At 36.6% G+C, this 71,454-nt stretch overlaps 5 protein-coding genes across 9 annotated transcripts; 4 read left to right on the forward strand and 1 right to left on the reverse strand.

The window, feature by feature from the left end:
• The first annotated feature begins 5,651 nt into the window (after window positions 1-5,651).
• On the forward strand, window positions 5,652-22,420 carry LOC110889539 (histone acetyltransferase HAC1). Of its 4 annotated transcripts, none has more exons than XM_022137087.2 (16): window positions 5,652-5,788; window positions 9,323-9,598; window positions 9,979-10,087; window positions 10,202-10,487; window positions 11,198-13,140; window positions 13,677-13,973; window positions 14,108-14,386; window positions 15,030-15,158; window positions 15,235-15,435; window positions 15,524-15,666; window positions 16,198-16,507; window positions 16,606-16,745; window positions 17,689-17,767; window positions 17,855-18,247; window positions 20,956-21,173; window positions 21,898-22,420. In XM_022137087.2, the coding sequence occupies exons 2-16, from the start codon at window positions 9,420-9,422 to the stop codon at window positions 22,010-22,012; spliced, it is 4,821 nt and encodes a 1,606-aa protein (XP_021992779.1). In that variant the 5' UTR covers window positions 5,652-5,788; window positions 9,323-9,419; the 3' UTR covers window positions 22,013-22,420. The 4 variants fall into 4 exon arrangements, with proteins under 4 accessions (XP_021992779.1, XP_021992781.1, XP_021992780.1 ...); XM_022137089.2 differs by having other exon boundaries at window positions 10,202-10,466; XM_022137088.2 differs by having other exon boundaries at window positions 5,673-5,788; window positions 9,320-9,598.
• Window positions 22,421-27,703: 5,283 nt separating this feature from the next.
• On the forward strand, window positions 27,704-34,871 carry LOC110889540 (CLP protease regulatory subunit CLPX3, mitochondrial). 2 transcript variants are annotated; one of them, XM_035979592.1, is made up of 15 exons: window positions 27,724-27,781; window positions 28,416-29,164; window positions 29,395-29,456; window positions 29,560-29,657; window positions 30,619-30,698; window positions 30,786-30,836; window positions 31,538-31,612; window positions 31,717-31,794; window positions 32,331-32,387; window positions 33,203-33,273; window positions 33,423-33,522; window positions 33,639-33,806; window positions 33,893-34,015; window positions 34,120-34,278; window positions 34,585-34,871. In XM_035979592.1, exons 2-15 carry the CDS (start codon window positions 28,466-28,468, stop codon window positions 34,636-34,638), a joined length of 1,875 nt encoding a protein of 624 aa, XP_035835485.1. In that variant the 5' UTR covers window positions 27,724-27,781; window positions 28,416-28,465; the 3' UTR covers window positions 34,639-34,871. The 2 variants fall into 2 exon arrangements, with proteins under 2 accessions (XP_035835484.1, XP_035835485.1); XM_035979591.1 differs by having other exon boundaries at window positions 27,704-29,164.
• Window positions 34,872-35,681: 810 nt separating this feature from the next.
• Window positions 35,682-40,580, reverse strand: LOC110889541 (uncharacterized protein ycf45). The gene is made up of 9 exons (XM_022137091.2): window positions 40,332-40,580; window positions 40,202-40,264; window positions 39,007-39,084; window positions 38,008-38,228; window positions 37,078-37,150; window positions 36,706-36,990; window positions 36,463-36,606; window positions 35,947-35,997; window positions 35,682-35,873 (listed from the first exon to the last, which is right to left on the reverse strand). The coding sequence occupies exons 1-9, from the start codon at window positions 40,485-40,487 to the stop codon at window positions 35,814-35,816; spliced, it is 1,131 nt and encodes a 376-aa protein (XP_021992783.1). The 5' UTR covers window positions 40,488-40,580; the 3' UTR covers window positions 35,682-35,813.
• A 9,807-nt stretch (window positions 40,581-50,387) lies between these two features.
• LOC110889542 (chlorophyll a-b binding protein CP26, chloroplastic-like) lies at window positions 50,388-53,181 on the forward strand. The gene is made up of 6 exons (XM_022137092.2): window positions 50,388-50,683; window positions 50,810-50,894; window positions 51,875-51,925; window positions 52,040-52,160; window positions 52,535-52,669; window positions 52,743-53,181. Exons 1-6 carry the CDS (start codon window positions 50,461-50,463, stop codon window positions 53,001-53,003), a joined length of 876 nt encoding a protein of 291 aa, XP_021992784.1. The 5' UTR covers window positions 50,388-50,460; the 3' UTR covers window positions 53,004-53,181.
• A 13,465-nt stretch (window positions 53,182-66,646) lies between these two features.
• On the forward strand, window positions 66,647-69,735 carry LOC110889543 (chlorophyll a-b binding protein CP26, chloroplastic-like). The gene is made up of 6 exons (XM_022137093.2): window positions 66,647-67,184; window positions 68,136-68,220; window positions 68,321-68,371; window positions 68,867-68,987; window positions 69,085-69,219; window positions 69,303-69,735. The coding sequence occupies exons 1-6, from the start codon at window positions 66,974-66,976 to the stop codon at window positions 69,561-69,563; spliced, it is 864 nt and encodes a 287-aa protein (XP_021992785.1). The 5' UTR covers window positions 66,647-66,973; the 3' UTR covers window positions 69,564-69,735.
• The last annotated feature ends 1,719 nt before the right edge of the window (window positions 69,736-71,454 follow it).

The following is a 71,454-nucleotide window of genomic DNA, read 5'->3' on the forward strand; positions in this document are numbered from 1 at the left end:
TAACAATTCTTCCAACTTCATACCTTACGTACACATGCAATTAAATTGTCATGATTACATAACACTTACTTTTATTTTATGATCTCTTAATTTAATATCTTTTTTAAGGTTTCATAATTTCAAAATCATTAGTTCTACAGAGAATCTTAGCTTTTTAATACACCATCAATGCCATACTTGATCCCTAGGTATATTTATATTTACTACATTCGATACCAAATATATGTACGTATATATAAATTTCATCCAGAATGCAAAATATGTACTACAAGGTTCAAGAGAACATGTAAATCAACCTTCTGTAGGAATCTTATGAATCACCAGGTTCAATTCTCAACAAGTAACTTAAATATTGGGTGTAAGGATCATGTTTAGTAAAACACATAGGTCAAAAGACTCATAGAGTTTTAAGTGGAAAACCCCTACTCGGATGATTCAACGTATAAACAACATGAGAAACTCCAAGGATAATCGTAACAAACACTTACAAAAGCAAGCGTAGATGCGTTCGAAAGACGAGATGATGAAGAGCTCGAACTCGCTTTCCGGGGAATTTGAGACTTGCTTCTTGCGGACCGTGAACTAGCTTTGATCATAAAAGCGGCTAGATAAGAAGGAGATCTATGAAAGCTATATATATATATTGTTCGAACTTAGAAGAAAACTTACGCTAAAGTGCTCGATCTAGACTATGAGGCTACGAGAATGGTGTCAAACGGGAACCGTGATGATGCTCGGTCTCGGACAAGCTTGGTTGTTGAAGGTTAGTCACACTAGAACACCTTGTAGATGCTTGGGAGTACCTTAGGGATGGACAATGTGACTTGGGAAAGAAGGATTCACATTTGAAAGGATGGTATGAGTGAATATGGTGGAGCCGTAGCTTTTGGAGAATGGATAAGATGGAGGGGTCTTGCAATTTGTTCAACACTATAAGTGTATGGTTCTAGTGGGGTATTTATAAGTAGGAAAATGGCATCAAGGAATCAAATAGGCATCTTTGGAAATTAACTAGGAGCTTAATTTTCGAAGCAGACTCTTTAGAAATAAAATTGGTTTAGTTGAGGGAGGGAATGGATGAGATTGTTGTACTTATATATTTGTTTATTTCTAATCCCATATCTCCATGCATGCTACATATACCTTTAGATAATGTGCTTCATGGACCAACAACAAGATCTAATATTATATTAGAACAAATCAAGTGTGTAAGGGCCTTGGTGGTCGTGAGATAGGTGGGGGGGGGGGGGTTAAGTGCAAGTTTAGATGGTATGTTGGTTAGCTAGTGGAGGTTAAGTGTAATACCTAGTGTTTTATGTATAAGATGCCTTATATAGAAAGTTTAAGTGTTCGGGAACCATAACTAGCTCAGAAAAAGTGAAACAATGCTTTTTGCAATATTTTTGTGTTCCGGGTAATGTCCGGTTGTTCGGTTAGGTGTTGTTCCGTTAAAGTGCTTAAGTAATCCGTAATGTGTCTTTTATAATACTTTTTGTGTCACAATTAATTCCCGACACTTTGGAAGGTATACAGGACCGTTTTGTCAAGTTTTTGCACATTACTAGCATAATTAAATGCTGAATTTTGTTGTTAAGTGCAGAATTTTGCATTTAGAGTGTGTTTTAGGCACTTCCCGGCACTATAACTATCACCTAGTGACGCCGTTTTATGGTCCTCACCTCCCTACACTCCCTACTAGTGTAGTACCCTGTCTCTGGCTCATACTGGCCTCAAAAATATTGTATGTCGAGGTGCTGGCATTGTCAGCATGTTTTCTGGGTTATCCGCTCAGTGTGCTAACTGTGCTTTGTGCATCAAGTTTGTCACTAAAGTTTGTGTGAAATAAATGGAGTGACAGTATGAAATGTGATGCATATGTATGTATGTAACAGAAATCAGTAAGCAGTTAAATCAACAGTTGTAATCAAGCACAGTCATTAAGCACAAATTAAATATTAATTAAGTGTACGGATACCTGTAATTGTGAGGGTTGTCACATTCTCCCCCTGTTAGAGAAATTTCGTCCCGAAATTTTAGTTCTGCTACTAGATGCAGGGGTCTTGGGAAATAAATGCGGGTACTTTTCCTTCATGCGATCCTCACGCTCCCACGTGAATTCTGGCCCATGTCGTACATTCCATCGAACCTTGACGAGTTTGACACTACTCCGGCGTGTCTTGCTAACCTTCCAATCAGTAACCTCGACGGGTTTTTCGATAAAGTGGAGTGTGTCGTCAATATGAACTTCGTCGGTAGGAATGACTACGGTTTCCTGAGTTGGACTCTTTTTCAAATTGGATACATGAAATGTATCGTGAACGCCATTAAGTTCAGCAGGTAGGTCCAACTTGTATGCTACAAGCCCAATCCTTTGCAGGATTCTGGATGGGCCAATGTAACGCGGATTTAACTTCCCACGCTTCCCAAAGCGTGCCACACCCTTCCAGGATGAAACCTTCAATAAGACCATATCTCCCACCTCAAATTCCAAAGGTTTCCTTCTTAGGTCCGCATAACTCTTTTGTCGATCGCGAGCCGCTGTGATGCATTCTCGCATCTGTGCAATCTTGTCTGTCGTTTCCTGGACCAACTCCGGACCAACTAGTTGTCTATCACCTGCGTCAGCCCAACAGATCGGTGATCGACATTTGCGCCCATAGAGAGCTTCGAACGGTGCGGCTTGAATGCTTGCATGATAACTGTTATTGTATGGAAATTCAACCAATGGTAGGTGAGTGTCCCAACTTCCACCTAAATCCATTACGCAAGCTCGCAACATATCTTCTAATGTTTGAATCGTTCGTTCGCTCTGTCCGTCTGTCTGTGGGTGAAATGCTGTACTCAGATATAACTGAGAACCAAATGCTTCATGAAAGGATTGCCATATCCTTGACACGAATCTCCCATCTCTATCAGAGATGATTGAGAGAAGCACTCCATGTCGTGCAACAATCTCTCGCATGGATATTTCCGCAAGCTTACTCGTGTTGTCTTTTTCCCTGATTGGCAAAAAGTGCGCAGATTTCGTTAAACGGTCTACTATTACCCAAATCGTATCGTGGCCCTTAGGAGTCCTTGGCAATTTTGTTATGAAGTCCACTGAAATCTGTTCCCATTTCCATTTGGGTATTTTAGGTTGCTGCAGTAGACCTGAAGGCTTCTGGTATTCGGCTTTCACTTTGGCGCAAGTTAAACATTTACCGACGTATATCGCAACATCGCCTTTCATCCTTGGCCACCAATAAAAATCCTTTAGGTCTTGATGCATTTTATCCGCTCCTGGATGAATCGAGTATCGAGATTTGTGAGCTTCATCAAAAATAACCTTCCTCAAGCCACCAAACAAAGGAACCCAAATTCGTTTCATGAAGCATAAAGTTCCTTCCCCGTTTGGTATCAACTGCTTCTCCATCCCACGGAGATACTCATTTTCAATATTCCTTTCTTTGAGAGATTCTCTTTGCGCGGCACGAATGCGCAAGGAGAGGTCTATTTGGACAATCATTTCCAAAGCCCTAACCCTATGGGCTTGATCCTTTCTTTCCAACTTAGGGCATCGGCGACCACATTCGCGTTCCCTGGATGATACTTGATTTCGCAGTCATAGTCGTTCAACAGCTCTACCCAGCGTCTTTGCCTCATGTTAAGCTCCTTCTGGTCAAATATGTGTTGCAGGCTCTTATGATCAGTGAAGATTGTACATCGCGTACCATACAAATAATGTCGCCAGATCTTCAACGCAAATACCACCGCGCCTAATTCTAAGTCGTGCGTGGTATAATTTTTCTCATGGACCTTCAACTGGCGAGAAACATATGCTATAACCTTCTGACGCTGCATTAGCACGCAGCCTAAACCTTGACGCGAGGCGTCGCAATAAACCACGAAGTCGTCCGTGCCTTCGGGTAGAGATAAGATCGGTGCGTCACAAAGTTTGTTCTTTAACAACCGAAATGCTTCTTCTTACTTGTCTCCCCAATCAAACTTCTTGTCTTTCTGGGTAAGGGAAGTCAAAGGTTGAGCAATTTTTGAGAAATCCTCAATGAACCTTCGATAATAAACAGCCAAACCTAAGGAACTGTCGAATCTCGGTTGGCGTCTTTGGAGTCTCCCAATTCTTACTCAACTAAACGACATCAACGTGCTCCAACAATCTCCGTTATTTCTTACTCAACGAAACGGAACGACGCCAAATTGTCCATTTCAGGTGAACGACCACTTATACAAACGCGGGTATTATCTTACTGATGGGATCTACCCTAACTGGTATGTGTTTGTGAAGTCTTTTCCATAATCACATCCCGAATGAAAAAAAGTTCAAGAGACAACACGAGGCCGCAAGAAGAGAAGTGGAACTGGCGTTTGGTGTGTTAAAGGCGAAGTGGGGAATACTAAATCGTCCAATGCGTTCCAAAACGGTGAAAAAGATAAGGTCCATCGTGTATACGTGCATTATTTTACATAACATGATTATAAAAGACGACGGAAGGGCGATAGCACCGGTACACATTCAAGATCCTTCAGTCGAACCCGTCTTCGATGATACAACTTATAGCGAGCTCATTGACGAAGAAACGCATTGGAGACTAAAACACAATCTCGTTGAGCATCTCGGACGTTTAGATCTACCTCACCTTGAAGTGAGTTCCGACGACAAGTAGTTTGTTTTTTTTATTTTTCTAGTTTGAATGTAATTTTTATTTTTAATTTAATGAAATGTCTTTTATTAAATTTTATTTAATTTTTATTAATATTTGTTTAATTAATAAACATGCATAATTACAACAAATAAAAAAACAAAAAAATAAAAATAAAAAAGCAAGTCCCCTAAGTGAGGAGTGCCGCCATCAAATTGAGGGTGTGAGGGGAGTTAAGAGGGGAGTTGACATGACGCGTGCTGATTGGCCGTGCGTAAGAGAGGGGATTCCCCTAAGAGAGGAGTGCCCCTCTAACCCTAATAATGCCCCTTTGCTGACTGGATCGCTACCTGGCGTAAAATGCCCTAGGGTGGGGGCGTTATCTTCCCCTTCCACTACACATGGTCTAAAGAAAAGAAAAGAAAAGAAGTTACCGGAAGTGAGAGTGTGGAGGAATTTGATTTGAGGAAACGCAAGCAATTTAAGAGAAGAAGAAGAAGAGGAAGAAGGCGAATGTTGGATCTGGGAAAGCATCCAGAAATTGATGAGGATGAAGAAATTGGTGAGGATGATGAATACAGTTAATTAGTTGAAGATGTAATTAACTGTGTTCAGGAACTGGAAGAGTTGGTGGTGGTTGTGGTGGTGAATGGCGGTGGCAGTGGTGGTTGTGGTGGTGGCTGGAGGTGACAGTGGTGGTTGTGGTGGTGAATGGCGGTGGCAGGGGGTAATATTACAGAGTAGAACAAAACACATGGGTAATATGAAAGGGCATTATAGTCATTTCAAGTTATAGTTAACAGATCTGTTAACAAAATTGACGCCGGGGGGTAAACTTACGACATAACACCAAACGTTGGGGGGTAAAATTGCAATTATTTCGTTAGGGGGTCAGAGTGCCAATTGACCTAAACCATAAGGGATAAAATTGCAGTTTAGCCTGTAGTATAAGCTTGATAGATAAGAAGAACAAAAGCAAAAATATCTCTAAATACTCAAATTTATCCTACCCAGACCCGGTAATCCGGTAACTTATCGGGTTATAACTACACCCGACAATTTCACCCCCTTTTTGTCTATGCGAACTCGTGTGGGGTTTCTTGATGCGTCTCCGATTCTTCATCCAGCTCGAATTATTACACTAAATTAAGGTATGCTAACACGATCTATCATCATCCTGTATCTAATTCTCTCTTGTTTTGCATCTGTTTCCAATTATATCATTCCAATTTGCAGAATATTTGGTTCAATTAGGGTTTCATGCAATTGAAACTAATTGAGTTACAAATTGATACGCAGAAGGATGATTTAACCTAATATTTGCTGTTGTAAATTGTTTCTGTAACGTATTTGAGCTTATGTTGAGAAATACGGTTCAGATTTTGGGGTTATTGTGATTAATAGTTACGATTTAGGGTTTAATATAGTAGCTGGGAGATGATTAGGGACTTGTTGTGTTGGATTTGGTGAGTTTTATGTTAGAAATAAATGATGTTGATTGGCTATAGTTTTTTTTAATCAGTTTAGTTACAACAGAAGGGGAATAGTTTCATTTATTATGTCAAATGGTGTTTTGGACTTTCTAAGGAGAATGCAGTTAGGTGTTTATCGTTGTTATATTGACCCGTTTGACACCTGGAGTCAAAAGTATAGTCACAATGTAGTGAAAGGCCAGGCCCAGGCATAGACTGCAACATACTGATGTATATATACATACATGTGTATAATATATGTATGCATACACAATTACACATGTGTAATGTGTGTGTGTATAATATCGAGCCTTAATTTTGAAGAACTCAAACTCGTTTGTGTGTACATGTTGATGTATGTATGGATGCATATGGACATGTAGATAAACGTATGTATATATGTGTGTGTATATGTAATGTTTTGTTTATACAGAGAGAGAGCAAAGGTAGGTCTCTAAGGACTCGGTAGAACACTGTATAGAAAGATGTAAAATTACTGATATCCCACAGTAATACTTGCTCTCAGAAAACTTTACATGTAGTTTTGATTTGTAAGAGTTGGCGCATGGTATAATTACCTTCTCTTGGACATTCAAGGGAAAGGTTTAGAACTTCTAGAAGCTTCCTTAGTTCATAGTTTGGCTGTTCTTGTTGGAGTAGATTTGATATGTAATGCATGGAGTAGGATCAAATACAAACCACATTTCGCATACAAACTGTAAGAACCATTTAAAAAGTGTCACGTGGCATCCAACCAATTATAGAGAAATGATAAAATAATATCATAAATAATATCAATTATATTGAATTCCCTATAAATATGCTAACAAGCAATTAATTCTTTATTTGGATCTTCCTTTTGTTTTCAATGTGCTAATTAAGAAAAGTGTTGATATCATTCAAATATGTGCTAAAATCAATTATCTTGATTAATTTTCATGTGCTAATATAATTCAAAAGTGCTACTTTTATGTATGTATTGTTTTGGTATGTGCTAATTTAACTTCTTTTAAGTGCTAGGATCTGTTCTTACGGTTTCTAGGATAAATATGGTTTGTACCAGAACCAACCCCTGTAATGCATTTAGTATTTTAAGAGAAGGTAAGTGTTTTTGTTCATTTCTTTGTATAATTGTACTAGATTATTAGACCTGTGTACTACACGGGTTTAAGGATATAAATTTATAAAATATTTAATTTTATATTTTCTTCAAAAATTTATATAAGTGAATTTTTTACCATAGATGACGCAACAGTTGGTCATGTGTAAAACCGATTCTTTTAGAAACAAACCAACTTTACATAGAAATTGTCCTATACTTTTATTTATCGCCATTGCAAAACATAGGGCTAGAGGAAACCGTCTTCTTTTCAATCTAAACGGAATCCTTCTATTTGGCGGTATTAAACGAAATCTAGGGATAAACGTTCAAGTGCCAATATTACTTCTGGATAATTTGAGTGCCTCAATAACCCGATCACCCAGTGATAGGACCTGTAGTCGAGTTCCATTACACAAACCATTCTTTCGATCAATATCTCTTGATAACGTCACTGGAACACTGACCTTTGATAATTATCAATGGTTTGGTAAGCCTAAAAATATAACTCCATTTAGGATATCCGGTGAGTATAGACTTACATCAAAATTATTATGAAGATATTCTATCCTTAAACCCGTTTATTACACGGGTCTAATAACATTAAAAGTGTTTTCAAAGCATGAAAGTAAACCGGTTTTCAAATATCGGATTGACCTATTGTTTACCATTTTTATTTTTATTATAATATAAAATAATAATTTGTTTAATAGATGTTTTAACATATGGTAAAAAAATCCTTTTAAAGAATAAGAAGGTGTTGTCACATTGACATTTTTTGAAATTGTTTATTATAAGTAGAATTGTTACTAATAACTAACTATATATTTTTGATAAGTCAAAAGTAAATAATCATTATCTAAGTAAACAATAAAATATTTATTAGTATTAAGTTGTTAAGGAATTTTTTATTGTTTTGTATTAATTAATAATAATAATAATAATATTAGTGAATTGAATGAGAGAATGCCATGTGACATTAAGTAGGCTCTTGTTTTAGTATGAGAATGCCATGTGGCATTAAGTATATTTTTTTATTAGTATTAGATTGGGCCAAATAACGCAGTAGAAACATCAAATCATGATGATTTGGAAAAAAAAGTTGATGTTAAAATCCCTGCTAGGGAAGGGATCTTCAAATATAGAAGTTCATGTATATCTGGCCCACTTCTTGTAGAGGTAACTACCGTAGATCATTTGTTTTAGTTCTGAATATTTGAAGTGGCAATTTATAGTAATATGAGATATGGAAATAGACTTGTGCATTACGATAACTAGACAAAGTTACGAAGTGTTGGTTTCAGATGGCCGTGTGACCGTGTCCCATGCAATGTAAATAGTTGTTCAAATAGTTAGATGAGTTTATGACTTATGAAGACAAAACACATAGAACGTTGGAATATATCTAGGATTTAAGAAGTATAAAACATGAGCTATTATCGATTTAGAAGGCATGCTGGGCTTTATGTAGTTTTACTTGCTGTGTGCTTTCATAAGGTATACATAAACTATTGAATGTTTCACATGCTTCAGAACATAGTTGTTAATAGCGAGCATAGCGGCCGCTATAGCGAATAGCGTAGCGTAGCGTTCATGTGTTGCTATATAGCTGGTAGCGACAAATAGCGGTAAATAGCGAGATTTTTGTAAATTTTTTAGCTTTTTTATATTTTTTTTTGGAAAAATATACATACAAAATATTTCCAAAATTTCGTTCTAGTGTATCGCTAAACATGAGATGGCGCCCGCTATTTGATCGCTATCGCTACGTAGCGTATAGGTAACTTCTCGCTATCGTCCGTTGTTCGCTATTGACAACTATGCTTCAGAAGGATGTTTCACCTTATTATTCTTCAACAGTTCTCTAAGTAAGTCTTTTAGGTACCTATAATACATATACTCTAAATCAGTGAACATCATAACTTATATATCTCAACCTCTAGTTGATTCACATGTTTGGCTCTATTATCATATGTTGCGGATGTTAACTATTTTGTAAATTATTGAAATGACATACTACCTGCCGTAGAATGTTCCACTGTACATGACAACGATACTCGTAACTCATAGTCTCATATTCTACCTTTACTGAAGTTTTACTATTGCTGAAGCAGCTTGACTTAAGGATAGGCATCACAATCCAATATTTGGTGCTGATTCGAATGGTGTTTTTGTGTAACGAGCATCATATCTACTAGTTGACACGACAAGATGAATTTACCTACACACATGTCCGGACAGTTTTCTGGGCAGGTACCGAATCAATCTGGGACTTCAATGTCTGCCGTGCCACATCAGCAGAATATAATGCAAAATTCTGGAGGTCAGCGTAATACACTTAACATGGAGCCTGGCCTTGTGAATTTTCGGCGTTTTATACAGGAGAAAATGTAAGTTCTTTCTTCCCAAATGTTGCGTACAGTATGTGTTTTGTGTGAACATGTGTAAATTTCATTGCAATGTTGCAGAAATCGGCCTAGGCGGCCGATTAATCGGCGCCTAGGCGCTAGTCGGTGGGTTACTGCCTAAATTTAAGCTAGTCGGTCAAAAAATCGGTTATGGTCAAAATTGGTCAAAGTCGGTAAAAGTCGGACAAAATCGGTAAAAATCGGACTAATCAGGCCCATGTTTTTTGACCCAAAAAACCCAATTTTTGAAACCTGGCCCATGGTTTAAAGCCCAAATTTTAGTTATAAACCTATTTTAACATTTAAGTTTAGGTATTTTAACATTTAATCCCCTCTATCTGATAATGTATCTCCTTCTGCAGCTATGATTTCTTAATGCGACGACCACAAACTCAGGAGATAAATCCAAAGAAGATGTTAGACATTGTTAGACGCTTAGAAGAAGGCCTGTTTAAAACTGCAACCACTAAGGTTTTTTTTTTTTTTTTTTAATTTTTTTATTTGATTCACTCTTTTTGTATAAATCCATCTAGGCATGTTTCTACTCCTACATTAGAGTCCCTTCATATTTCTTTTTTGTTTTAGGAGGAATACATGAATATAGAGACACTGGAAACCCGTTTACATGTTTTGATCAAACGCCTCCCCTTTAGTAGTCACAATCAACAATATCAGCAACAAGGAAACACTTCGGTTCCCATGGGAACTATGATTCCAAATCCCGGCATGCCTCAAACCGGGAATTCAAGTATAATGGTTCCGTCATCTATGGATACTATGGTGCTGCCAGCTGTCAGCACAGGGAACTTTTTGCCCAATAACACTCGAATTCCCAGTGGGATGCACAATGGTTCGTTAAGTTCATCTGATGGTAAAGTTTACCTTTATTTCATTTCAAAGTTCTTTGTGTTCGCAAACTTTCTTTTAGGGGTGTGCAAAAACCGAATTAAGCGAAAAACCGAATCAAATAAAAAACCGGTGGGTCGGTTAATTGTTTTTCTAAAAACCGAAAGCAGCAGGTCGGTTATGGTTATCAGTGTTTCCATATCCGCCTTAACCGAACCTACATATAGTAAAATCTTTGTCGTATTTGGTCTTTTCATCAATTTTTTCAATATTTGATGTTGTTGGTTGAATGTTTGTTTAATCATATGGGTTATATCATATCGTTTTTGTTTTTGTTGAACGTTTGTTTAAATTTATGAATTATATTATATCGTTTTGTTTAAATATTCGATAATAATCGGTTTTACTATAAATCTATAATATACCGTTTTGTTTAAATATCGATTATAATAGATTATTCCATGGTCACAAATTTCAACCCCAAAGGTTTAGACCTAAATAATGTATAATCATATTCTTTTTTGAGTTAGTTTTAGCTAGACCCAAATTCACGGTTAACCGACCCGCTATAATCATCAAAACTGAATAACCGAAACCGCCATAACCGATTGGTCATGGTTATGGTTATTCACTAACCGATATCTCGGTTATGGTAATGGTTTTGAGCCAAAACCGACCCAAACCAACCCATGCACAATTCATCTACTCTGTGTTACCGTTGTATTTTCTATGCAGGTATGACGAATGGCTATCAGCAGTCGATAGCAAATTTCTCGAATAACTTAGGTGGAAACGGTTTGATTTCATCGATGGGTGCACAAAGAATGGCCAGTGCCAGCCAAATGATACCTACTCCGGGGTTTAATAACAGTGATAGCACAAGCACAAGCAATCAGTCGTACATGAATATGGATTCTTCTAACAGTCTTGTTGGGCTATCAGCTATTGACTCTACAACCGTATCTCAGCCGCTGCAACAAAAGCAGCAAGTTGCTGGTCAAACTCAAAACAGCCGAATATTGCATACCCTAGGGAGCCATATGGGTGGGGGAATCAGGTCTAGTGCACAAAGAAAAGCATACGGGTTTTCAAATGGATCAATGAACAGTGGTTTAGGAATGATCGGAAATCAGTTACCAATCATGAATGGTTCTGGAACCTCAGAAAGCTATGTAACGGGTTCTAACTCTGGAAATGTTTATGTTCCCCCAAATTCTGCTACATCGTTGATGAATACTCAGGACATGAACTCGGTAAGCTTGCATGCGTTACATAAAACAAGCTCTCCCATGATGGTCAATCATTCGAATTTGGTCAACACTCAGCAGGGGTCAAATATGACACCTTTAATTGATCAATCAGCAAAGATGGATTTCCGGTCTCAGCATACACTACAGAAGCCTGTCCATTTTCAGCAGCAACTTGTTCATAATCAAAGTCAAAATCAAAGTCAACAAAAGCAGCAATATCAGCAATTATCATATGGCCAGTCTCAGCTAATACCTGATCCTGGTGGTCAACAGTATATCTCTGACCATTTCCAGTCTTCCCAAACAATCAATCACTTTCAAGAGAAATCTGGGGAAGGTCAAAATGGTCTTTCTAGCTCGATAGGAGTCCAACCAGGGTCTGTAATGCAGGGCCAGTGGCACTCACGGTCTCAAGAAATGCTACCTGTACAAGGTAACACGTTAGAGCAAAATGTCAAAGAAGAATTTAGCCAAAGATTGACTGGTCAAGATCAAGCTCAAAGGAACAATCTTTCTTCAGAAGGATCTATTACCTATCAAAGTGCTGCCAATAAATCCATAGATCCACCCAACTCTGGTGCTATTTCCAAATCTGTTAATCTAAACCGTGAATTACAGTTCAAGAATCAACAAAGGTGGCTATTGTTCTTACGCCATGCTCGCAAATGTGTTCATCCACCAGGAAAATGTCTAGAAAAATATTGTATCACTGCTCAAGAGCTGTTGAACCATATGGCATCATGTAACGATCTGGTTCACTGTCAATATCCACGTTGTCGAAGTACAACGCGTTTACTCTATCATCATAGGCGCTGTAGGGATCCTAGTTGTCCTGTTTGCGTCCCAGTAAAGCGTTTTCTGCTACTGAAAGGGGCCCCACGTGAAGAGTCTAGTCAATATAGCATGAAGACGAGTCCGTCTGTTGTTGAAACTTCACAAGATTTAAATCCAACTTTGAAACGATTGAAAATAGAACAGTCATCACAATCAATAGCTACTGAAAGTCAAACGCCTGCCGTAACGGTTCCCGTCACCAGTCCATCTCAACTTCAGGATGAACGCGATTACACCAGTACAGTTCCCCCAAAACCGGAGGTTAAGGGGGTAAAACTGGAAGTTCCTTCAAGTTCTAATCATGGAAGTCCCAAGAAAGACTACGTGGAAAATTCCGGAAACCAAAAGTTCAAAGGTGACCCAGTTGTGCCTACTAAAGTCACTGGTTTACCTAAACAGGAGTTGGTTAAGACTGAGATAGAGGTGGGCCCGGGCCAGGGCCTGCCTAAACCGGAAAATGCAGCACTTTCGGCTGAAGCTTGTTCCGGAACCAAATCGGAGAAAGCAAATATAAAGGGAGTATCAATGATAGAGTTATTTACACCAAAGCAGGTTTGGGAGCATATCTCTGGTCTCAGGCAGTGGGTCGGCCAGGTGAGATTACAACAATACCCTTGTGCCACTTTATCTTCTTATATTTTATTTATTCTCGTTTAATATCTTGTACACGGTTCATTTAGTTATTAGCCTTAATCGAAACCGTAACTGATGTTCAATCTATTTTATTAACCATTCGGTTTTCAGTTAATCGGCTCGGTTTATTCGGTTAATTTGTTGGTTTTCGGTTCCGTTCGGTAATTTCGGTTAACAACCAAACCAAACTAAATTTTTTACTTAGAAATACATGGAATGGAGGTATAAATACATGAATTGATGTTTAAATATATGAAATGGAGGCATAAAACATAAAAATACATGAAATGGAGGTATAAAAGCTAGATATATATAAATATATGAATGGTTCGGTTAATTTCGGTTAACCGTGGGTACAAAAAATAACTGATAACCGATCTTCGGTTAATTCGGTTTTCGAGTAATTTCGGTTCAGTTTCGTCGGTTTTCTGTTTGGTTTTGATTAACGGTTCGGTTTTTTTATCATCCCTTATATCTTGTATTTATCTGTTGTACAGAGCAAAGCAAAAGTAGAAAAGAATCAAGCTCTGGAACACTCGATGAGCGAGAATTCATGTCAACTATGTGCAGTTGAAAAGCTCACTTTTGAACCACCACCTATATATTGTACACCTTGTGGTGCTCGTATTAAAAGAAATGCGATGTTTTACACTGTTGGCGCTGGTGATACCCGTCACTACTTCTGTATCCCTTGCTACAATGAATCCCGTGGAGACACTATTAACGTTGACGGAACTAATATATTGAAAGCTAGATTAGAGAAAAAGAAAAACGATGAGGAAACTGAAGAATGGGTATGATGTTTTATTATTATTATTATTATTATTATTATTATTATTATTATTATTATTATTATTATTATTCTAAATTTTGCTTGATCGTTCAAATAAAAATATTCAATAATTTAATCGTTGTGGTTTTTATGCAGTGGGTTCAATGTGACAAGTGTCAAGCATGGCAACATCAAATATGTGCGTTGTTTAATGGTAGAAGAAATGACGGTGGACAAGCGGAATACACGTGTCCGAATTGTTATGTAGAAGAAGTTGAAAGAGGAGAGAGAAGTCCCTTACCGCAGAGTGCTGTACTCGGAGCAAAAGATTTACCGAGAACCATTCTTAGTGATCATATCGAGAGTAGGTTGTTTGGAAAACTTAAACAAGAGAGACTAGAGCGCGCTAGGGTCCATGGTAAAAGTTATGACGAGGTAAAAGTTAACCTTCATTTTAAAACTTTTGGATTTTTCACTTCACGCCCCTTAACTTTTGACATGAAACACTATTAATCCTCATCTTTAAGAAAGTTACACATTCACTTCTGACTTTTGATAATTGACAACTTTGACGTTAACCTTTTCTCCTTGATAACTTGACACCTTATTTTATTTAAATTACTTTTACGACTTTACACCGTAACATGCGACACATTATTATACTTTTTTTTTATCAACGCCTAACCACGTTGATGTTTAAATTGCTTTTATGACTTTACAATGCTGTCTAAATTACTTTTACAACTTCACACCGCAATGACGATACATGCTCTTTTTTTATCTGTGTCTAATGTGTCAATGTCATGAACGTAGCGTGTGTAATAAAGTCAAAAATGTGTAATGTCACGTGTGGGTGCCACACGTTAATGTCATCATCGTACATTGTAAACTCAATGCTTATATAGGTTACAATAGTTAGATCGGATACGTCGAAACACGCGTTTTCATATGGTTAACGCATCACATAACGTGCCACCAGCTATGAACAACTAAGGCGTCGCCGCCACAACGCGCGGCCTATGGCAACAATCTAGTATGATCAAAATTCTTATTGCGTTTTGAATTATGATTATGTCAGGTTCCAGGAGCGGAATCACTTGTTGTCAGAGTTGTATCATCCGTGGACAAGAAATTGGAAGTCAAACCGCGATTTCTTGAGATCTTTCAAGATGAAAATTACCCTGTTGAATTTGGGTACAAGTCTAAGGTATTTAAATATCGTAATATTTCTTTTAATGTCATCATTATTATGCTATTCTCTAAACTACTGTTGCTTGTTTTAGGTAGTTTTATTGTTTCAGAAAATCGAAGGAGTTGAAGTATGTCTTTTCGGGATGTATGTTCAAGAATTTGGAGCAGAGTGTGAGCAGCCAAATCATCGCCGTGTGTATCTTTCATATTTGGATTCAGTCAAGTACTTTAGGCCCGAGATTAGGGCTGTCACAGGGGAGGCTCTCCGTACATTTGTATATCATGAAATTCTGGTATGTTTTTTTTTTTAAAATCCATTTGGTTGCTTTATTCATCTTAAGTTGAGTATGCCAATAGATTCTTTTTTCGTTCCGCTTACAGATAGGTTACCTAGAATATTGCAAATTACGCGGTTTCACAAGTTGCTATATATGGGCTTGCCCTCCATTGAAGGGTGAAGATTATATATTGTATTGTCATCCAGAAATTCAGAAGACACCAAAATCTGATAAACTAAGAGAATGGTGAGTGGGTTTGAGATGTGCATTACTTTATTTTGTATTATTATTATTATTATTATTATTATTATACTTATATTTATCTTAAAGAGTAAAATACCATTTTCGTCCCTGAGGCTTGGTCAGTTTTGCGACTTTCGTCCAAAGGTTTGTTTTTCTGCAACTGGATCCAAAAGGTTTGAAATCTTGCCATTTTCATCCGGCTCGTTAACTCCATCCATTTTTCTCCCTTAAGTCGGGTATTTCTGTTTTTGTTGCTAACTTAAAGGGCAATTCAGTCTTTTTCACTTTATGTAAACGACTGAATACCCCTGAAAAAGACCGAATTGCCCTTTAAGTTAACAAAAAAGACAGAAATACCCCTGACTTAACGGAGAAAAATGGATGGAGTTAACAATCCAGATGAAAATAGCAAGATTTCAAACCTTTTGGATCCAAATGCGGAAAACAAACCTTTGGACGGAAGTTGCAAATTTGGCCAAAACTCAGGGAAGAATATTACTCTTACTGATGAATTTATGCGGATGCATGTATCAGGTATTTGTCGATGTTGAGGAAGGCTTCGAAGGAAAATATTGTAGTTGGTCTTACTAATCTGTATGATCATTTTTTTGTATCTACTGGTGAATGTAAAGCTAAGGTAACCGCAGCTCGATTACCCTACTTTGACGGAGACTATTGGCCAGGTGCCGCTGAAGATATGATTCATCAGATTCGTCAAGAAGAAGAAGGAAGAAAAAATAAAAAAGGATTAATGAAAAAGTCCCTAACAAAGAGAGCTTTGAAAGCCTCTGGTCAAACCGATCTTTCCGGTAATGCATCCAAAGATCTGCTACTGATGCATCGGGTAATTAATCAACTCTCTCCGATAATATTCCCTCTTAATTATTAGCATGCCTCATTAATGCCCCATACGCGTTTTCTTACACTATTTATATGGTACAGCTTGGTGATTCAATTTCTCCAATGAAGGAAGATTTCATTATGGTTCATTTGCAGCATGCGTGCACACATTGCTGTATTCTTATGGTATCTGGAAATCGTTGGGTCTGCAATCAGTGCAAAAAGTTTCAGATCTGTGATAGGTAAGCAGTCTAATATTTTACCTAGGCCTGTAAACGAACACGAACAAAGGCATGTTCGTGTTTGTTCATTTAACTTTAACCTAACACGAACATATAAACGAACACATTTTTTTTGTTTGTGTTCGTTCATTAAGAAAAGTGGCATGTTCGTGTTCGTTTATGTTTGTTCGTTTAAACCAAACCGAACAGTTCATGAACATAAACAAACAAACTTAAATGAACATAATTTTATTGGAATATAATATTTTGGGTTTTAGTATCGAGCCCACGGGTCGGTTTATCTCTATATATTGTAACCCTATTGAATGGAATACAATCAATCAATTCTACCATCTTACAAATTTAACCAACATAAAACAACACAAATAAACATAAACTAACAAAAATGAACATAAATGACCAAACATAAACGAACACTGACGAACATGAAGTAGTTTTTTATATAAGCTAGTAACTAAATGCAATAAGTTTCATTGGAAAACCCATTTTTATTATTAGAAAATCCAAACAGTAATTAGGTATATTTGTGTAAGTAGTTAGAAAGCCCGTTTTATGTTTATATTTATATAAATATAACTACTTATGATTATTTTTTTTTAAAATTTAAACGAACACAAACGAACAAACATAAACAAACATGAATGAATGAACATAAATGGACGTTCACGAACATAAATGAATGGACAAAACGTGTGTTCATGTTTATTCCTTTAAATAAATGAACAAATTTTTTTTGTTCATGTTCATCTGTTTAATGAATAAACGAACATAAACGAACTTTCAGCCGAACAATTTCACGAACAGCTCATATTTTACCTTGTTATCCAGTTTAGATTTTCCAATTTTATTTTACTTTTTATTAAGAATGGTGTTTTTATACAATTCTTGCCAAAATATATAATGAACGTAACCAACTGTTGTAACATAACACTTGCAATTACAGTTGTTATGAAGTTGAACAAAAACTTGAGGATAGGGAGAGGCATCCTATCAATCATAGGGAGAAACATCCGCTTTATCCAGTAAGTTTCTCAAAACTGAGATCTCCGTCCTCTCAATCTTAATTTAAGAAGATTACAATTACGATTAAAAATGGATTAATTATGCAGATTGAAATTAACGATGTTCCGGAGGATACCAAAGATAAAGACGAGATTCTCGAGAGTGAATTTTTCGACACGCGTCAGGCTTTTCTTAGCCTTTGTCAAGGAAACCACTATCAATACGATACACTTCGTCGTGCAAAACATTCATCAATGATGGTGTTGTACCATCTTCATAATCCAACCGCACCTGCGTTTGTGACAACGTGCAACCGATGTCATAACGATATAGAAACAGGACAAGGTTGGCGTTGCGATGTTTGTCCCGACTATGATGTCTGCAATTCCTGCTATCACAAAGACGGAGGCATTGATCATCCTCATAAGTTGACACCTCATACCTCCATTGCTGAGCGCGATGCACAGAATAAAGAAGCTCGCCAACAACGTGTTGTACAGGTATATCTATACTATATATAATGCGTAAGACACGGACATTTTAAGATTTACCCAATAGTTGACAATTTTTTTTGCTTTAATGCATAAGGTACAACCTACAATGAGGTATATTAGTCTTTAAACATTAATTACACTTTAATTCCCTCGTTTTTGACCAAATTATAGATAATTAGTTAGTGGTTACACTTTATCCCCTTTAAAAAACTAATTACCCCAACGTTTTTAAATGGTCATAACTTTTTTGTACATTAATACTTTTTTTTTAGGAAAATTGGTTTTTAATAAACCAACCTTTGTCCTGTTGGTAAATAATAATCTTATCTACGTAATTGGTATACAATAATCCTACCTATCAACATGTTGGTACTCAATGAACTTCCGTTAATTTTTTTTAACTGAAGTTAGTTTTTAAGTTTTATTTGTTACACAAACAGTCCCTGTAGTTGTAATTTACTAGTTTTAACTATTTTAAAACTAGTAAATTACAGTCCCTTGAGGTTTTTTTGTTTTATAAAATAGTTAAAACTAGTAAATTACAACTACAGGGACTTTTTGTGTAATAAATAAAACTTAAAAATTAACTTCAGTTAAAATAAATTAACGAAAGTTCATTGAGTACCAACATGTTGATAGGTAGGATTATTGTATACCAATTACGTAGGTAAGATTATTATTTACCAACAGGACAAAGGTTGGTTTATTAAAAACCAATTTTCCTTTTTTTTAAATTACACCATAAAAACGAGTATTCTATTCTCTTTCATTTGAGCATAGTATTGCTATATATTTATTTTTATAAATTAAAAAAATTGATATGTTAGGTGATTAACAGTGTCTAAGGGTGAGCAATAACTGAATCGTTAACCGAAACCGATCCGAAAACAACCGAAACCTAACCTAAATCAACCAAAAACTGAATTTACTGAAAACCGATTAACCGAAACCCGAATGAACCAAAATCGGATATCGATTTTTTTTACTCTCGTTTAACCAAAAGAGTTAATAATACCATTAGTCCCTGTGGTTTATAGAAAGTAACAAGGTCAGGTACTAATAGTTTAAAATCACATTATGAGGTTCTAACTTTTCATTTTGTAACAACCTAAGGTATTAACACTAACTTTTGCTAACTTTTCTGTTAAGTTAGAGAGAAATTACTAAAATACCCTTTTACAAGTACAAGGGCCTTTTATGTAATTAGATTTATTTTAATTCAGGGACCACTTGTGCAATTACTCTACATATGCAATGATTTACGACCGCGTGGACCAACCATGAATTAACACATACTCTTCACGTTGAAAATGCTCTTTCATAACTCTGATTAAGAAGTAGGCTGACTAATCAATTACAAATGTTAATTAAATAAATTGCTGATACGAGATGTATGAAAATCTAATTTTTTATATTAAAGAAGTTACTCTTTGTGGCAAAATTCTTTCATCAAGGTCTACTCCCAGAAAAAAAACATTACAATTTCACCATTTAAATCCAAACAAAAAACCTTAAGCCATTAGCAACCCATAAAAAACGTAACTGAAAACTCAATAACTTCATATCTTAACAGTTCAGTCTTCTCCTCCCCGATCCGCCGATGCATGTGACGTTTCCCACTCAGTTCTGCCGAAATGGAATCTCCAGGAGAATATTTCTCTACCCCTCTTTTGTTCTCTCTTTCCAATACACACAGGTGCATGGACAGTGGTAAGGAGAATAACGACAGGAGAAAATGGGAATGTCATGGCGTACTTGCGATGCTTCACCTCGCGACGAAACAACAAAGAAAGAAAATAATTTTAGGACCCCATGCCTCTCTTTCTTGCTTAAACAAAACCCACCGGTAAGAAAAAGAATCAGATCTTCTTCTCTTGCCGGAACCGGAGCTTGCAACGTCAACCACAGTCGTCTCCGTCGTGTTTTCGGGCAGAACCCTAACACCGCCGCCGTGTCTCCGCTCCTGCCTCCCTCTCTACCATAATTTTTCTCATGGTCTCTCTCTCATTGCATACATATATAGATTAATTACACAAATGGTCCCTAGATTAAAATAAAGTTAATTATATAAAAGGCCCTTGTAGTTATAAAAGGGTATTTTAGTAAATTCATTCTAACTTAACAGAAAAGTTAACAAAAGTTACGTTAATACCCTAGGTTGTTACAAAATGAAAAGTTAGAACCCTAGAATGTGATTTTAAACTATTAGTACCTGACCTTGGCCTTGCTACTTTCCATAAACCACAGGGACTAACGGTGTAATTAACTCTAGCCAAAATTAACCGAATCGAACCATTCATATTTTCATATATTTCTAGCTTTTATACCTTCATGTTATGTATTTATACTTCAGTTTCATGTATTATACATCCATTTCTTTTATTTATACCTTAATTTCTTGTATTTCTAAGCAAAAGTTTTAGCCCAAGTTTGGTTTTGACTATTACCCGAAATTAAATGAATCAAACCAAAACCACCAATCTAACCGAACTGATTAACCAAAAACCGATGGGTCAATAAATTAGACTAATCGATGATTTTGGTTTTGGTTGAGGATAATAACCGAACCAACCTGGCAGTGTCTGTGTTTCCCGCCGCATTGCCTGGGCGCCCTTCTAGTACTAAATATATGTGTTTTTGTTCTTTTCACTTTGTGCATTGCTTTTAAAGATTCAAGATCATAATTATATATTTATATTTTTTTGGTATTGCAGCTTAGGAAAATGCTTGATCTTCTGGTACATGCATCTCAGTGTCGGTCCCCTGTTTGCCAGTATCCAAACTGTAGAAAGGTGAAGGGACTTTTCCGACACGGGATTAATTGCAAAGTACGCGCTTCTGGTGGCTGTGTTCTTTGCAAGAAAATGTGGTATCTTCTTCAACTTCATGCTCGCGCATGTAAAGAATCCCAATGTCATGTACCGCGCTGCAGGTTTGCCCTGTTCCTTACAATCTTGTGGAAGTATTATTACAGTATATTATATAATTTATATTCAACTAGCGGGAATCTGACCGGTTTCGATTCGGTTTGTTACACATAAGAAATCGTTCGGTTCATTACGGTATCGGTATGGTACCAACACCCGGTTTAAAATCATGATATGCCCAAAAGAATGTGTTTTACATTGAAAACCATAAAAAAAGAATACCGGTGCTGCTTCCGATGATAACGATACCCATACCGTACTGATGTCGATCTCGGTTTGGTTCGTCACGGTCGCGTATTCAGCTTTCTAAGAAAAGATGATGAACGCGAGTGATTGGGGGACAATCAAATCAAATAAAGATTAAAAGGATTAAAAATCGCATATTGTTTAAATTATAAGAGGTGAAACTGAAACTTTAAAAAGTTTAATATTATATTTTATTTATTTACTATTCATCGTTGTTCTTCTTTAATATGTAAATAAAAATAAGAGGTGAAATTGAAACTTAAAAAAGTTTAATATTTTATTAAATTTATTTTACTATTTATCGTTCTGCTTTAATACGTATAAAAATAACAGGTGAAATTGAAACTTAAAAAAGTTTAATATTATATCTAATTTATTTTACTATTCATCCTTGTTATGCTTTAATATGTATAAAATAAAATAAAATATAATATAATATAAGAATAATAATAATTGATTTGTTTGTTTGAATTTGGTATACAGAGATCTGAAGGAACATTTGAGAAGGCTCCAACAACAGTCCGACAGTAGGCGGAGGGCTGCGGTAATGGAGATGATGAGGCAGCGTGCGGCCGAGGTTGCTGGCGGAAGCGGATGACAAAGTTGTAAATATATCGAAAAGTTGTATCATAGTGTGATTCAAAGAATTCTCAAGTGTATTTATAGGCACAGGAACATGACGATGACGAAAAAAGAAATGGTAACAAACGAAGGCCACAGGAGAGTTATTGTTGACATTACATAATCATCTTCTTCCCTGTAGGTTGGGTTGATTCGGTTACCGGTGATTCTTTGATTCTTGGATTCTGTAATGTTGTCATCATGGCGTGGCAAGGTATACCGTAGATTTCGGTTTTCCGATGTACTCTTCATGTAGTTTATGCTTAGAAACAGCTGTTGTAGATGTTTAAAGGTCAAAAGGAACCAAACAGGAACTACACTGTTGTATCATATCTTCAGTGAATTTTTATGAACAATCAATGAATTCACCATAAACAAACAAAAAGTCATGGATATCAAAAAAGTTATCTAACCATAATTTCTCTTCATTAGTTATTTCTCAATTCACATCACGCTCCTTATTATATCCTAGTTAGGGCTGTAAACGAACCGAACGTTCAGCAAACAGTTCGTGAACCGTTTGGCGGGAAGTTCGTTTATGTTCGTTCGTTTAATAAACGAACGAACATGAACAAGAAATTCCGTTCGATTAGGTAAATGAACGGACATGAACAAAGGTCTTGTTCGTTCAATTGTGTTCGTGAACGTTCGGTAAGGTGTTCGTGAATATTCATTCATTTGCGTTTGTTTATGTTCGTATGTTCATGTTTTAATTAAAGATTTTTATACTTTCATATATTTTATTTATACTTTTTATACTATTGAACTTTTATTTATATCATTACCCTAACAGTTAAACTAGGAAACCCTCTTTCACCTTGTTTATACACCATCTCCCTTTCTTTTCTCATTATTTACATCGACGAATATGATCTACCTTCGTTCCACAACAAGGGATTCAAGTTCTAGTACTACTCTCTGGGCCAATCCACCTTTATCCTTCATCGCGTTCGCCAAATTTATTTGTGTTCGCTTGTGTTCGTGAACCGTTCGTGAACCGTTCGTGAACACGCTCATTTTCTTAATGAACGAACACGAACATAAAATCTCGTTCGATAAGTGTTCATGAACCGTTCGTGAACACATTTATTTCCTTAACGAACGAACACGAACAAGGCCTCGTTCGTGTTCGTTCGGTTCGTTTACAGCCCTAATCCTAGTGGTATCTTGGGGGTGGGATAAGGTTTAGGAACCATTAGATCCTGGTTCGATTCCCACGAGAGGGTTTTTTCTTGGAATTGTTGATTTTCCTTTTAAATTGGTTTATAGGCATTATTGCCTAGTGGAGATGGATATGATCGGGTGGTTCCGCTCGTGGCACGAAAATATAACTTCAGTGGTCCGTCAGTCATCCAAATTTGCCGTTCAAAAAAAATACGTTTGTATACTTGTATAGGGCTGCCAACGGGATGGTATACCCATGCATAGACGTATTTTTCTGTTTAAAATTGTTATACGTCTGCTGTATATTGTATGATTGTATATTGTGTGACGGATGCCTAACGGCTTTATGTGATTACTAGGGGGTTTGCATACAAACACATGTGAGATAATTTATGTAATATAAGTTATTACTTATTAGAGCACACTTGTAGTCATGATTTGTCATGTTTATTCCAATGTTCATATATCAGCCTATAAATTATTATTAGTAATTGGCAAAAGATCAAATACAAATAATCTTAACATACTAAACATACAAATTGAAGGAAAACCCAAAAAGACAAGGTGGCATTTTTGTAATTACCACCAACTATCAAAGTTACAACCAAAAATACCTAAAAAACACAAATTTTTTTTTTAACATTTTTTATTAAAAAATCGCTACATTTTTTTTTGGCTGCTACTAAAAGTAGCGATTTTTTAATAAAAAATGTTAAAAAAATAAAATAAAATAATTTGTGTGTGTTTTTGTTTTATTTTTTTAGGTTTTTTGGGGGGTTTAGTTTTTAGCATTTTAGCTTGGGGGGGGGGGGGGGTTAGGTTTTTGGGGGTGGGGGTGGGGGGGTTAGGTTTTTTTAGGTTTTTGGGGGTGGGGGGGGGGGGTTAGGTTTTTTTTTAGGTTTTTGGGGGGTGGGAAGGGGGGGGGGTTAGGTTTTTTGGGGGTGGGGGGGGGGGGGTGGGGGGTTTAGGTTTTTTTTGGGGGTGGGGGGAGTGGTTAGGTTTTTTTAGGTATATTTGTAGAGTAACTTTGATAGTTATTGATAATTACAAAAATGCCACCTTGTCTTTTTGAGTTTTCCTTCAATTTGTATGTTTAGTATGTTAAGATTATTTGTACAAGAACTTTACCCATTAGTAATTTTATTAACTATGAGTGTAAAGAAAACCTGAGTGATAGCATGTAAATATATTTTATCCGTATCAAGCTTAAAAATTTAGAGATTTAAAGAAAACCTGAGTGATAACGTGTAAAATATATCAAATTTCTTTGTATTGTAAACGTTGAGTGGTTACTTTATGTATGTATATAAAAATTGAGTGGGTTTAGTAGAATATAAAAACCAAGTCAGTTTTATTGAGTTTGAGTGAGTTCCCCCTAAAAATAACTACCCTATCTTGTTGTTCTGTGTATCACAAGAACACATAATTTTCTAGTTTGATTCTTGAATTTGGATTGTAGGTTTTAGAACGTATGAACTAAATATCTCTGAATCGTGTTGACATTACTTTTAAATTGAGATATTTCATTGGTACTCATCAATATTCGATCAGACAATTCAAAGAAAAAATAAGAACAAATATGTAGAATCTATTACGAAAAACGTGTACCAGAATCTAAACAAAGACTTTCTTATATTAGGGACAAACCATCACAACATTTTTTAAAAATTTTTTTGGGTGTTTGCGATTCTAATTTCCCACCTCTTTATAACTTACAACAAAGACACCCCAGTTACTAGTGGTAACCAACTTACCATTGATGCTCAACTACTCATTGGTGGTAACTTTCCACTAACTACCAATTATTGATATCACTTGTCAATGCTCCGTTTGTGGTGTGCACATATAATGTATATTGATATCATTGGAAGCAGTCTTTCTATTCCTACGGGGTAGAGGTAAGGTGTCTACATCTACCCTCCTCAGACGTTACCTTAGCTTTGCTATTGGTAGGATATACAGAGTATGGTGATGATGACAACTTGTCACCGATGGGCCAAGTTGATGCTGACCACAATTACCACTAATGATCAACATCTTAGTATAGATAATCAGTTGTTCCTGCGAATGGTAATTACCATTTAACTTTTCATCATCCATGCAAATCTAAACAACTTCCAGTGATATCTTATTAAGTTCACATAATAATTTCCCAATGTCAACGAGACCCGCACCGGGGGCTCTACCCCTTGGACACCGGTAAAGAAAATTCATAGATCCCCCCCCCCCCCCCTCCCGGTTGGATACATCACAACCTTAACACAACATTCATCGAGTTGAGTTTAGCTTAGCCTAACATAGATACAAGTTAGTTCTGGATTCAGCCCGCAAACACAGTTTCTCGAACGATTCAACCTCGGGTCAAGGTGATGGGTTTGTGGATAGAATCGTTAATTTTATTTTGTTATCGGTTCTTTGTGCAAATACTTAAAACGGTTGGACCCTTTGTGTCGAAACATGAAAGTTAAGAAAATGTTTTGGGTAGTGTATTTCAAGTAAAATTCTTTTATAGATTTTTTACGTAAAGTTGCAATATCAAAATATTATGTAAAAAAACAGAACTATTTTTTGGTTAGATGAGTCGTGTGCGTGCCAATCCACGAATACACAAGTCATGTTCAAGGTTTTGTGTCTAACGCAATTTTCAAATTCTTATAAAATTTCCATGTTCTGTGATATTCTACACAAACCGTTTAACACATTTAGTGTCATAAAACAAAAGGTCGACATTGTCCATTTGTATCATTGGCTAAGGACTATGAATAAACTCTCGATTGTAGAAGGCAACAAACAGCTCAAATGGGAGTGGAAAACACAACCGCAAACCCAAGAGCATGGTTGCAGAAATCGGTCTAGGCGGCCGATTAATCGGCGCCTAGGCGCTAGGCGGTCATCTACTGCCTAATTTTGAGCTAGGCGGTCAATTAATCGGTCATGGTAAAAAATCGGTCAAAATCGGTCCTAGGCGGTCAAAATCGGTCCTAGGCGGTCAAAAATCGGATTAATCGGACAATATTAGTCGGTCAAAATCGATCAAAATCGGTCCTAGGCAGTTCTAGGCGGTCCTAGGCGGTCAAAATTGGTCAAAATTGGTCAAAATCGGTCAAAATCGGTCAAAATCGAACCATACTATCTGAAACTTGAAGTATTTATGTGAATTTTGAAGTATTATTTTTATATTATTGGGTATATATATATAATTTTGAAAAAAATACATATAAAAATCTCATTCCGATTAATCCCGATTAATCCTGATTAATCCCGATTAATCCCTAGGCTGTACCTCACCGCCCGACTAGCGCCTAGCGCCTTCTACAACATTGCCCAAGAGCAGCTCACTGAATTATTTGATCTTCTTCAAATGGTCTATAACTTTGATTGGAAAGGAGGTAATGATTGTTGGAAGTGGACAGAAGCAAAGGACGGGCTGTTCTCTGTTTCTTCGGCCAAGAGATTGCTTGCCAGTCATCATGTGGGAGACGAAAATCTTTGGATTAAGTGGAAAGGTTGGGTCCCGTTGAAGTGCAAAATTTTAGTTTGGAGGATCGCTAGAAAGCGCATTCCATGTGGAAACTACTTCGCACCTTTTTACCGGGTGTCGTTATTCGAATGAGGTATGGTTTCGAATTGAAAATTGGTGCAAGATAAGCCACTCCTTTCTTTTTGACATCCCGGACTTACTGGATATGCCGGAGTCCCAAGCCACGTCCAAAGACGCGAAGCACATTCTTCGGGGCATCGCATACACGACCATTTGGATGATTTGGAATGAAAGAAATGATCGCGTTTTTAACGATAAGAAGAGGAATCCGGTTCAGCTGGTGGAGAACATCAAAGCGACGTCTTATTTTTGGATTCGTAATAGATCCCGTTGGAAATTTAAGGATTGGAAAACTTGGTGTAAATTCCCTTTGGATTGATGTAATTTGTTTTTCGCTTAGTCCTTGCTTTAAGGACTAGCGAGTTTGTTAATGAAGTTTTCCTTTCAAAAAAAAAATAAACTCTCGATTGTGAGAACTTTTAAAAATTCCATATTAGGCATATGCAATATATGATATACCGTATATACGCATACATATAGGCAGGATATGATATATTACATTAGTATGATATCAATAAGACATAAAAAGTTAGTTTTTACATGATGTTTCTATAATTATTATAGTTATCATAAATTATTATTGACACTACTACTACTCTATTAATTACCATTATATTTTCATCATTACAATACTGAATAATTACTACTATAAACGAGTTTTACCGGTAATTTTATCGTCGTGTCTACGGTCGAATGGGTTATCAGGTTTTTCCCGGAATTAGTGGTGGACTCGAGTTACTCTCGGAGTACTCCGTTTAGTCCAGTGCCCCAAAAGTGCTCGAAATTGATTCTGTTGGCCGTTAAAAAAACAATAAAGAATTATTATCATTAAATAAAACTTATTCCTTTTTATTGAGTATGGGCGAAGGTATTTATTTATCAACCAAATTAAATAATATGCCACCAAATCTGAAAAAGTTTAAGCCGTATAAAAATGGCAAAGAGAAAGAACACAGCAATGGAAGTAGGGAGCAATTTACGGTTAGTTTCATCTTCTTTCTCCCTACAAAATCTCCCCCTTCTTGTCTCATCCCGCAATATCATGCCTGCATCAAACGTATGTAATCCCAATTTGGATAGATTTCTGGATTAGATAGATTCAATTCCAATTTTCATCCAATTTTGAAACCCCTCTTCTATTCATTATCTGCAAGCAGTTTTCATCAATTAGATTGCAAAAAGATTCAAGATTTTGCATACCCTTTTGAGTAAATTGCAAAAAGATTCAAGATTTTGCATACCCATTTGAACAAATTGCAAAAAGATTCAAGATTTTGAATACCCATTTGAATATATTGCAAAAAGATTCAAGATTTTGCATACCCATTTGAATAAATTGCAAAAAGATTCAAGATTTTGCTTACCCATTTGAACAAATTGCAAAAAGATTCAAGATTTTGCATACCCATTTGAATATATTGCAAAAAGATTCAAGATTTTGCATACCCATTTGAACAAATTGCAAAAAGATTCAAGATTTTGCATACCCATTTGAATAGATTGCAAAAAGATTCAAGATTTTGTATACCCTTTTGAATAAATTGGATTATATAGTTTCTTGATATGATGTCTGGGTTGTGGAGATGGAAAAAGATTCAAGATTTTGCATTTGCAGCATCAAAGCGTGCAAATTGTGTGTTGTACACCGGCACCGGAGGTCCGGGCATGGCTCGGGTGGTGTTGGGTGGTTTGCAAGCAAGGTGGAAATGGTATCACGGTGGTAGTGGTGGTGGTGGTGGTTCGGATGATAGTGGTGGTAAGACAACGGTGGTGACACGGAGGATTAGAGCGGAAGCTAACTGTCCTAGGTGTTCTAAGCAGATGAATCTGGTGTTTTCGAATAACAATTATCTGATGCCACCGTCTTCTTATGCCGGAAATGAATTGGATATACAAGCTGATGGTGTTTCAGATGGGAATATGAGAAACGGTTACCAGGCGGTTAACCTTTGTCCGAATTGTAAAACGGCTTATTATTTCCGACCATACAAAATGGCGCCTTTGCAGGGCCGGTTTGTGGAGATCGGTAGGGTTAAGAATAGTAACGGGAAGGATAAGAGGGAGAGTAACAACGGGGATGATTATGCGAATAAGCTTAAGGCTTCGTTTTGGGAGACGTTGAGGGCGTATGGCGGTGAACCACCGGAGAATTGGGCGAATAATGGACTTGCTGTGCATACCGCCCCTGGACTGCCAGGGGTCAATGTTATACGTGCTGGTGGTGGTCCTGGCGGCGGTAACGGTGGTGGTGACGGAGAGAAGTATGGGTGGGGTGGTTCGAATCTTGGAAAGAATTTGCCTACACCGAAGGAGATTTGTGAAGGATTGGATAAGTTTGTTATCGGTCAACATGGTGCCAAAAAGGTGTTGACTTTTTTTCCATTTATGATCTGCATTTGAGCATAGTTATAAATGGCGTTGGTTTGTTTTTCTGGGTTCATGATCTTTTGCCCGTTAATCTTGATATTAACGCATTCTGATCATGTCTCGATACGATGTATTTATATGTACATGTGTTCTTAAATGAAGTCTTATTGATTATGCTTGTGAAGTTAGAAGATGGATTCGCTAACGGGTTTCCATTTTGTATAAAGGTTCTTTCGGTGGCTGTTTATAACCATTACAAAAGGATATATCACGCCTCTTTGCGAAAAGGGTTAGTCGCTAGTCATTATATGCCGCTTGTAGTGTTTAGTAACAAATTAGACCGCAGTTCTTTTAAATCATATGCTAAACTAAACTTCATTATTATGAACTAGGTCAGGGGCAGATTCAGAAAGATCCAAGACCGAAGATGATGACGACAACGTAGATTTAGAAAAAAGCAATGTACTTCTAATGGGCCCAACGGGCTCAGGTATGATCATCACGGTGTTTTCTTCTTGCTTCAGTTTTTATTTTGTTCATACCATAGTTGTAAAAATCTCGACTAGCCTTTGATTAGTCGCCGATTAATCACTAGTCGGAGGTTCACAGAGTAATTTTTATCTAATCTGCCAATTAATCAGTAGGTGGTCAATAGTGGTCAAATCACTAGTCACCGATTAATCACTAGTTGGAGGTTCACAGAGTAATTTTTATCTAATCTGCCAATTAATCAGTAGGCGGTCAATAGTGGTCAAATCCAGTCCTAGTTGCCCAAAAATTGGTGGCATTCTAGCGATTCCGGCTAAATTCCGGCCAATTAATCATAACTACTTGAAAATATGGGTCGAAGAAGGTGTTAAAACATGTCTACTTAAAAAAAAGAGTTAAATGCCATTTTAGTCCCTGTGGTTTGAGCCATTTTGCCAATTTAATCCAAAGGTTTTATTTTTCGCCTGTGGGTCCAAAAAAGTTTCACCGTTGCCATTTTAGTCCACTGGGTTAACTTCATCCATCTTTTTTGTTAATGAGAAAAGCAATTCGGTCATTTTATATGTAATTTTGTTTATTAGAAGGGCAATTTGGCCATATAAAATGACCAAATTGCCCTTCTTATTAACAGAATAGATTGATGAAGTTAACCCAGTGGACTAAAATGACAAAGATGAAACCTTTTTGGACCTACAGGCGAAAAATGAAACCTTTGGACTAAACTGGCAAAATGGCCCAAACCACAAGGACTAAAATGGCATTTAACTCTAAAAAAAATTTATAAAAATGTGTGTATATACTTATAAAATTGAAAATTACATATAAAATCTCAAATTCGATTAATCGCTAGTCGGTATCCCACCGGCCGACTAGCGCCTAACGATTCTTACTACACTGGTTCATACATCTACCAAATTGTCTTTGTTCTTTTCATAGTTGACTAACGAGTCGTTGTGAAACAGGGAAGACTTTACTTGCAAAGACCCTAGCGCGTTTTGTTAACGTTCCCTTTGTTATTGCTGATGCAACAACATTGACCCAGGTCTCCAAATCATCTGAAAATGATAATCTCTTTGTTATTTTAGCGTATTCTTGTGTCTGAAGGTCGTTTAATTTAAATATTATGCAGGCTGGTTATGTTGGTGATGATGTTGAATCTATATTGCACAAGCTACTTACGGTAACTACAATATATGATTTTTATTAAATGGTTGCTTATAATGCTGTCCAATCTTTTTATAATTTAATTTTTTTTTTGGCAAATTGGATTTAAATAATCCCAACTTGCTCAAATTGGCCGATAATAATCCCAACTCGGTTATTGGCGGATAATAATCCGAACTGGTCCACTTTTGGCCGATAATAGTCCGCCGTTAAAAATAGCTTAACGGAGTTAAGCTTTTTTCCGAATTACAAACCGATGTTTTATGGATTTTGATCAGAACGAGGATACGATTCAATTTATGTAAAACTTATGTCGAAACGGTGCTTCAAACGACTTAATTTTTGTTAATTGGAAGTTTAAACACCCGAATTGAAGCACCATTTTCGTCGTTTGGGGCAATATTTCGAGGTAAATTTTATATCAATCAACTCGTATTCTCGTTCTGATCAAAATCCATAAAACATCGGTTTGTAATTCGGAAAAAAGCTTAACTCCGTTAAGCTATTTCTAACGGCGGACTATTATCGGCCAAAAGTGGACCAGTTCGGATTATTATCCGCCAATAACTGAGTTGGGATTATTATCGGCCAAATTGAGCAAGTTGGGATTATTTAAATCCAATTTGCCTTTTTTTTGGTATTTATTACGTTTATGACTATGTTTTTATCTTGATAACTTTACACGCTTATATTGTACCGGCTACATTTGTTTTGAAGGTTGCTGAATTTAACGTTCAAGCAGCACAACAAGGGATGGTTTACATTGATGAAGTCGATAAAATCACCAAAAAGGTTTTTCAGTTTAATTTACAGTTCTTTTTGCCAGTTATATATATGCTGTGACAATTTTATTTCGCTTCGAGATCTGACAGATTTTCATTTCGATTATTTTACAGGCCGAGAGCTTAAACGTGAGCAGAGATGTTTCCGGTGAGGGTGTTCAGCAAGCTCTACTTAAAATGCTGGAAGGAACTGTAAGCACTTAAACTCGTAATTAATCTACAAAATGAATTGATGTTCATTGAATTATTAAATGAGTAAATTACAAAAATCGTCCTTTATGTATGTCACTTATTGCAAACTGTGTCCTTTATCTTCAATAATTACAGAAAACGTACTCGATGTTTGCAAACCCTTGCAAGTTATGTCCTTTAGCCCTAACTCAGTTAATTTTTTGTGGTTAAATCTGACCAAATGGACACCACATGAGGGTATTTTGGTCATTTTACTCTCATGTGGGGTCCATTTGGTCAGATTTAACCACAAAAATACCCTCATGTGGGGTCTATTTGGTCAGATTTAACCACAAAAATTAACTGAGTTAGGGCTAAAGGACTTAACTTGCAAGGGTTTGCAAACATTGAGTACGTTTTCTGTAATTATTGAAGACAAAGGACACAGTTTGCAATAAATGACATACATAAAGAACGATTTTTGTAATTTACTCTTATTAAATTCATCTAGTTGTGACTTTGATTTTCTAAAATAAAAAATACTGTGATTTCTGCAGACAGTAAATGTGCCTGAAAAGGGGGCCAGGAAGCATCCTAGAGGCGATAACATTCAGGTTCGTTCACATGAGTATTATATAAAAGTTCTTTTAAGTTTTCTTTTACAAAGCTCTCGTAGCTAGTGTTATCGTAGATGTCAATAGCTCCCGTAGCGAGTGCTATAGCGCGCTACGTAGCGAAGCGGATTCATGGTGCTATATAGGATTTAGCGACAAACAGCGAGATTTATGTATTTTTTTAATCTTTTTAATAAATATAGAGTAAATTGCCATTTTAGTCCCCTGAGGTTTGGTCCAAATTGCCATTTTAGGCCAAATAGTTTTTTCTTCTCCTCTGGGTCCCTGACTTTTCCATTTTCTTGCCATTTTGATCACATTGCCTAACTCAGTCTAAAAATCTGGTTATAACCAGGGGTATTTTTGGCATAATTGTTGTGTAGTGATAACCAGGGGTAGTTTACAACATAATTTATAAACCTCATAATAATTTAATGCCAAAAGTACCCCTGATTATAACCTGGTTTTTAGACTAAGTTAGGCAATGTGATCAAAATGGCAAGAAAAAGGGTAAGTCAGGGACCCAGAGGAGAAAAAAAACTATTTGGACTAAAATGGCAATTTGGACAAAAACTCAGGGACTAAAATGGCAATTTACTCTAAAATATACATATAAAATGTTTCTTAATTCTTCTTCTCTAATGCATCGCTAAACATGAAATAGCGCCTGCTATTTCATCGCTATCGCTACATAGCATATACGTAGCTTGTCGCTATCCTCTGCTATTCGCTATTGACAACTATGAGTGTTACGCCTTAATAAAAAATGTGCCTTTTTATTTAAAAAAATTCCATAATTTGAGCAAATTTTGCAGATAGATACAAAAGACATACTTTTCATATGTGGAGGAGCATTTGTCGATTTGGAAAAAACCATATCCGAGAGGTGATTCCGTAGTGTTTTATGTTGTGCTTTTTTATAAAATAAAAAAAAAACCTTTATTTGATAATCAAGTAGTGTGAAGAAATTATTATACTATTTAGCTTTCTTATTAGTAGTTTTAATGAAATATCATTATTTAATGTTTATATCAGACGACAGGACTCATCAATCGGTTTCGGAGCACCAGTTCGTGCTAACATGAGAAACGGTGCACCCACAAATGCTGCAGTGACGTCATCTTTACTTGAATCCGTAAGCACCCGTCGATTTTTTTTTTTTTTTTTTTTTTTTTTTTGCGGTCATTTTATTATCATAATATAAATATAACAAGCCGAAATTATTTACTGCTTTTTTCCCTTTGTTTTCAGGTGGAAAGTAGTGATCTTATAGCTTATGGACTGATACCCGAGTTCATAGGACGGTTTCCAATTTTAGTTAGTTTGACCGCTCTAACCGAGGATCAACTTGTTCAGGTTCTAATGGAACCCAAAAACGCTCTCGGGAAGCAGTACAAGAAATTATTTCAGATGAATGATGTAAGAAGTATATATAGTTTGATTAGTGTGAACTTTTTGAAATGTACATGTTGCTGATTATCATGCACACGTATGGTCAACCGTAGGTCAAACTACATTTTACGGAAAAGGCACAAAGATTAATTGCTCAAAAAGCAGCGGCCAAAAACACGGGTGCTAGAGGGTTAAGAGCTATACTTGAAACGCTTCTAACCGACTCTATGTATGAGGTAAGTGATATGCGCGTGCGTGTGCGTGTGTGTGTGTGTTTTAGTTATGTACGCACCTTTTAACTTAAAAAGGTTTAATGATATCCCTTTTTATTCAAATTTAGATTCCGGATGCGAAGACAGGGAACGACCGAGTGGACGCCGTTGTGATCGATGAGGAATCGGTTGGGTCTGTGGATTCGTATGGTTGTGGTGGAAAGATACTTCGAGGTGACGGTGCATTAGAAAATTATCTTGCAAATGCAAGGTCTAGAGAACAAACGGTATGAAATTTACACAAGATTTTACGTTTGATCTTGGCTTGGTAGGTTGGGTAACGGGTCAAAAAAAAGCGCGGCTGTAACGGGCCACTTTTTAGGACGGGTTCGGAAGGGCTGACCCACAAACACTTATTCATTTTGTTTAAAAAAGATAGATAATCCATGCATTAGTATTTCTTAAGCTTAATGTTAATTTTCGAATACGATGATTTAGGAGGTTAAAACTGTACTTTGGACGACTTTCAACTTGTTTGACTTTTTTTTATCGGTTTAACGTGTTCCTCAATAGAACTTTTATGATGAATGCAGGAAGTTGATGGGGAAGGTGAAGAAGAGACCTCATCAAAAGCCATGAGCATGTAACATTACAAGAAATACAACCTAATTTAACCTTCTTTTTCTCATTTGTTAACCGCCATACAAAATACCCGAATAAAAAAAAAGTTGTCGTTATATCTCCTTGTACAACATAATAGCATTCGAGTCGGGTTTTGGTCGATAGAGAAAAAAAAAATAGGAAAATGTTACATTCTTGTTTAATTTGTACATTGTACAAATAAGCTTTCTAAATGAGAGGGATTATCCCATTTTACATATGCATTACCTTGTTTGTTATATATGCATTTTACTGTTCAGTTTTTGTTCTTTTTGTAATTTTTTGAAGTTGGATATTTTGCCATTTACAAACACAAAAATGCCAAACATAAGATCTGATTCATGTATTAACTGCGTGTTTTTTATCTCGCGTTTTTGTGTTATTCTCTGTTAATTGTTTCTTAATTTGACCTGCAACTTAGTTTAGCTTTTGTTTAATTTCGTATCTAAATCATCATCACGCTCAGTAAATCCCACCAATAGCAAAGCAAAGGTAGGGTCTGAGGAGGGTAAGATGTAGACAGCCTTACCTCTACCCGTAGTAATAGAGAGGCTGCTTCCAGTGAGACCCCCGCCTCGATAGTAGTTTTGTCTTTCAGTTATCAACGCCACCACATGATGCATGATTAACCGTCCTCAGCTTTTAACGTTATTTTCACGAAATTAGTAAAATAACGTTAATATTAGTGCACTTTCATTTTTGCCCCCCGATGGCCTACACAGATATACATTATATGCGCATACTGCAAGCGGGGCGTTAATTTCGTATCTAAATCAAAATCACTAATCAACCTAAGGCTTATCTTACTAACCACATACTCCTCATGTATATGATATCATATTTACCATACTTATATAAGTTAGATGACCTATAGTTATAAAACTTAACGAAACAAGTGAAATCGTCATAGTCTCAAGAAACTAAACCAAGACGTCGTGAATCCAATCCTAGCATCCTGAAATTTACCATGAACATATTTAACGATGGCTGTACGTACTGCGAAAACATGAGCGCTGCGTTAACGTGAAAGCAACCGCAAAAACTATCATGATTTCATTTGAGATAATATCAAAATATATTCCAATATTTCAACTAATTAAATAAAAATGTTAAAGCTATTGTAAAACTCATCTTGAAATTTATTATCAGGATATGTTTTCTTCTAATCCTCAATTTTCCATTTTTCTATAATAACTTTCATTTGTTTCTCCCGCTTCCGAACCTGCAAAACATACAAAGAAGTCACTCAAAACGAGTACACCAATACGGAACCATAAGTTTAAAGGATCATTTACCTCCACCCGAGGCTTTTCCCCACGAAGCAATGCATCCACACTTCTTTCCGTCTGAAGAAAAATAAAAGAGTAAGGTACACGGATGGTCCGTCCCTGTGGTTTACTAAAATTTCGTATTTGGTCCCTAGCTTTCCAGAAGTACAGTGATGGTCCCTGTGGTTTGCACTTTGTAACGTATTTAGTCCCCATCTTTTTCCAAAAGTACATGGATGGTCCCTGTGGTTTGCACTTTGTAACGCTTTTCAAAAGTACATGGATGGTCCCTGTGGTTTGCACTTTGTAACGCATTTAGTCCCTAACTTGGACATGCTAAAACCTTTAAATCTGTTGGCTGGGGACTAAATGCGTTACAAAGTGCAAACCACAGGGACCATCCATGTACTTTTGGAAAGGTAGGGACCAAATACAAATTTTTGGTACACCACAGGGACCATCCGTGTACTTTACTCAAAATAAAAAGTTAAAAATTTTAGATGACGTGCATGTATCGCATGCACGTAGACACACATAGAATACCTTGTGTACAACCCAATAGTGTCGATCTCTCATTTCAATCATAAACGGGAAGGTAGAAGGACCGCTCCTCTGACTAACACTTTTCCTACTATTTCTCTTTCGAGCTTCCTCATCCCCTAAAGTAACCGTTTCTACTCCCCCAGCCTGTACCACATGGTCTCACTGGTTAGCAGGGTATTGGTGGGGCCCATTATCATCAACGCGTAAAACATAAAGTAGGCGTAAAATTAGATGGATACATACCAAACGGGACAAAACAGGATTCTTGATGATATTTTCCAATCGGTCACCATGAGCGCTACCGATAAGCATGACTCCTCTCTCCGCAATCGATTTACAAGCGTTAACTTCATCCCGAGTGCTAATTTCGTCGATAATAATCACTTCAGGCATGTGATTCTCCACCGCCTCGATCATGACCTTGTGTTGCATAAACGGTTTCGAAACCTGCATTCGTCTTGTGCTGCCTATGGCCGGGTGCGGTATATCCCCACCCCCTCCTATTTCATTGCTGGTATCAACCACCACCTATCTTTATTATCGATATAGTTATAAAAATGCATTTTTTTACATTAGTAAACATTTACGAAAACTTGAAAAAAACAGCACACCTACCACTCGTTTTTGTAACTCGTCTGAAAGAACTCGCGAAATTTCTCGCATAACGGTAGTCTTCCCGACACCAGGCCTGTAAGCAACAACCTATCTGTTTTAGCCATTTAAAATTTTCATTTTGCGGGTCGTAACCATAGTTGTTAATGGCTAATAGCAACAAAAAGCGATAAGGTACCTATATGCTACATAGCAATTAGCAATAAATAGCGGGCGTTAATTTATAAATAGCGATACACGAGAAAAGAATTTTTAAAAAAATTATATGTATATTATATCAAAATACCCTAGTATATAAGCTATTTTACATGTATATTTAACAAAAACCTAAAATCCAGCTATTTTATAGCTATATTTAATCGCTATTATATATATATATTGTTTACGAGTGATCATGAATAGTGATTTAAAATTTAAAATAATATATACCTTTTTAATATTTTATTATTTTCATATTATAATAATTATAATTATATTTTCTTTTAGCTTTAACGTTATTTTTCTTTTCTAAAACCAAATTTATTTTTTTTTTATTTTTTTTTTCAAAACATATTTTCTTTATCAATTAATTTGATGTTTATTTAATAACATATGTTGGTTAATTTGTTTTTTTCTAAAAATTAAAGTACGTAACTAAATCGATTCAGACAGTTTGGCTTTCTAAACAAAAATGCTACATTTTCAAATAACGTCTGTTTTACAGTATCATTTCCTCTATTTCGGCGCAAAGCGCGACGCGAACAAAACTAGTTTATATTTAAAGGAAAACAAAAAATAAAAAAAAAAAAACTGAAATCCCACTATTTATGGCTACATACACTGTAGCGACCTTCGACCTATACGCTACACTGTTCGCTATAGCGACCGCTATTGACAACCATGGTCGTACTCGTAACTACACGGTGGGTGCAAACATATTTTGCGACTATTTACCTTCCAATAAAGAGGATACTTTCTCCAAACTGAAGCAGATCCCGGACCATGTCTATATGACCCCTAACCGCCCTGCCAACTCTGCAAGTTAACCCAACAACACCACCTTTTCGGTTTCTGACAGCAGATATGCGGTGCAGGGTGCCAGTAATTCCAGCTCTGTTATCTCCTCCTATTTCTCCAATGGCATTTTCTGCGTATTCTAGCTCTTCCATTGAAACCTGTTCGTCAGTCATTACAAATTTAAGTTACATAATGATATAGAGCTGATCCAAGAATTGGCAGACTCGTATTTGAACTAAGGGGTTGTTTGTTTACCTCTTAATGGTTCAGACCTCTTACTTATTCAGCACTTAATGGTTCAGACTGTTTGTTTCACGAGCATATGTCTGAATGGTTCAGACATTTGCCTCTGAATGGTTAAGATTTATACAGAGTCTGAATGGTTAAGACCTCTAATCTGAATTGGTCAGACATTTGCCTCTGAACGGTTAAGCATTATACAGGCTCTTAATGGTTCAGAACTCTTACTGGTTCAGCACTTAACCATTCAGATGTTGCCAAACAGACCCTGACTGGATAAAAGCAAGTGAGCTAGAAAATGGTCAAACTTAAATGTGGCATAACCTTTGACCCGTCTGGAGTTATGCGGCCTAAACTTCATGCCCGAATTCCATCAATCAAGGTTTCAGTTTCGTCAACCACGATTTTTTTCCCAAATTTTGTAATCCATAATTCTTTCCTTTTATAGTCTAAAATGCGTAAATCGTTGATTCTCATAATTTACCCGTCTATTTATAGTCTTAAGTTCAGTATTCAACCTATCGAAAATCTGTCAAACCTGCCAAATTTTGAATTTTCTATAAAAGGGCACCTTATGTACTAGTTTATCTTTATCCATTAAAAATTTAATCAACGTTTCTATCGTGTTTATTTGCTTCCGCTTTGTGTCAGTGTAACATGTTGAATGTCAACTCTAAAAAGAAAAGAAACATGTACCTCAGTATCTCTTAAATATCTCCTACCCGAATCACCGAGATAGCGCGCCTCAGGCAAACGACCAAGATCCAATATTACCTACCAATACATGTAAAAAATGAAACATAAATCCAAATATAAAAAAAGGGAATTTGGATTATAATAATCCCTAGTAGACATCATTGGCCGTTGGAAGTCCCACTTTTTTTTATTCCCGCTAGCAGTCCCACCTTTCTAACATTTATCGTCCTGAGTTAAAAAAACTTAACGACTTACAAACTGATATTTTAGGACTTTTGATCAGAATGAGGATATGGGTCGATTGATGTAAAACTTACCTCGAAACGGTGCTCCAAACGACGAAAACGGTGCTTCAATTTGGGTGTTTAAACTTCCAATTAACAAAAATCAAGCCGTTTGGAGTACCGTTTCGAGGTAAGTTTTACATCAATCGATGACTTGTATTCTCGTTCTGATCAAAAGCCCTAAAACATCAGTTTGTAATTCGGAAAAAAACTTAACTCCGTTAAGTTTTTTTTTTTACCGAGGACCGGTGGAGACAAAATATTTAAAAGGTGGGACTGCCAATGGAAATAAAAAAAAAGTGGGACTGCAAATGTACAATTACGTCTACTAGGGATACAATATTATATTACATGTATGGGCCTATACAAGATTTATACTACATTATATGATACGATAATACATCCATAGGCCTATATGAGACCTATATTATACTATACGATAAAATACTTAACAATGTTTTTACTATACTATACTATACGATAGGATAGAATATTATATTACATGTATAGGCCTTTACGAGATTTATACTACACTATATGATACGATACTTCATCTATAGGCCTATAAGAGACCTATATTATACTAGATGATAGAATACTTAACAATGTTTTTTATTTATCTATTTTTAAAAGTTACTTATTATAAAAGTTTGCTAAAACGATAAATAACGTATAACAATGTTTCTTAAAAAAACCACCATTTATATACGCTGCGTACAGGCCTATACGCGGCGTATATAAAGCGACAAATTTACACATCATATAAGAGATTCTCTTGGAAATTGAAAAAGGCGACTATACGCCGACCGATGCCCGGCGGCGTATATAAAGCTAGGGTTTGGTGTGCAAATAGGCATTTTGGTGTGCAAATATGTACACCCTTTAAACTATAAAACATCTGCAACTATTACCTCCAACAGTTGATCTCTTTTAGACTCCACCACAAGATTGTCACGCAAATCATGTGGAAGTATCTGCAAAATTGCATCATTTAACACCCCATTTGCATTTAGAACTAAAATGAAGGAAGAACTGCAATACCTTTAATAATTCATGGATATCGTTGGCATCATCAGAAGGTGTGCACTTGGTGGCGATAAAGGGTTTGATGGTTCGAGTTGAAATGGAAATGGGTTTGGAATACGTGGGAATATGGTGTTTGTAGAAAGATGAGGAGGTGCTATAACATACGGACATGGTGGTTATTGCTGCATCTGTTTTGCTGGGGGAGCTCCGAATAGGGTGAAAGGATGAGAATCGCCGGCCACTTCCCCCTTTTGTATTTCAGTCTAAAATAATTAACTAATTAAGATACTACCACTTTGGAAAAATTAATGTATGAATAATGAATAAGTTTATGTACCAAATTTATATAATGGAAAATTAATTTAATTTAATATATTTTTCGGGTATTATTAAGGTAAATGGGTCGGGTATCGGGCGGGTATCACTAAATTCCATACCCGTACCTGTACCAGATTTTTTTTATATTTTTAATCCCATACCCGCCACATACCCGTTGGGCTTCAAGTATACCCGGCCCATATGTTTCGGGTTTCGAGTATACCCGTCAGGCTCGGGCTTTTTGTATATCTTGGGTTTCAAAATTTTAATATCTAAAATAAAAATACAACATATAAAAACCTTCAAATGAACGAACACACATGAATGAAGAAAAAGAACATAAACAAGTGAATATAAATTAAAACATTACCGAACGTTCACGAATATAAACGAACGAACGGAACATCAGTTCATGGTCGTTCGTTTATCTTAACGAACGAAATTTCTTGTTCGTGTTCGTTCATTTATTAAACAAAGGGACATAAACGAACTTCCCACCGAACGGTTCATCAACTGTTCGCTGAACATTCGGTTCGTTTATAACTCTATCCAGGAGTGTATATTTTTCTGAGATTTTTTTCATAGTAAGTTACAATTTAAAATGCTCGGTACTAACAACTTGTATATTAGTATTAATCACATGAAAAAAAAATCGTGTCGAAATGCAGACAAAAATAAGTATTTGTAAACAACAAACCCGTTTTGAATGAAATTTATTAAAAATATAGATAAAAAATAAGTACATCACAACACTACACTAATAATTTGATAAAACTTCATATTTTAAAGTTATAATAGCAAAAAAAAATGTTGGTGTTTGCAAAAAGAAAACAGAAAAATATAGGGTGTAAACGGTATTAAAGCTAAGGATGACATATTATAACTTGAATTCTATATTTAATTTTTTTTGGACGGCTAGATCACCCGGTTAGGACTTTGGCCTTTGATCACCCAGGTCATGAGTAGGAATCCCGCGGTTGATATATTATTACCAGTTTGAACCGGTGCCACAGTTCGCCCCACACAAGATTCGACCCTAAGACCTCCCGGGCAGGTAAATACGTTTGAGACACTGACATTAAGACCCCCCGCGGTTGGCATATCACTTGTAATCTTTTATGAAATTAGGAATAGTAAATACGTTTGAGACACTGAAATTAAGATGTGTTTGAAGTGGGCCAAAATTCAGGAGGTAACTATACAAGTAGCAATGACAGGCCCAATAAAGAGCCCAAAAACAGTGGGCCGTCTCCTGATGACCCCTTTAATTTGAATCCTATTATTCTGGGTATGGACTATAATGTTGTTAAAAAAAGAGGGACCAATACTGTCGAATTAGCGAACTCCTTCCAAGTGTTGCTCGAAGATCAGGATCAACCGTATGGTTTGGCAGACCAGGAAGATACTGAAGTGAACGAAGACTTGGGTTATGTTACGCCATTTGAAGGGGCATCGATTGTCAAAGAGAAAGAAGTTACAATGGAGTTTGGGAAGCGGTTGGGTGTTGACCTTACTGATTTCGATCACTTGGTTTCTAAGACCATCGAAGGTGAAGGTTTTCAATCAGGTAATCGATGAATTTCTTATCGTCAAACGTTAGAGGGGCTGGGGCGGTAGGTAAAGCGTCTCGGATAAAGGGTTTAATTTTAAAAAATAACGTTGATTTTTTGGGGGTTCAAGAATCTTTGCTTGCAAACCCTGAGAATTTTGAGCTATCCAGAGTCTGGGGTAATAGGGGAAATCTAGTGGATTGATTAGTATTTGGAACCCGCAAAAGTTCAAAAAGTTTAATTCAGTTCTGGATCAAAACTTTATATTGACGTCGGGTAACTTGGTAGAAGATGGTTCAGTTATTCATGTGGTAAACGTTTATGCGCCACAGAAGGTGGGGGAAAAAGGGTTTTGTGGGATCGACTGAAGGTTTTATTGCAGGGTAGTGAGGGTATGTGGATTTTCCTAGGTGATTTTAACTCGGTTAGATGGGATTGTGAAAGAAGGAATTCGAAGTTTAATAGCAGGGCTGCTTGGGATTTTAATAATTTTATAGATGATGCTTGTTTACAAGAGTTTACTATGCAGGGAAGCAGATTTACTTTTTTAACAGGTATTGGTAGAACGGTTAAAATGAGTAAGATTGACCGAATGCTCGTGTGTCAGGAGTTTTTTAACAGATGGCATGGTGCCTGTCTTCGTGCTCTCCCTAGAGAATTTTCTGACCATAGCCCCCTGCTCCTAACGATTAAATATACTAATTTTGGTGTCAAGCCGTTCAAGTGGTTTAACTCATGGCTCGATAGGGAGGGTGTGAAGATATTGTTCGGGAAGCTTGGAATTCAGCCGTGATTGAAGGTCCTGCTGATATAATGATTACAAAAAAGCTGGCGGCGGTGAGGGTGTCTTTAAAGATTTGGTGGAACACGGTTTCAAGAAACGAAGGGGCGGAAATGGGAAATCTTAATAATGATATCAAACGGTTAGAAGCTATAATGGAGACTCGTGATCTTGAAGAAGATGAGATGTGGGTGTGGGAGGAAAGTAAAAAAAAGGTGGATAGGCTCGAGTTTTTAAAAAATAAGGATTTAAAGCAAAAATCGCGTGCGAATTGGGCGTCTTTGGGTGACGAGAACTCGACTTTTTTCCATCGGTGTATTAATGGTAGGAAGGCTTCTAATGATATCCCGGGTGTGATGGTTGATGGGGAATGGATCTCAAAACCTTCGTTGGTTAAAAGAGAAGTTCTCCGTTTTTATAGAGATCTATTTCGCGAGAATAATATATCTAGACCGCCATTTATATGTGAAGACCTGAAAAAAGGTTCATGTTGAAAAGATAGATGCTTTGATTTCGCCTTTTTCCAAAGATGAAATCAAGAAAGCTGTGTTCGATTGCGGTTCTGACAAGGCGCCTGGGCCAGGCGGGTTTAATTTCCATTTCATTAAACACTTCTGGTCTTTGATGGAGGAGGATTTTTTGCGATTGTTTGAAGAATTTCACGAGACGGGGAACATTAGTCACCAATGTAGCTTGTCTTTTATTACTCTTATTGCAAAATCTAAAACGCCTATGGGTTTGAAAGATTATCGGCCTATTAACCTTGTGGGAGTGATCAATAAAGTCATTTCCAAGGTGGTTGCCGAGAGGATAAAAAAGGTGATGGGGGATGTGATTTCGGACTCGCAATCCGCTTTTCTTAAGGAGCGGTATATTTTGGATGGGCCGCTTGTTCTAAACGAATTAATTGGGTGGATTAAGAAGTTTGGAAAAAAGGCTTATCTTCTTAAGCTTGATTTCCAAAAGGCATACGACAATGTCAGTTGGGAGTTTCTTTTATCTATTCTGGAGCAAATGGGATTCCCGGTTAAATAGTGCTCGTGGATCAGAGGTATTGTGTACTCAGCTAGGTCTGCGGTCCTAGTAAACGGGTCGCCTACGTTTGAGTTTAATTGTCAAAAAGGGCTCAGACAAGGTGACCCGTTATCCCCCTTTTTGTTCTTAATTGTCATGGAGGCTTTGTCTAAGATGATCTCGCGGGCTTGCTCTTTGGGGGATATTGAGGGTGTTAAAGTTTTTAGGGAGGGGCCGACCATTTCTCACATGTTGTATGCTGACGACGCGCTTTTGTTGGGGACTTGGTCTGACAAGAATGTGTTGATGACTAATCGTTTGTTACGTATTTTTCATTTGGTCTCTGGGTTGCGCATAAATGCTCATAAGTCTCAAATCTTTGGATTGGGAGTTCCTGATTCGGATGTCATTGGTATCGCCGAGGTCTTAGGTTGCAAGGTTGGTGACTTCCCTTTTATTTATCTTGGGATTAAAATCGGTGCTAATATGAATCGGTCGGCTCACTGGGACGTGGTCTTAGAGACGGTTAGAAGCAGACTTCTTTCTTGGAAGGCGAAATTGTTATCAATGGGTGGTCGCTTAACCTTGATAAAGTCGGTTCTAGCGAGCCTTCCAGTTTACTACTTTTCTCTATTTAAAGCGCCGAAAGAGGTGATTGAAGATATCGAGAGGTTAATGCGAAAGTTTCTTTGGTTTGGTAACAAAGATGGTAAAGGGATATATTGGGTTTCCTGGGATGTTGTCTCTAGACCGAAGAGATACGGGGGGTTGGGGATAACAAAATTGTCCGAAGTTAACTTGGTGCTACTAGTCAAATGGGCCTGGAGGTTCAAAACTAATCGTGAAGGGCTTTGGAGAAGGGTGGTGTGTAGTATCCATGGAGGTCGTGGTAAATGGTCGTTTCTCCCGGTCAAAAAAGCGCTCCCAAGGACATGGAAGGCTATTGTAAACCTGCTGGAAAAAAGCCGAGTTAATGGGTCCAGTTTAGATATTATGTTTCTGTGCAACTTGGGGAATGGAAACAACACCAGCTTCTGGAAAGATAAATGGTTTGGCGACATGCCTTTGCGCTTTAGATGACCATCCCTTTTTGAAGCGGAGAAGGATAAAGATTGCGTTGTCAGTAACCGGGTTTGTTTTGATGGGTCTAGTAACAAACTGACTGCAGAATGGTCTGCGGGTGCTTATACTGTGGCGGGTATTTCGGAGATGCAAGACGTCATGTTTATGTTATCGCAGATTAGTTTTAAAGACAGCAGCGATAGATGGTTCTGGGACGCTGACCAACCGATGGAGTTCTCTGTTTCTGCAGTTAAAGAATCTTTGCAGCGGCATTTGTATAGCAGTAATGACAACGGGTTTTTTTGGGTTAATTGGGTGCCGATTAAGGTTAATTTGCTGGTCTGGAGGATTGTGAAAGGTAGGATCCCCACTCGTGTAGAGCTGCGCAAAAGAAAGATCAAGTTGCCGTGCTATTATTGTCCGATGTGCAGACTGGAAGACGAGACGGTTAGTCATATCCTCTTTGACTGCAGGTTCGCGTCTGAGGTGTGGAACAAAGTCTGGTGTTGGAATAGATTGAGGCCCCCTGATTTTGGCTCTCTAGAAGACGTGTTAAGCTGGCCGAACTCGAGAAATTTCTCTACTGCGAAGAAGAAGCTGATTCGAGGCATTTTTATGGTTACTATTTGGGCACTTTGGAAAGAAAGGAACAAGGTGGTGTTTCAAGACTCCGATCCGAAGGCGGTAGAGGTTGTTTCCATAGTTAAGTCCTTGGCGTTCGTATGGTTAAAATATAGAAAGAAATGTAATAGGATTGATTGGAAAGACTGGGTGAAATACCCGTTGTACATGTTGTAAGTGGTGGTCATGGGTTGGTCCATTTTGTGGCCTTCCCCGTTTTTTGAATGAAATTTTCGTTTAAAAAAATGTGATTTAATCACTTGTAATCTTTTAGGGGGCTACTAAATATACCCCTCTTGTTACTTTTTATACCCCTTTCATAAAATCATATTTAAACTTGTCATATTCACCCCCTAAACAAGTCATATTTTTTTAAAAGTATTCTTTTTTGTTACAAAACAAATTCAAAAGTGTAAAAATATATTATAGACGTTTTTTTTAATTGTTTATTTTTTATGTCTATTTAAAAAACGTTATTTTTTTAAAAAGTTTTCAGATATTTTTACACTTTCTCAAATAGTATTTTGATTATGATTTCTTTTATTGCACATGTTTACAAATTACTAATAACGTTTTTCATATAAAAACAATAATAAAAAAGTTTTGAATTTTATTTTTGATAAAAGTCTACATTATATTTTTTTCTCATCTAGTTTGTATTTTAAATGTCTTATATTTATTATTTTTAATGTTTTAAAATGTTTTTTTTTATTTTGGAACGACTTGAAATGGGTATCTGATGCGTGGTCGAAAACCGATTCGTAATTAAGTTTATGCTTTTACGTGACTTTTGGTTTCGAATGACCTGCTTTTGATTAAAAAAAAATCCACGTATATTTTCGAAATCAACCATTTTAATATATTTTTTAAATGAAGAAGAGAAAAATATTTGTGAATCAAACCTATCCATTTGTTTTGCTTTAGAAAAGTGTTCACTTCGATCCAAGTCTTAAACTGGTTTTAACTTGTTTATAACATACTCTTTACACTAATTAAATTTGAATTTATATAGATTGTTAATTTATAGTTTGATAAAATAATTTTAGTACCTATTGTTTATTTGTTGACTTACATAGATGGTTTGAAACTTTGAATGATTAATATGTGCTAGGGCTGTAAACGCTATTTAAAAAAAATTAGTTTTTTGATAAATAAAAATTGTTAATTATATTATAAACACGTCTAAAGTATTAAAAAGATAAAAGTAAGACCTTTAAAATACAAACTAGACGAGGAAAACACATAATATAGATTTTTTTCTAAAAAAAGAAAGTTCAAAACCTTTTTTATTATTTATTTGTAAAGATGTTCAATAAAAAACATAATCAAAATACTATTTGAGAAAGTGTCTTTAGAAACAATATATGAAAACTTTTTAAAAAATATGATTTAAATAAAAATTAAAAATTAAATATTTAAGAAAACGTCTGTAATCTTTTTTTACACTTTTGAATTTGTTTTGTAACAAAAAGAATATTTTTTAAAATGATGATTTGTATAAGGGGGCAAATATTACAAAATTTAATATGATTTTATGAAAAAAGGGGTATAAAAAGTAATAAGAAGGGGTATATTTAGCCTACCCCATCTTTTATGACTTTAGGAAATACGTTCCGACATTTTGTTTTGTAAGATAAATAATAATAATTGATAATTTTTAATTATTTTAGTTTTTATATTAATGCAAATTAAATGCTTCTTTGTGCGACTATATCTTGCGGATCAACCTTTTGTCCATTTTCCTTTTATTGTTAAATCACTTAAATACATGAAATCGACCACATAAGATACGTGTTTAGTATCTTGACTTTAATAAGGTCTTTCGTAGTGGGGCACGAAGATGGGGGATTTGTGCACGATGGCGCCCCATAGCGCCTGCCACACCATTACAGGCGGCACTATGGGGTGACTTTGGATGGGGGCGGTATGTACATAGCGGCGTGAAGAAGAAGAAGTTTGAATTTTTATTTGTTTTTTTTTATTCTCTGGTTTTTCCCCTCACTCACACACATATATATACATACATACATATGTATGTATAATTGAAGGCGGTATTGGTTTGTTTTTTGCTAGTTGGAAGTCAGCCGGAAAGTTGGCCAGAAAATCGGAGAAGAAGGCTGGAGGTGGTTTTTGATTTTGAAAGTTTTTGTTTTAGACACATTTGGTCCCTGCATTTTCTCAAATATCTAAATTGGTTTTTAAAACTTAGTTTTTTAAACACATTTGGTTCCTGAAAGTTTTGGAGAAGAAAACTTGGTTTTTAATTTAAAAAAGTTAGAAATTAATTAAAAAAATGAAAATTAATTAATTGAGTAATGATGAGATAGGGGCTTTATGACTACGGGCTCTAGTGATATAACGCCCCATAAAGCCCTTGTGTGACGTGATATGACACGTGTCGCATAACGCCCTCAAAGGGGCTTTATGACTACACATGGCCTAAAGGGAGGGGGCCACTTGCTCTTCCTAGCCTAACACCCGTCAATCATGTCGCATCACATCACTAAGACCATCTACTACCCTAAACTACCTAATTTGATGGCACCACTAACCTAAAACATGGACCCCATAATTTTACACCACTTTCTCTCTGCATACACACAATTCTCTCTATCTCTCTCCTACTCTCACGCATAACCTTGCGGCAATCACAAAGACCAACCACTACCTATAGGTACTAGTTGCAGCACCGGCGACGGTGTGCGTCCGCACCCTCCGGTATGTGTGGCCTGCCCCCTAAAGTTTTTTCTTTCGTTAGTTAACTTTACCAAAAACATGTTGACCTTCCAATCCGAAGACATCCCACATTACTCTAGTGGCTTCCATGCGTGATATCAGTGAGCAACCCTCTCAAACAACACAATCTCTCTATATATCATTTTTATGTCATTATTGATAATTATATGCGGTCAAATTGGTGGACAAGCGAGTCAAGATCGCGTACATAATGAGTATTTGTTGGTCAAGCACCACCAAAGAGACGATTTATGTGTAAATTGGTATAATTCCTCGAATTATTATCGAGGCCAATCAGCCAGTATATATAGCCAGTATATATGAACTAAGAGTGGGGATCCTGCAGAAAGTGTGTTTTTCCTAGAAAGTCTAGGAAGCGATCTGGGCCATCCAATGGGTGTGTTTAATGGTTGAGATCATCTTGGTGGCATTTTGGTAATATGTGTTTCTTAAAAATAAGATTATTTAATTATTTAGGGGTAGATGTGTCATTTAGCTTGTTTTAAATATGGAAATAACTGTCATTCCATAAACCACCCCACATTTCTTGCGATTCTCTATCTCTCTATCTCTCTCTCTCTCTCTCTCTATCTCTTCCTTCTATCCTTCATCAAGAAAACACATCGTGGCAAATGTCACCCATCGTAACAGCATGAATGGTAAAACACAGCGTCAAGAAATCCTCCAGCATTACCAGTATAGAGCTAAAACACAATTGTATTAATTTGCTTGCTGTTAAAACACAATGTCAAGAAATCCTCCAGCGTTACCAAGAAATTCTTCAGCATTACCAGCATGGATGGTAAAACACAGCGTCAAGAAATCCTCCAGCATTACCAACATGAATGCTAAAACACAATTGTATTAATATGCTTGCTGTTAAAACACAATGTCAAGAAATCCTCCAAGCATGTGGTAAAACACATCGTTAAGAAATCCTTCAGCATTACCAGCATGAATGCTAAAACACAACAGTATTAATCTGCTTGCTGTTAAAACACAACGTCAAGAACATTCTGGTGGTTTCCAGACATAATTAAAAATCGATACAGACCAGATAATAGTAAACAGAAAAAGAAGTGTATTTGCCATCTCCGCAATCAAGAATTGTGTTTGAAGCCATAACTATCTCTCACGTGAAAAATGATTTACGAAGAAAGTTGATCAAGATTGTAAAAGGAACGAATGAGAATTTGATTGATATTTACGTCTGGTAATAATTTGCAAATCATGGAGAACCGGTTACCATAAAATCGTGCATAGTTAGTTAATGAGACATAAATTCCAAAATTAAAATAAAATGTCAAATTACACAATTGCCCTTTTAGTTAAAATCATTCAATGTCACATGTCACGTTCTGATTGCTTCCTAGACTTTCTAGGAAAATAAGGCTTTCTAGCCAACTCCAACTCTATGAACTAATACAGAGGGAATTGTGGAGTAATAAAGGGAAGGATATAAATCTACACCTAACTAATAATCACGAATATTCACAAATTGAGTTACAAAACACATACCAATAATATCATGAGATATTATCGGCTAACGGTATAAACCTTTCCTTCTTGTAGGTTTACAAAAGGAAAGGTTGATACACAACGTATTCTCATAAAACATGCATATACTTATGCAGCACATATGAATAAAGTCGGATACCCAAACAAAATTAGTTACCACATTGGTGTCACATACGTCTTGACAAACTGAATTTAAAAAAGAATTGAGTTTGGATAAATTTACCTTTTTACCCCTCTGAAACAACTCATAATGTTATAGATTCTCCAAAGTACCTTTTGTGGTCATGAGTTATGAGGTTATCCATCCTCACCATTTCTTCCACAACTTCAACTTCATGTGGACCCCACATCAGATATCATAATCCGCCACGTCATCCATCCAATCCAATCAGCTAAACGCATCAGATTTCATCTCCCTCTTTCCACCAATCACAACCATCCTACGTGGCAAGTCCACATCCACCAGAACTCCCATTTAGCAACACACACTTCTCCTCCTCAATTCATATCACACACAAAACAAACATACAGACTAACCAAACCAATGGCTTCTTTGGCGGCTTCAACCGCGGCGGCTTCGCTCGGCGTGTCCGAAATACGGGGAAACCCTCTCGGCTTCTCTGGCGCCTCCAGAGCGGCTCCTTCGGCTTCCAGTCCTGTCACATTTAAGACAGTTGCTCTTTTTCAAAAGAAGAAGCCGGCGCCTCCACCCAAGGCTAAGCCAGCCGCTGTTACGCCGGCTACCGATGAACTAGCCAAGTGGTATGGTGAGTAACAATTCATTTATATGTTATAAATGCTACTTGCTATAATAAACTATAAAGTAATAATATTCATGGCTTCAGATTGTTATGTTAATTTGATTTTAATAACAACATGCAATGGATTTACAGGTCCTGAAAGGAGAATCTTCTTGCCGGAAGGTCTTTTGGACCGATCGGAGATCCCGGAGTACCTTAACGGAGAAGTCGCCGGAGAGTAAGTCCAAGAACTAATATTGTATTTCATTGAAATTTAAAATTTATTTTGTGTTGTTAAAGTTGATTTTGGCTTTTAATGTATTAGTTTGAACTTATTTTGGATATGGTTTATTGAACTATTAAATAATATTTAATATGCTGAATTTTGAGAGCTATGTATTCATTTTTCTTTTTAAAATCAAGTCAAACGAAGTCGAGCCAGCTCAGTTTAAAACCAAACCGAGCCCAAGCTTAGATTTTCAGCTCGGTGTCAATTCGAGCCCGAGCTTGCCCTAACTCGGCTCGGTTGGCTCGTGAACAAGTTTAATATAGGCAAATAACCTGGAAAACAAAATTTCTAAAATAAGTGTAAAGTATGAAACAGAATCATACTAGACTTGTAGCTTTAATAAACTTTATAATATAATAATAAATTAATTATTATTATTAACTATTTAGTCCCTTGACTTTAGATATCCACTAAACCACCCCTTGAGATTAACTATACCACCCTTTTTGTTCAACATTGACTGACTTAATTAATATATATTTAAGTTCATGTGGTGGCGTTGATAGCCGAAAGACAAGGGGTACATGCACTAATCGGCGTTTGTCTCAATTGCTGAGTGTTATGTTCCATTGTTCCTTATGTCCAAGGCTTGATGCAAAACTTTAAACTACTATTGAGCCGAGGGTCTCATTGGAAGCAGCCTCTCTATTCCTACGGGTAGAGGTAAGGCTGTCTACATCTCACCCTCCTCAGACCCTACCTTAGCTTTGCTATTGGTGGGATATAAGTATGATGATGATGATGATTATTTAAGTTCAAGGGCACATTCTAGTGGTGTATTCCACAACAAGGTTGGAAGTTCAGTTCAAACCTTGCGGAGTGCATCTTGTTATGTATCTGTCGTAGAAAATCTAGGAATTGCTGTTAAAAAAATTATGAACTATTTTTTATACAATGAAATTAAATTATTGTATATTATTTTATCGCAGTTACGGTTATGATCCTTTTGGACTTGGAAAGAAACCAGAAGACTTCGCCAAGTAAGTTCACTTTCAAATCATGAAAACACACGCGTTTAAGCGAGTCAACTCAATAGGTACACAGTTGAGTTAGCTCAGTTGTAACTAATTGTTTTTTTTTTGTATGGCACCCAGATACCAAGCCTACGAGCTGATCCATGCACGATGGGCAATGTTGGGAGCAGCCGGTTGCATTATTCCTGAGGCCTTTAACAAATACGGTGCTAACTGTGGTCCTGAAGCGGTCTGGTTCAAGGTTCGATTGGGTCACATGAATCGCGTTGATACGCATTATTTTTAGTTGGAAAATCACCAAAATAGACAACTTTGACCAAAAACTTTTCAATATAGACAACATTTTTAGCCTTTTTCAAGCTATTTAACCAATGCGAACTCGCCAACTCAGGGGCTCTTTTAGTTTAGCTAGCGACTCGAAGGCTTAGCTGGCGGCTAACATGACTATTTTGGAAAACGCATTGGTCAAATAATTATTTTATAAAGTTTTTTTTTTTTTTTTTTTTTTTTTTTTTTTTTTTTTTTTTTTGTCAAAGTTGTTTATTTTGGTAATTTTTCCCGTTTTAGGGGAAATTTTTTATTTAAGTCTTTATAAATTCAATTGGGTACATGCAGACCGGGGCTCTACTTCTAGACGGAAACACGTTGAACTACTTCGGGAAGAACATCCCCATTAACTTGGTCGTAGCAGTCGTTGCCGAGGTTGTTCTTGTTGGTGGTGCAGAATACTACAGAATCATCAATGGCTTGGTATGTACATGAATCAAATATGCACTATATTGGACACAACTAAGATCTTATTTGACCGGTTTTGTGTGTGCAGGATTTGGAGGACAGGCTGCACCCTGGTGGACCGTTTGACCCATTGGGTCTGGCTAAGGACCCGGACCAGTTTGCACTATTGAAGGTTAAGGAGATCAAGAATGGTAGACTAGCTATGTTCTCCATGTTTGCATTCTTCATCCAAGCGTATGTGACCGGACAAGGTCCTGTTGAGAACCTTGCATCTCACTTGAGCGACCCTTTTGGAAACAACTTGCTAACCGTCATTTCTGGAAACATCGAACGAGTCCCAACCCTGTAAACCACATTATGTACTCTTAAAACATTGACATCCAGATCAATAGATCATCGTGTATTCTATATATTTTGTTTTTTTATGAGAAGCGGTTCGATCATTCAATTAGAGCTTGGTCGTTCCGTCGAAACCAAACATTATGTTTCTGTTTATTAAAAATACCAGGCTATATTTCTTTGCTCAACACCTGATTAAATATTGGAACCTGTTTTCGTTTGAAATCGTCTCATGTAGTCATTTGCTCATGTCATTAGTAATAATGTTATATAGTATTATATTTAATAACTAGGTTACTTGCCCATGTGACACACGGGTGTAAGAAAGCAAATTTGTATAAACTAATTGGGATTACATATTCATGTAAATAACATCTTTAATATTATGTATAAACTTGTAAATATTTCTTTGTATATAACGTTGGATGTTTTATTTGTAATTTTTCCATCACTGTTAAGATATAAAGTTTTAACCCGTTTATGCTTTTAACTATTGAAAGTGCTACATATAGTTACCCATGAGGGACAACCAGTTGCCTCAGGATATTCCAACTCTTGATAATTGAATGACTGTTGCTCTTGTTGCTTATCATTACGAAACAAACACAAAATGAAAACACGTTGAGATTACATATTAAGGTAAATAACAAAGAAATTATTTTTTTTTGAACGACAAATCTTGCTCCTAAACCATTTATTTAAATAATACCTCTTGCCCTAGATATGAACCTATGAACCTGGGACATGTGGCTCTACCAAGTGGGTTACCCCACATTGGCATGAAGTTAAATATATATTAAATTCACGAAATACACCTAGGCTTCTACTTCTTATAATTGTCAGATAACATTTAATAATGAGAAATGAAAGTTAAGGTAATAATTCAGAAATATAATAAACATTGTTAAATGGAAAAGTGTGCACTAATTCACAAATACAGTAAATAATGTTAAATGAAAAAATGTACGTGATTCATAAATGATAAATCTCTAAATTAGCCGCTTTACACCATACATCTCCTAATTAAAAAAACATTAAGTATACTTACGCAATTCATCTCCTATGCTTAAATTAATCAATCTCAACCACAACTTTAAGTCTTACATATGGCATGTAATAACTTTCACAAGTTTACAAAAGAACATCATTTTATTAAATATACACAAGCAGAATACTGGTCATCTGGATTACATCAACAAAAAGAGTTACAAAAAATCAAACACACATGCAAGCCAATTTTGAGTCATTTTACTGGTAATCTTAAGACATGTTCTTAAGATGGGTTATATTCTTTCCATATTTAGTTTTGTGAACTTTGTTTATATAGTTTGTTCTCCCTCAATATAAGACACACACACACACACACACACACACATATATATATATATACACACACACACACACAAAGAATTTACAGTTTTTAGCCGTTTAAAACCATTCCAACAAACAGAGCATGCCAGCTATGGAGAAATCACAGAGTCAAAGTTACCTGATGAAACTGTTTTGTAATTTTGTCTTTTAATGGTCTTGAGTTGTTGAATGATTTTGTACAGTAATTTTCTGTGTGATTACACTGATACACATACATATGCCTCTGTCAATTATGACCCGAGTATCTATCTAATAAACACCGCATGGAGATTTATGTTGTTGCTTTGTCCCAACATAGAGTAGTCAAAGTGTTGAAAATATTAGTTATTGGGCTAATATTTGTTGCATTTTCTTTTATTCATTCATTGGTTTGTTATTGGACTTATTACATATTGGGTTGTTACAATGGGCTCGTTACATTCTGGTTAGTTTGTTATTGGGCTTGTTTCATCTAATGGTTTTGTTAAGTTGTTACAAGTTGTTGTAACAGGTTCAAGTATCAAAATATCTAAAGGGTGTCATGTGTAAAATCAAGGACTGCAGTTGCCGTTTGACAGGAGTATTGGACTAAAGTGAAACTTGCTAAGTTTCATTGTATTTAAAGAGTTTATCTCTTTCATTATGTTTAGTTGATCAGATCTAGTTTCTCTCTCTTGTTATTGTTCTCTGCTAGAGTTTGAGTTTGGAGATTTATACGAATGATCTCTCATCTGTATCTGAGAGATTATTCATCTAGGTTTTGGTTGTATTCTTGTATTGATGATCATCAGTGGATGATCATCTATGTACTGTTGTACATTGTGTTGATTTGATCTTACTTTCGTAAGATCTTTTGGGTATTTGGGGGCAAATTATTTTGGATTGGTTTAATAAGATTTTGTCACCTGTTTTGTCGCTATTTCTTGTGTTACTTTGTGTTGATTAGTTGGATCATATCTCACCCAAATGGAACAAAGGCTAAAGTGTCTAAAATTGGTAGTTTAAAACTTGCTAAAGATGTCATTTTAAATGATGTGTTTTTGTTCCAACTTATAGTGTTAATCTTTTATGTGTCTATAAGTTGTCTAAAGATAACAAAATTACTGTTGTGTTTATTGAAAGCACTTGTTTGCTTCAGGATTCAAAATCAGGGAGAACCCTGGTGACTGGTAAACAGGATAATGGTCTATACTTTGTTAATAAAGGTGGTAATTCTATTAATCTGTGCTTTAATAGTTTGAACAACAGTAATTTATGGCATAGTAGATTAGGGCATCCTGCTGATCAGATCTTGTCAATCTTAAAAAATGATCTAGGTGTTGTCGATGTTGCAAAAAATCCATGTGAAACTTGTCATAGAGCTAAACAGGTCAGAGTTCCTTTTCGATTAAGTGAACATAAAACAAAAAATATAGGTGATCTGATTCATTTAGATGTTTGGGGACCATATAAAGTTACTAGTAGAGATGGGTTTAAATATTTTCTAACTGTTGTTGATGATTATTCTCGTGTTGTTTGGTGTTACATGTTAAAAAATAAAATGGAAGTGTTTGAAAATATTGAAAGTTTTTATGAGTTAATTCTAACTCAGTTTAAGAAAAAGGTTAAAGTTTTTAGAAGTGATAATGGAACTGAATTCATAAATAGTAAAATGGATAGTTTTTGTAAATCTAAAGGCATTTTACATCAAACAACTTGTTCTTATACACAGGGACGGACTTATGTAGAAAGTACGGGTTCCCGGGAACCCATTCGGTTTTTAATTTTTAGTGTAAATATATATAAAAAACTGAAAAGGAACCCATAAGTAAATTATAAAGAGAACCCATAAACAAAAGAAGCCTGGTTCCACTGGTTATGTCCGCGCTTTTCTACCTGATACACCCGAGTTCGAATCCCGTTTCAACCCCTTTTTGTTCCGTTTTTTTTTATTTCTCTTTTAATTCTTTTTCTTTAATGCAATAAAACCCATTTAGGGTTATATCACCAAACGTCCAAACGTACGCCGCACAACACAACAGACTACAGAAACAAGTCAACAACATCAGCAGCTCCACCTCTGACCTGTTCGCCGATTGCTGCCGTCTGCTGCCGCCGCTCCGCCTTCCGAGTTCCGACACTTTGTTTTTCTTATACGAATCAGCGATTGATTAAGGTTAGAATTTTTTATTACATCAGTGATTTATGATTATAGTTTGTTATACACTTATACATCTGAATTAGGGTTTTTAAACTTGAATTGGGGTTTTTAAACTTGAATTTGTTAGTTAAACTTGGTGCTGAATAAACTTGAATTGGGGTTTTTAAACCAGAATTTGTTACTGAATCTTGGTGCTGAATTTGTTACTGAATCTTATACATCTGTTTGTTTTATTTAAGTTAATATTGGTGATGAAATTGGGTTTTTGAGTTGAGAATAAACAAGTTTTGATGTATGTGGTGAACCTTACCCGATCCGAACTATCGAACCGACCCGAAATTCTTTATGTTCAGTGACATGAAATTGGAGTATCTAAAAAAGTGAACCCAGTGAAAAATATTCCTGGATCCGCCACTGTCACACCCCGATTTCCACGTGTCTCACCAGTGGGCCCGGTGGGGGATTACCGTGACGATGTTGGCAACAATATAGTCAAACCACACAATTATATAATGCACAGCGGAAGCTTAAAGATAAATATATACTTCAACCTCTGGTTGTAATATCAAATGTATTACAGAAGTCGAATATATCCACAGCGGATCAAAATAATAAAATATTGTTCCATCAGATACTGCAATCAAGCTTGCGAGACTTATCACGACGCTAGGGAGCTAATACCAGCCAATTTACGTTTAGGAACCTGCACTTAATCTTTTTGGGGAAAATACGTCAGTTTACACTGGTAAATACATTCAACCGACTCTTTTGAAAAGAGTTGGGAAAATTGATTTGAATGCACAAGGCACAAAATATTTTGGCACGTTGATTAAAATGCCCAAAGGCAAAATTAATCTTTTATACTTGGGACAATTTTGTTAATAAAAATCTTGTATCCGATTTACATGGTTGTCCAACATTTAGGGCCGGTGATTATACAATACAAGCCGGACAAGATTAATCGACACACCACAAATATAATCTCACAAGAAGAATACTCTCACGAGTGAGTATACGTTATACATGTGCAACAGGAGGTGTTTTGCCTACACCTTGTGCTTACGTCGTGGCCATTCACTTTTTAAAATGAGCCAAGGATATCCAGGACATGGTCATTAACCCCCAACGTTATTTGTTATCAATCAATACAGATTAAAACGGGATTATGCAATTTAATCATCTCCGATTAAAAGGTTTCTACACCCGACCAAGCGGTATATTTAAAATACCGTATCCCAAGCCCGTATAAGGGAAAATAAGTTAAAAGTATTTACCTTTGCAATGTATATTCCTTAATCAATTAAATCCCCGATATCTTTTACTGGGGCTCCCTATTCTGGAACGAAGGTTTTCAAGATAACCTATTAGAATCCTAACGGGTCTTTATATTAGCCGTAGCCTAGACCGGTTGGTTTCAAAAGATAGATACGGTTTAATCGCGCGGAAAGGCGAAAACCGTGAATGGAATGTGGTTCTCACCCAACAAGTTCAGAGACTTGTTTTATATGGGTTTAATATTCACATTCTAGATTTTGGGGTTGAAATGATATGGTTTGACCCGTATCGGCTAATTTATGTAAACTAGTTACATAAGCCGAACCGTGCGCGCAATAGGCGTAACGGGTAACCGTGAGAGTCCTACGCTTGTTTCCTAAGTCAATATGCCTTAAAGAGGTTGAGGTATCATTAGGATACCTTCCGTGATGCCCGTAACGAGTTTAAGTTAACATTATGCCCCGTAGGGGTTTTTCGGTCATTTTAAAGACTTTTAAAGAGCTTTTCGAGTTCTACAGGAAATCTGAGTTTCCTGAACAGCTTATAAAGCTTAAAATACTTTATTTATTATTTAAAATCAGTGGCAATTGGAATCGGGTCAAAAGACCTTGTAGAACTCATGTTTTGGCCGAAAAGGGCATATTCGGTATTTACCGAACCGTAGCCATAACCGCAGGTTATGAGCGAGGTAAAAATTATTAAAAATCTTTAAAATTCCCAAAATATTATTTTAATACAGTGGGTAGAAGTTTTGGTGACGAAATCTTGGTTTAGATAGGTGTTATGCTAATTGCGCCGTTTATTACAAAAGTTTATTTTTTTATTGCGCTATTTAGCATAACTCCTATTCTAGACCTCGGATTGACGTGAGACTTTAAGGACATGCTTATAATTTAGTGAGCAAGGTTATGGTCCGTTCACGTGTCCGAAATACTCGTTTTATTTTAAAAAGGGCGTTACGGTCAATTTTTAGGCGATTAACGGAAATGCGTAAAAAGACTCGGACAAACGATGAACCGGTCACAGAGGGTTATACCATCACGTGACCTGGTCCTAAGAGAGTCCTAAGGCATATCTATACCTCACTAAAACGGGTCAGAACTGAAGTCAAAGCAAAAGTCAAACTTTCGCGACATTCGGCTCCGAACCGGGTCAATATGGCAAATGGTCGATTCAAACGAGCGCAAACAAGTTTATATACTTAATATCATGTTTTATGATCATCAAAACAGGTTCCATAGTATATACATTACAGATTATGCAAGATTCGCCAAAACGACATTCTGTTGACTTTTTGGGTGCACGTTTGACTCGACATTTGACATAGTTAGAGTGGTGATCAGTGGGAACCCTTTTAGAGGTTTATTACCCACATAATTACCAACACATAACCATTCTTGATTCGACAATTCACTGAATCATTTGTGAGTTATCGCTAAGTCGACCGTTAGTTACGACGGATCGACTTTTAAGCTAAAACTAAGTTAAAGCTCAAATGGGAAAGGAGTGGAACACTTACTGAGGTCCTATGCACCAAATGTGACCACTTGAGAGGAAGTTGGAGCTCCAGAAATGACCAAATGATGCAGATGATGGGGTGTGAACTTATGGTTGCAACTTAGGCTTTATATAGTGGTTTCAAGCACCACAATTGATTGACAACAAAGTCTAGCACACACCACAACTGATCAACACTTGTCCTTAGTGTTAGGGGTCGTTTAGGGGTCATTTGGAGGTGTTTAAATGCAGATCATGGCTCTTGGAAGGCTGAACAGCCAAGTTAAGCATGTTTCTGCATCTGGGCGCCTGACGCGGCCCGCATGGGGGAACCAGGCACTTTGTACGCGGGTCGCCTGAAGTTTACTAACCAGGCGCGTTTAAGAGGAGGCTCGCGGCCCGCCTCAACTTACCTTGAAACCTTACGCGGGTCGCGTTAGGTTATGTTTTCAGGATTTTTAAATCCTTTGTAATCATGATCAGAATCTTGCCAAATCTTTCGCAATGATTACCGAATCTTTGTAATTAATAACCTGACCTTTCGGAACCGAAGGGGTAACTTTGCGAATTGGCCCTCGATTATTTACGATTAAGGGCCTCGCGTTATTTATGTGAATTATTAAGTCCTCTGGTTATTTTCAATATTATCTGAAAGGTCTTAACTTTTATTATTGACGCTTTTAACCCCTTGTACACGGATTTGATCATAACTTTCTCGTTTTAAAACGAAACTTCGCGAGATTTATATATCATATTCTAGTGAGCGTATTTTATTGTTACGAAGCCTCGGGTTCGTTAAATGGTCACTCAGAGGTATAATTAAACATGTTGGCACAGTTAACCCCTGTAGCTTGTAATTTCTCACTTTCTTCTGCGTTCCGCTTCCGTACGATCCGTGATTTATTCGTTTGAAGGTACGAGCATCGTTTAGGGATACTATACAGTATATTTATCTTTGTTTGACATTTATAACCCTCGAATTTATATACTTTCAAGGTTTGTCAACATTAGTCCTTTATTTAATATTAATGCCACGTGTAAACAAATGACACGTGTTAACACATTATTGGACACAAAATTTCGAGGTGTTACATCACTGCTTATACACCACAACAAAACGGTGTGGTTGAGAGGAAACATCGACATCTTTTGAATTTGGCTAGATCTCTATTGTTTCAAAGTGGTGTTCCACTTAGTTTCTGGTCTGATTGTATCTTGACTGCTGTTTATCTTATTAACAGGTTACCTTCATCTGTTCTTTTAGGAAAGAGTCCATATGAGTTAATGTTTGGTTTCAAACCCTCTCTTGCACATCTTAGGGCATACGGTGTGGTTTCGGTAAAACCACTTTACCGAAGTGGCAAACCAATGCCAACTATGTTTGCCGAACATCATTTGCCGAAATGGTTGGAAAATCGGCGAGTGTATGCCGATTCGGGAAGAGGGAGAGATGTGAGAGAGAGGGTATTGTGGGGTGGGGTCCAATCCAATCTCAACCAATCACACCTTTTTCCTTTTTTTTAAAAAAAATAGTTTACCACTTCACCAAGTGTCTAAACCATTGCCAACATTTTGAGCATAGTTTACCACTTTGACATGGCACACTCTCATTGGTTGATTTTTTAGTTTGCCACTCAAAGTGTTTAACCACTCCCTACACCCTTAGGATATTTGGTTGTTTATGCTTTAGCACTATACTTAATGATATGGATAAACTTTCTTTTAATGCTGAAAAGTGCATCTTGATTGGTTACTCAAATGTTAAAAAAGGTTACAAATTGTGGAGTTTAGACAATAAAAAGAATTTTATTCTAGAGATGTAAAATTTTATGAAACTGTCTTTCCTTATAAATCAAACTAATTAACCAATCACGATGAAACTTTAACTGATAGGTTAAATCATCTAAATTTTTTTGATAGTGTTGAAGTGTTAACAACAAATCCTATAGTTCCCAATGATGAAGAGGGGAATAGTGAATCTCATGAGGTTTCTGGTGATGATCAGCAACCTTTCCCCTCTACATCTGCCACTCCAAGCAATGTTGAACATCAATATTCTACAGCTGGAGTTGAAAGTAGTAGTAGTGAAGGGTCTGGTAGGGCAGAGGACACTGGTACCTCAAATGATGAGATCAACCCATCTGAGGGAACAAGTTCCTCTCTTAGGAGATCAAGTAAGAAAGTTGTTTTACCAAAAAGACTTGAACATTTTGTGCTAAATAGTAAAGTTAAATATAGTTTGGATAAGGTTGTCAATTATGCATGTTTGTCTGTTGATAACTTGTGTTTTACTACTACTCTAAATAAAACAGTTGAGCCTTCTTCTTATGAGGAAGCAGCTAGTGATCCTAGATGGGTAGAAGTTAGGAACAAAGAAATGGAAGCTTTGTTCAGAAACAATACCTAGATTCTAGCTGATCTTCCTCAAGGCCGAAAGGCTATTGGATGTAAATGGGTATATAGAGTTAAGTATAAATCAAATGGAGAAGTGGAAAGGTTTAAAGCCAGATTAGTTGTTAAGGGTTTTAATCGAAGAGAAGGTCTTGACTTTGGAGAGACCTTCTCACCTGTGGTCAAAATGGTAACTGTTAGAACAGTTATTACCTTAGCTGTGTTTTTTGAGTGGCCTTTAAATCAACTTGATGTTGATAATGCTTTTTTACATGGTACTATTACTGAAGATGTATATATGAAATTACCTCAAGGATACTATTCTAAAAATGAATCAAAAGTGTGCAAACTTGTTAAATCCTTATATGGCCTTAAACAGGCACCTAGGAAATGGAATGAAAGACTAACTGATGTCTTGTTAAACTTTGGATTTGTACAAAGTAAATGTGATCATTCTTTATTTATTTTGTCAAAAAAAGATGTGACTGTGTTTCTGCTGGTGTATGTAGATGATATTGTGGTTACTGGAAATTCTGATGATGAAATTAAAAAAATCAAAAATGTCTTACATGAAACATTCAAAATAAAAGACTTAGGAGTTTTGAAATATTTCTTAGGTATTGAAGTTTTGTATGATAAAAGTATTGTTTGTTTAAGTCAGAGAAAGTATTGCTTAGAACTCTTAAATGAATTTGGGTACCTGGGTTGCAAACCTGTTTCTACACCTATAGAACAAAGCTCTTTGGTCACTTCTAAAATTGATAAAAGCCAAGAGTTACTTAAAAATTTAACTGGATTTCAAAAATTGATTGGAAAACTAATTTACTTGTCTTTAACAAGACTTGATATTAGTTATACTGTTCAATTTTTGAGTCAATTTATGCATAGTCCAAAAGAGGTGCATTTAAACTTGGCTTTTAGATTATTAAGATATTTGAAACAAAGTCCAGGTAAAGGGTTAAGCTTTAAAAAAGGTTCTAAGCTTGAATTGTATGGTTTTGCTGATTCTGACTGGGCAAAGTGCTTGACTACTCGAAAGTCGGTAACTGGATACTGTGTTTTTTTAGGACAGTGTCTTATTTCTTGGAAAAGCAAGAAACAAACCACTGTTTCGCGTTCAACTACAGAAGCTGAGTATAGAGCTATGTGCTCAGCTACTTGTGAACTTATGTGGTTAAGGAATTTGTTATCTGAATTAAGTATTAGTTGTCAATTACCTATGATTTTAAACTATGACAGTCAAGCTGCTATGTGAATAGCAGCTAATCCTGTATTTCACGAAAGGACAAAACATTTTGAGTTAGATTTGCATTTCTTGAGAGAAAAAGTGGCTGATGGTCTTATAAGTCCTACTAAAGTTGACTCAGAAAGTCAACTTGCTGATATCTTTACAAAAGGGCTTAATGCTATACAGCATGAAGTTTTTTGTCAACAACTGGGTTTAGTAGATATGTTCAAACCAATTGAATGAAGGGGGGATGTTGAAAATATTAGTTATTGGGCTAATATTTGTTACATTTTCTTTTATTCATTCATTGGTTTGTTATTGGACTTATTACATATTGGGTTGTTACAATGGGCTCGTTACATTCTGGTTAGTTTGTTATTGGGCTTGTTTCATCTAATCGTTTTGTTAAGTTGTTACAAGTTGTTGTAAAGGTTCAAGTATCAAAATATCTAAAGGGTGTCATGTGTAAAATCAAGGACTGCAGTTGCCGTTTGACAGGAGTATTGGACTAAAGTGAAACTTGCTAAGTTTCATTCTATTTAAAGAGTTTGTCTCTTTCATTATGTTTAGTTGATCAGATCTAGTTTCTCTCTCTTGTTATTGTTCTCTGCTAGGGTTGGAGTTTGGAGATTTATACGAATAATCTCTCATCTGTATCTGAGGGAGTATTGGACTAAAGTGAAACTTGCTAAGTTTCATTGTATTTAAAGAGTTTATCTCTTTCATTATGTTTAGTTGATCAGATCTAGTTTCTCTCTCTTGTTATTGTTCTCTGCTAGGGTTTGAGTTTGGAGATTTATACGAATAATCTCTCATCTGTATCTGAGAGATTATTCATCTGGTTTTGGTTGTATTCTTGTATTGATGATCATCAGTGGATGATCATCTATGTACTGTTGTACTTTGTGTTGATTTGATCTTACTTTCGTAAGATCTTTTGGGTATTTGGGGGGTAAATTATTTTAGGTTGGTTTAATAAGATTTTGTCACTTGTTTTGTCGCTATTTCTTGTGTTACTTTGTGTTGATTAGTTGGATCATAAATTTCTACACAAAGAAGTCACCCAATGGAAGTTTAAGTTACCTACCATTCATCATATTCAGTTATCGCATGTACTGTAAAAATTTAACCAACTAGTTTTACTTTCACAGACTAGCGGGATCCCCCTTTTCGAGATTTCTGATCACTGTTTTTTGCTATACAACATGGACACCACACGCCACATCTTTCACGTCTCAGCTGGACTTGAATCATGACCTCGGTTCAAAATTAGCTATAAACACTTCTCGTTTGATGTTAGAATTTGGATGTTTTAATTTGTGTATTTGATGTTATTGATTTGGATGTTTATTCTACGAGCAACATTGGATGCTTTAAAATTTCATATAGCTGTTACATTTTTATGTTCCGCTACTAGGTATTGATGTCGGGTCGAAATAAGTCGTTTTGTATATAGTTTGTGTCGGTTCTTAGCGTGTTAAATATATGAAGTCATAATGGTTTTTATACTTATAAAGTGTTTATGTTTTTGTGCTTAATAGGTCTTACAACAAGTTAATGAGAGTAACGAGCTGAAAAGTGGAACCGACAAGTCAATACACGATTGAAACAAAAGAAAATCAGCTGGGACAAGCCCAGCGACACGCAGAGCAACCCAAGGACACATCCGCGACGCGCCTGGGCCACCCAAGTCAAGTCGGTTCGATTTAAACCGTGTTGGTCAAGTTGTTCACCCCTGCGACACGTGGGGGGTGTTTAGAATACCTCCGCGACATGCGGGCACAATCAAAAGCGAGAAATAATTGGAAGTCGGCTGAAACATATGTATTTAAGGAACTTTTCATATCATTCATTGATGGCCGTCGACCAGGTACTCCAAGGACGAAACAACATTACATCTTATCTTCCAAGCCATTCTATGATGTCTAAGCAACTAAGGATGACAACCGAAGTTGTGAGGATCGCCATGCGCGGCTAAACTTCTTGTGAGTTCCGCCTGGAGGAACGTTTGCCCAGTTTGATATAATTATTTGTTTTTCTGATTCGTACAAACTAGTATATCTTGACTACTTGGGTTGGATTTGTGAAACGGTTTATTATACTTGAATTATTTGTCGTTTTATCAAGTGATTGGCAACATACTTCCGTGGTTAGCGGGTTGGTAATTTGGTGGGTAATTGGGATAACTAAGCGGATTGTTAGATTGTATGGTGAATATTAAAAACTATATCCGATAATTAATCAAAACCATTAATTCCAAGACCATGTCTATGTGGTGTTATGAATCAGTAAACGGATTTTTATGTTAAAACGGGTATTCGGGATTCCGGGTGGAGGTTACTTCTTCTTAATCTGATAACATTTTTCGTGACAAATCGTGTTTTCTTATAAATCCACAAACAAACCCCCGATTTAGATAATATAGTTTAAGTTAGATTCTTTGACGCTAACCACAAATTCCCCATGGATACGATACCCTACTTACGCTATGCACATAGTTTAATTAAGTTTTTGATTGACCCTTACGACAGTCGTCAGGTATAACTGTATATAAATGACATGTATAAATGGATGGTAGTAGTAAAGCAAAAAGGTATAAAAAGGATAGAAATACGATAGCAAAATAGTGACAAAAACTAAGCGGTAGTAAAATAGTGACAAAATTTAAGCGGTAGCAAAAATAAAATGGTAGCAATTGCTACGTGTGTTTTTCCAACCGAGTTTTTGGTGGCAAAACGGTAGCAAAGGGGGAATTGCCACCGTTTTGCGACCGGAAAAACGGTAGCAAAAACCCTATTTTCTAGTAGTGTGTGTTTAGGTTTGTATGGTTCGGGAATTGAAACAATACACCTAGTAGAGGAGCTACCAAGTGCATTCTAGACAAGTTAGAGCGGCTGGCAGCTACGCTACCAAGCAAGGTAGCACAACATGCCTAGCTTTCTATAAATAGGGTGTTATATAAACTGAGTTAGTCAATTTTGATTGTTAAATTTATACATGTTCCATTTGTATTGCAGTGTTAATTACATCGCGTTCATTCAGTTAATTAATTAGAGATTCCACATCTAATTGATTCGTAATGTGGTTAAATTACTCTTTTCATCAAGATTTTAGTGAACAAGGTCCAATCTATGTATTACGTGGTATCTAATCTAATACATATATACACATGTGAATTACGTGATTTCTAATACATATATACACAATTTTCTGACACCAACGTACTAAAAACGAATCATTGTTAACATTTAGAGATTTAATGTCATTTGCATAAATATATAACATTTTAGCTTTATTCTGACAAATTTATCTTTTTAAAAACTAATAAGAAATTGAGTTAAATGCCATTTTAGTCCCTGTGGTTTGGCCATTTGACAGTTTAGTTCAAAGGTTTCATTTTTAACCTGTGGGTCCAAAAAGGTTTCGCAGTTGCCACTTTAGTCCACCGGGTTAACTTCATCCATTTTTTCTGTTAACGAGAAGACCAATTTGGTCATTTTATATGGCTGAATTACCCTTTTAGTTAATAGAATTACATACAAAATGACCAAATTGGCCTTCTCGTTAACAGAAAAAATGGATGAAGTTAACCCAATGGACTAAAATGGCAACTGTGAAACCTTTTTGGATCCACATATTAAAAATGAAACCTTTGAACTAAAATGGCAAAAGTGCCCAAACCACAGGGACCAAAATGACAGTTTACTCTAAGAAATTTGAATAAATTTATCTTTTTAACCCTACGGAAATAACGTGTTAGATTTTTTAAAGTAATTCATGTGGTCGTGAGATGAGAAGTTATCCTACTTTGCCATTTCCTTCCACAACTTCAACAAGCTTCATGTCGTACCCACACATACAATAACATGTCGAACACAATCCATCATAATCCGCCACGTCAGCCCTGTAATCCATTTGGATAGATGCATCAGATTCCATCCCCCCATACTCACCAATCACAGCCATCCTATGTGGCAAGTCCACATCCACCAAAACTCCCATTTAGCAACACACTCCTCCGTCTCACACAGAAAACAAACTACATTATCAAACCAACCATCTAAAAGTTCTCTGGTGACACTACCTCGTTATCGGACGAATGGCTTCTCTGGCAGCAGCCTCTCTCAGCGTTTCTGAAATGCGCGGAAACCCAATCAACTTCTCAAGTGCTTCCAGAGCGGCTCCTTCGCCTTCCACTCCTGCTACATTTAAGACAGTTGCTCTTTTCCAAAAGAAGAAGCCCGCGCCTCCACCCAAGGCTAAGCCCGCAGCCGTCACTCCGGCTACCGATGAGCTCGCCAAGTGGTACGGTGAGTAACAACTAACTAACAATTCAGTTACTACAGTACTACTTCATGCAATCATCTTCATGAGTCCAGAGATGATTTTATTTTCCCTTGGGTCTGGTTTTTTCTATGGTCTAATGTCACTTAACATCTAGTTTTTGGTTCGTTGAGCTGGGTCACATAACTAGTGACAATTTGTAAAACTATAGGGTAAAATGAGGTAATCATAACCAAGAAAAGGTTTTGTAACGTTCAATAACCACCATTTTGACATAATAAGTGAAGTAATCGTTGGATTGATAGTATACTCATGTGTGTTTTTTATTATTATTAGAGTTAACTTTCGTTTTGCTCCCTGTGCTTTGATTATTTTAACGGTTTTGCTCCAATAGTTTAAAAATAGTCATTTTTCCTCACGGATCTTTCGAGTTTGTCGCCAATTTGCTCCCTGTCTCTAACTCAGTTAAAACGTTCAATTAAAAGTAGGGGTATTTCGGTAGTTTACTCCCTAGCTCTAACTCAATTAAAATGTTTAGTTAAAAGTCGCGGTAGTCGTGGTCGGCAGGTGGTAGTTGCAGGTGGTGGTGGATGGTGGTGGCCGGTAGAAAGAGTGGTTGGAAAGATGAGGATCAGAAAAGAATTACTTATATACATGTAAATAACAAATTATAGGTTTATTTGTGAAAAGACTTACATGCCCTTGCTTTTATCTATAAAATTAACAAAATACCCTTATAGTTAATGGATTTTTTTGATGGAGTTAGAGACGGGAAGCAAAATGATGATAAGTTAGAAAAATCATGGAAGAAAATGACCATTTTTAAACTATTGGGGCAAAACCGTTAAAATGACAAATGGAAGTTTACTCGTATTATTATTATTGTGTTTTTTTTGATATAGTAGGTCCATCCATGTTCATGGCTTCAGATTGTTATGTTAATAAGATTTTAATAACAATATGCAATGGATTTACAGGTCCTGAAAGGAGAATATTCTTGCCGGAAGGTCTTTTGGACCGATCGGAGATCCCGGAGTACCTTAACGGAGAAGTCGCCGGAGAGTAAGTCAAAGCCATATATTCTTTTATGACATATGAATCGTTTTTCTATATTATTAAATATTTTATATTATTAATATTAATACATAAATTATATATGCAGTTACGGTTATGATCCTTTTGGACTTGGCAAGAAACCTGAAGACTTCGCCAAGTAAGTTCACTTTCAACTCACTAACACACACGTGTTTGAACGAGTCAACTCAGTAGGTAAATAGTTTTTTTTTTTTTTAACTGCTAAACTTGGATTGAATCATTGAACCCATGAACCTCCACTTATCCTAAACCTTATCTAACTCAGTAGGTAGGTAGATAGTTGAGTGAGAGAAGGCAGAAGTGTTTAGATAATTTTACATTAATGTGTGAGTTGTGCATTTTAGGATTTGTATACAAAACGTTTGTCATCATATTTCTACGTGTTAGGAACTTAAACAAAGAAATAATTTTTTTTGTTCACAAAAAGTGCCCTGATTATAGAATGTGCTTTGGGCCTTAAAAGAAGTTGAGCCTGCCGTGATTGAATATGCAATCCTAAAGCAATACATGCAAGGCCCATAACGATTCTATATTTTTTCGCATAACCAACAAGCCAATCATCAATGATAAGTTAACTTAGTTGTAACGAACTGGTTTTTTGTGTTGAACCCAGATACCAAGCCTACGAGCTGATCCACGCACGATGGGCAATGTTGGGTGCAGCTGGTTGCATTATTCCTGAGGCCTTCAACAAATACGGTGCTAACTGTGGTCCTGAAGCTGTCTGGTTCAAGGTATGATATGACATATGTCACATGAATAGAGTTAAGACTAATTTTAGTGGAAAACTATATAATTCAGATCTTCATAAATTCATTTGGGTACATGCAGACCGGAGCCCTACTACTAGATGGAAACACATTGAACTACTTCGGAAAGAACATCCCCATTAATCTCGTCCTAGCGGTGGTTGCTGAGGTTGTTCTTGTTGGTGGTGCAGAATATTACAGAATCATCAACGGCTTGGTATGTACATGAATCAAATCTGATATTTATAACACCACACTGGACACAACTAAGATCTTATTTGACCGGTTTTGTGTGTGCAGGATTTGGAAGACAGGCTGCACCCTGGTGGACCATTTGACCCATTGGGTCTGGCTAAGGACCCAGACCAGTTTGCACTATTGAAGGTTAAGGAGATCAAGAATGGTAGACTAGCTATGTTCTCCATGTTTGCATTCTTCATCCAAGCGTATGTGACCGGACAAGGTCCTGTTGAGAACCTTGCATCTCACTTGAGTGACCCCTTTGGAAACAACTTGCTAACCGTCATTTCTGGAAACATCGAACGAGTCCCAACCCTGTAAACAACCTTTTGTGCTCCAAAACAATGACATTCAGATGTTCGTGTACTTTATATATTCTGTTACTATGAGAAACGGTTCAATAATTGCAAGAGTCGTGTTTAAGGTTGTAACTTGTCATATTTGCATCAGGGTTTACATATAACTTAAAAGACTACAATGGTCTTTAAGCACCTGCCTAATAAGATTCAAGGATGCACAAGTTTTATAGATAACATGAGACTATATTTTCATGTCACATTGGCACAGTAGCCAGGCTGAAATTTGACGAATATGGTGACAGACTTGGGCTAGGTTATATAAACATTCAGAACTGAAACATAACATTAAACTTAGAAACACACTCTTTGATAGGAAAGTAATACTATTTGAGAATAGATGAAGTACATTACCAAATTCTTCTTTTATAAGACCAAATCTTGGAAGTTGAATTAACAGAATAAAAAACAAACTAAACAGTTAAATAAATTTGTGAATGAATGAAATCCATGATTCAAGTATTTTACAATGAAAATCGAAAAAAAAAGCTTCGCATAATTTCATTAGAACAGAGATGATTACAGATTAATGGTAGGTAGACGGGCAACAAGCTGCAGCGCTACCCCCTTCTGAATAGCAAACCCACCCTGCTAAACACAAAATTCTGCCCCTTAACATGCGCGGTATTACTACTTACCACCTGCTGAACCCGCTTGAGTAACCGCACCGCGTCAGGGGCGAGAGCGCCAAAGGTATCGAAAGCGAACGGGACGAACACATGCTGGTTCTCGATGCAAGCTTTTTCGTGCTTAGCTACTTTGCCAGCCTCCGCCTTGGTTATCGACTGGCCCGCCACAAACCCGTGGTCCCTTAGCCCAACGAGGGGGGACACACCTGTCAAATCGACACACGCGTGTTTCCCTCCTTCCCATCAAAAAACAAGAATGTCAGCGGGCCGTAGGGTAGATCTCTCTTCTAATGGATCGGTCAAGAAGTTCATCGGGGCTTCCTTTTTTGCCGAGATCCCTGCCCGCTTAAAGACATCAAAAAGCACATCTCGAACTAAATCATGTCGATATTTAAAACCCGATAATTCTTTGCAGTGGACTACATGCTCTCCAAAAGAATCCAAGCAAGCCTTCCGACATACGGGACACGGGTCATCAACCGAGAAAAGGGGTACCATTAGCCGGTACTTGAGGATTGTCCGGTATTCCACAACCGACATACATTGCCTTAAACCTTCGATGGGAACAACAGACAAGAAATCCAGAGCATGGGGGGCTCGGAACACTCAAACACGGCTCGCTGCCGTAGGGACAAGGCAAACTTCTCTTCAACTGTCTTGAAGATTTCACCATATAAGGCATTCGCCAGAATTTTCTTGGCTTTAAGGGGGGCGGTGTCTTTAATGTAGAAACCACCAAGATCAAGATCGAGAAGAGAACTATGCAGAGTGTGCAACAACATGGGATGATCCCAGTCTTGTGGTTATAAGAGTTTTCTAGAGCATGGATAGCATAATGGGTCGGGTTTAGTGTCGAACTGGGGTGAAGCAAGACCCTTGAAGTGTTGAAGAAGAATTTTAAATAAGGTTTTAACATATTGCAAGTTAAACTTGAGGGAAACTAAGTTGTGTAACACCTCGTAAATTCGTGTCCGGTCATGTACTGACACATGTCCATACTCTCATTTGTGCCAAATGTTGGACGAGAGGGACTATTTTTGCCAATTAATGAAAGTATGAATGTGGAGGGACTAAAAGTTTCAACATGCTATTTTTATAGCCTCTGAGTGACCTTTGCGGACCGTATAACCTTTAGGCTTACGGACCGCAAACAAGGAATTTATTTGCCTTTGATGACCATATATGGACTGCAAGAAGCTTCGGTTTACGGTCCGTAGAGAATCTAAA

This window comes from Helianthus annuus, chromosome 11 (genome assembly GCF_002127325.2).
Source record: "Helianthus annuus cultivar XRQ/B chromosome 11, HanXRQr2.0-SUNRISE, whole genome shotgun sequence".
Taxonomy (NCBI): domain Eukaryota; kingdom Viridiplantae; phylum Streptophyta; class Magnoliopsida; order Asterales; family Asteraceae; genus Helianthus; species Helianthus annuus.

Coding starts and splice junctions, on each gene's coding strand:
- LOC110889539 (XM_022137087.2), top strand. CDS start 9,420: ATGAATTTACCTACACACATGTCCGGACAGTTTTCTGGGCAGGTACCG. Junction 13,141..13,676: donor TCAGGCAGTGGGTCGGCCAG/GTGAGATTACAA, acceptor TCTGTTGTACAG/AGCAAAGCAAAAGTAGAAAA. Junction 15,436..15,523: donor TTGTATATCATGAAATTCTG/GTATGTTTTTTT, acceptor TTCCGCTTACAG/ATAGGTTACCTAGAATATTG.
- LOC110889540 (XM_035979591.1), top strand. CDS start 28,364: ATGATGTCTGGGTTGTGGAGATGGAAAAAGATTCAAGATTTTGCATTT. Junction 29,457..29,559: donor CACGCCTCTTTGCGAAAAGG/GTTAGTCGCTAG, acceptor ATTATGAACTAG/GTCAGGGGCAGATTCAGAAA. Junction 34,016..34,119: donor TAACCGACTCTATGTATGAG/GTAAGTGATATG, acceptor ATTCAAATTTAG/ATTCCGGATGCGAAGACAGG.
- LOC110889541 (XM_022137091.2), bottom strand. CDS start 40,487: ATGTCCGTATGTTATAGCACCTCCTCATCTTTCTACAAACACCATATT. Junction 37,151..38,007: donor AGTATCCTCTTTATTGGAAG/GTAAATAGTCGC, acceptor TGTTGCTTACAG/GCCTGGTGTCGGGAAGACTA. Junction 36,991..37,077: donor ACGAGTTACAAAAACGAGTG/GTAGGTGTGCTG, acceptor TAATAAAGATAG/GTGGTGGTTGATACCAGCAA.
- LOC110889542 (XM_022137092.2), top strand. CDS start 50,461: ATGGCTTCTTTGGCGGCTTCAACCGCGGCGGCTTCGCTCGGCGTGTCC. Junction 50,684..50,809: donor TGAACTAGCCAAGTGGTATG/GTGAGTAACAAT, acceptor ATGGATTTACAG/GTCCTGAAAGGAGAATCTTC. Junction 51,926..52,039: donor AAACCAGAAGACTTCGCCAA/GTAAGTTCACTT, acceptor TATGGCACCCAG/ATACCAAGCCTACGAGCTGA.
- LOC110889543 (XM_022137093.2), top strand. CDS start 66,974: ATGGCTTCTCTGGCAGCAGCCTCTCTCAGCGTTTCTGAAATGCGCGGA. Junction 68,221..68,320: donor AACGGAGAAGTCGCCGGAGA/GTAAGTCAAAGC, acceptor TTATATATGCAG/TTACGGTTATGATCCTTTTG. Junction 68,372..68,866: donor AAACCTGAAGACTTCGCCAA/GTAAGTTCACTT, acceptor TGTTGAACCCAG/ATACCAAGCCTACGAGCTGA.